This window comes from Polyodon spathula, chromosome 10 (assembly GCF_017654505.1).
Source record: "Polyodon spathula isolate WHYD16114869_AA chromosome 10, ASM1765450v1, whole genome shotgun sequence".
Taxonomy (NCBI): Eukaryota; Metazoa; Chordata; class Actinopteri; order Acipenseriformes; family Polyodontidae; genus Polyodon; species Polyodon spathula.
In genome coordinates, this window is record NC_054543.1 from 17,926,698 (window position 1) to 17,994,975 (window position 68,278).

At 39.8% G+C, this 68,278-nt stretch overlaps 1 protein-coding gene across 1 annotated transcript; it reads right to left on the minus strand.

The window, feature by feature from the left end:
- Window positions 1–45,298: 45,298 nt before the first annotated feature.
- LOC121322175 (neuropeptide Y receptor type 4-2-like) lies at window positions 45,299–57,437 on the minus strand. Its single transcript, XM_041261756.1, has 2 exons — window positions 57,311–57,437; window positions 45,299–46,566 (listed from the first exon to the last, which is right to left on the minus strand). The coding sequence occupies exon 2, from the start codon at window positions 46,448–46,450 to the stop codon at window positions 45,305–45,307; it is 1,146 nt and encodes a 381-aa protein (XP_041117690.1). The 5' UTR covers window positions 46,451–46,566; window positions 57,311–57,437; the 3' UTR covers window positions 45,299–45,304.
- Between the last annotated feature and the right edge of the window lie 10,841 nt (window positions 57,438–68,278).

Below are 68,278 nucleotides of genomic sequence, written 5' to 3' on the forward strand. Positions count from 1 at the left end.
TAAATAAAGGACATGAAAGTTATATACAATCGCATTGGAATCCACCTGGAAACCAGTTTTTTTTCCAGTTTGTTTAAAATGTAATGCTCAGTAGCTGCTTAACAAACAGAAGTCATGCTTAAGTTTTCACATTTAAATGTAGCTTGGTAACCATTTCATGCATTGTTATACAGCCTGGTTTAGAATTCCAATATTTATTTATGATATTGTTAATCTAAAAGTAAACTTTTTTGTGTTTATTTCAAGGAAATATATTACTTTTTTTTTTTATAAAGCATGGGGGCAGGGGATCTTATTTGCATTTTATTTTGAAAGGATTATGTTTCCATATCTTTCTAAAAGTCAATATTTGGTTTTCAACTGAAACTTGACTTGATAAATAAATGCAAAATGCAAACAAGATTAAGAAATGTTGACTGACTATGAAGCTTAACATTTATATTACTAAAACTAATGGCCATGCATATGGTTATATTGTAGGTCATAATAAAGAGATATATTTATGCTAAACGTTTTCAGTTTACACTATAAATGATGCTGTCCTTATGAAAATAATCAGATGCATTTGGGCTATAAATGAACAGTCACTATAGGGTTTCCAGCTGGCCACATAATTCAAGGTCAGCCTCTAAACCACACATGCAATAACATTTAAAATTAATGTGAATTGCGTGAGCAGCTTCGTTAGATATGTAGGTCATATAGTCTTTGTCATCAGAAATATATTGCAAATGTCTTGGATATTGTATATTTTAACAGAAAGCTAAATTGAAATAACTTTAATCTAATTTGTCTAGCTATGCCTAGTGATAACGATCAATCAAACACTTTGAATGCATCAGGCACTCAAGAAACAAAAGGCTAATCAAACCTGTCTCTGCGAATGAATTACCCAGTCTAGTGAGAGAAAGATGGTTTAACACAGAGCCTGAAAGAAAGAAAAATGACCACTTTAAATTATATATTTAGAGATTTTAGACAAATGTCACATCATATTGATTTAAAACCATTATGTATAAGATGCAAGCCGCCTTAAACCGCCTAACAAGCACAGAATAACCCAGATAATAAATTCCTAAGTGAGTTAAACTGTTTGCGATGTCTAACCAAAGTCGCAACCCAACATATTTGGTGTCTGTAATTTCTTATGGTAAAAATAACAGGAGTTCAGAATAAAATCTGAATTATTTAGCAAAAGTTATGCAAAAAGTTTCCCCTTTCCAGATTATGATTACACTATGTAACACAATTTTTGTTCCTGGGTAGTAAGTGTTATTTCCTAATTGCTTATGCCTCAAAAGTACAGAAAATGGCTATTATTCCCCACAAACTTTGCTTTTGTGACCAGGACAGTGATATTTTGAAATTTACCTATTTCCAATGAGAAAACGGTCTTTTCCTTCACATAAAGTCAGAAAAAAACAACATATGAATCCAAATTAACATGTATTTATTCTAAAGTAATACAAAAATGACTACAAAAGATTTAGAAGTGAGTAGTTTTTCGGGATTTACGATTATACTGTAAATCACTTTCATGAATCAGCTCCCAAATGTAGTCTCCCATCATGTTCTCGTTATACTGTCCTTGGTAGCGGCGTTCAAAGTCCAGTATATCCTGGTGGAAGCGCTCGCCTTGCTCCTCCGAGTATGCTCCCATGTTCTCCTTGAATTTATCAAGATGAGCATCAAGGATATGGACTTTGAGGGACATCCTACAGCCTACTGTGCCGTAGTTCTTAACCAGAGTCTCAACCAGCTCCACATAGTTTTTGGCCTTATGATTGCCCAGGAAGCCCCGAACCACTGCGACAAAGCTGTTCCAAGCTGCTTTCTCCTTACTAGTGAGCTTCTTGGGGAATTCATTGCACTCCAGGATCTTCTTTATCTGTGGTTTCGACGAAGACACCGGCTTTGACCTTTGCCTCAGACAGCTTAAGGAAGAAGTCTTGAAGGTACTTGAAGGCTGCCAACTCCTTATCTAGAGCTCTGACAGATTGTTTCATAAGGCCCAATTTGATGTGCAGTGGTGGCATCAGCACCTTCCGGGGGTCCACCAGTGGCTCTCACTTGACGTTGTTCCTCCCCACGGAGAACTCGGTCCGTTGTGGCCAGTCCCACCTGTGGTAGTGCGCCTTGGTGTCCCTGCTGTCCCAAAGGCAAAGATAGCAGGGAAACTTGGTAAAACCACCTTGGAGACCCATCAGGAATGCCACCATTGGAGCCTCTTGATGCCATCTCAGAAAAATGCAGATATGTATCCACTTAGGCAGCTGGAACTAAACTGAACTGGTGGGCTTAAGGTCCCTGTATTTTTACTACTATTTATATTACTGGAAAGTTCGAGAAAGTTCTAGAAGTTACTCCAAGTTTACTCAGCACTGAATCTATCTGGAATGTTCTGGAAAATAGGTAAATTTCAAAATATCACTGTCCTGGTCACAAAAGCAAAGTTTGTGGGGAATAATAGCCATTTTCTGTACTTTTGAGGCATAAGCAATTAGGAAATAACACTTACTACCCAGGAACCAAAAAAAATATAAAAAAATTGTTACATGGTGTAATGAACTAATCATACAGAGGAAAGGGGGCAGCGATCAGTCAAGGTTTCAAGCCCATTCAGGTACAAACTAGTCAATGAGAGCATGTGGTGGGAAATTCAAACCATTTCTTTGTATGAAAAATATAAAAGCCGGCTATAAACATTAGTTCTCGGCCACTATGACCTTCCTGACCACTTCCTGATCTCCTGAAAGCCCCTCAGATCTCCTGATCTCCTCCTCTGATCCGTGCTCACTCAGATTCAAAGAAACTACAAAACTGCACCTGGAGCCCTCAGCTCTCAATATCTATCCATCAAGGTCAGGGGCCCTGACACTCAGAGAAACACAAGGCAACAGAATGCTGAAAGTGACTGCTTTACAGGCTAGGTTACAATGCTCTTAAATATCTATTCAGGTATTGTGCGATCCCTTGTTGTAGTGTCAGTGAGTATGAATATTAATTTGGTAAATTGTTGTTTTAAAACCGTAGTTCTCGTTGTAATGCCTTTAATTTGATATGAATTGTGTAACTGTTTTGTTTGATCTTCAAACTTATTTTGTTGCATGTTTAATAAATACCATCTTTCTAAGAAGAGATTACCAGTATTGAGACATTCACTCATGTTGAACAAAGACGATTTATGAACTTTGAGCAGCGGAATGTGGTCTATTTTTGGCTTGTTGTAAATCTGCCATTGTTTTCAGAGAGCGATAATGAAAACAGGTTTGTACATTATACTAGGACACAGTTTATTGTGGAGGTCCCACCGTGATCTTGAAAGCGTTACCCCAACAATCAAAGGTACCACTTTAATCGCTTACAGTTTTTGGAGGTCCCTTAATTGCTTTTGCGAATATATTAATTGCCCAGAATAGTATCCACAAATATACAAGCACTGTAACAACATGGATTAAAAACATATTCCCTGAAAATGTATATGATAAAAAACGAACAAAATCTATCAAAACAGTGCAATTACATCATTACTGAGAACTGGCACTTGCACACATTAATTTTCTTGCAATGTTATGGTTCAATTTCTTCTTGCTTTTTTACACTCTCCCATCCAATCAAACAAATAAATAAAATCAGAAAGCTGTGAGTCTGATTAATGGAGACCATCATCGCACTAAATGATCCTGCCCCCGGACAGGGGTGTTTTTGTTACAAGTAAGGTAAAATAATTCAGTTCACTTAGCAAGGCCGCTCACCTAATTCACTCACTTGATATGTTAATTCAAATCAATTAATTTGTTATTAATCTGTCAAATTTTCCACATTTAACTAATCTAGCAATTGCAAGTCAGAGAATAACAATACAAAGTCTAAGACATACAGCGTAGAACACTGTATGTCTTACACTTTGTATTGTTAATAATTAAACAAGCAGAAAATAAAAGATTGTCTTCCAATCTTTTATTTTCTGCTTGTTTAATTATTAAACGATGAGCGAAACCATTCACTCAGCTTCACCAAACTCCACCGCTCTGTTGTTTATTTCCTGGTTTCTGGTCTGACGTCACCCACTGCAACTATCTTTGTGACACGTGGTGTTAGACTGGGATTACCAGCGCCTCCTAGATGCAGACCAGGGACCGCAGTTTTTTAAATAAATAAATAAATAAACGGTTGGGTTTTTTTTTGTGTGTGTGTGGGGGGGGGAGTGTTTTTGGATTACAAAAAAAAAAAATAATAATATTAATAAAGAAATGGGGAGAAGAAGCAGAAGAGGAAAGCGGCAGCAACTACTGCAGGAGGAGGACGAAGAGGAGTTCCGCCTGAAGGCTAGGAACCCCGTGAGATACAACCAGCCGTCGCCGGTGTGCCCCCTCTGTGAACAGGGGCATCTCTTTTCATGCTGTCCCTTCCAAAGTTATGAAGAGGAGGAACTAGAGCCCAGGGGGGAGGAGACAGAGCCTTTCTCATCTTCTGAGGAGATGCTGGACTGGGTGTCTGACCCAGAGTGGAGCAAGGAGGACCTCCCACTAGTTGTTGACTTGCCGTGGGCCAGAGATGGGGAACGTTGGAAATGCTGGGAACAACATTACTACCCAGTGCCCTTCATGAACCCGGCAGATGTGGTGATCAACTACTTCGCTGCCAATATGGGACTGCCCCAGCAGGTTGCATTCCAAGTGGGAGAAGCCACACCTACCTGCATCCTCAATGGGCTGAAGGGAGAATACTTGCAACTCCCATCTCCACCAGCAGAGGAACAATGCCTGCTGGTTTCGCCTCCAGAGCCAGAGGGAGAGGAGCCATCTCCAGCGCCAGAGGTCCCATCGCTCTCTTTAGAGAAGGAGGGAGAGCCGCACCAGTCCCCTGCAAGTGAGGGAGAGACGCACCAGTCCCCTGTAACAAGGGTAGACTAAACGCAGCTCCCACCTCCGTCGCCAGGAAACTACATGTCGCTCGACAGGAGACCATATGCCTCCACCACCTCCAATGGCAGGAGCAGAGCAGCAGAAGCTGCCTCTGCCACCTCCACCTCCACCACTGGGAGCAGAGGAGCAGGAGCTGTCTCTGCCTCTGCCACCTCCACCAGCTGAGGGTGAATCCCTGCTGGGTCCCTTTCCACCAGCAGAGGGTGAATACCTGCTGGGTCCTTTTCCACCAGCATAGGGTGAATGCCTGCTGGTATCACTTCCCCCACCATCACGAGGAGGGGAGCTGGAGCTGCCTCTCCCTTCACCAGAAGGACCAGGACTAGATGCTGGTGGCCCTCGGCAGCCCTTGCATAGGCTGCTGAGGGAATCACAGGGAAGAACTGCACGGCCACAGTGGCCGAGAAGAGGGCCAAAACCCACACCCTAGCTTGTCCTGACTCCCTTCGCCCAGTCTTCACGCCCAAGGATGCCTGCCGCGCTTCGCCCAAGGATGCCTGCCACTCTTCTCCCAAGGATGCCTGCCGCTCCGCATAGCCCGGGGTTGATGGCCGCTCCGCATCACCTAGAGTTTCCAGCCGCTCCGCATCACCTGGGGTTGCCTGTTGCTCCGCATTGCCAGGGGCTGCCTCTGTTCTCCACATTGCCCCACAGGTGGCAAGGTACTAGGGAGAAGCAGAGCTCCCACTGCTGCCTCTATGGCAAGGGGATCCCCTCCAGAGTTCTTCTCCCGAGGGTCCGCTGCTGCCTTTGCCTAGGGCTGCCGGCTCTGCTTCGCCTGGGGTCACCGCAATTGCTTCACCAGGGGTCGCCATCAGCTCTGTATGGCCAAAGGGGTCAGTGCTATATAGGGGGGGGGTTTTGCTAAAATCACTGACATTTGCAGAGCTTTTTGAGATGCTATAGTAACAAAATAATGACTTGGAGTGCATTATTGAGGAGTTTGGTAATAAAACAAGTGATCAGAGAGGATTTATCAGTATGCACAACTACGAAGAGGTATTTGAAAAGGGGTGGGGCTTGGCTGAAGATGCAATATTGAGTGTACTTTGCTATGCAGTGCCTTTTAAACCTGTTTTCCTCTGAAAAAAATTTTTAAACAGTGCATGTAAAATAAACAGCGCGTGTGAAAATAAATTGGACCTGCCACGCCTGACAAACGCTGAATAAATCCGATAATAATAAATATTAGGACATGTAAACCAGGAGAGAAGCTGGGTGTACAATCCAAGTTGAAGCGCAGATAGTGCTGAATTATTTTCAGAGACACACTAATAAAATAATACATTTTAAATGATCACAAAAATCTTGCAAGAAAAGAAAAAAGTTGGTTTTCTCTGGTATTTCCATTAGCTGTAATAGTACCACTTTCTCTTGTCTTGTTGCAATATATTATGTTTGCTTCTCAATAATTGAATTCCCAACCACCCTTCACTCCCACTCTGCCCCCTTATATGGCCATCTGATGAATGGCCATGACCCTTCCCTTTGCATTCCCATTAGCTACATAGGTCAAATTTAAAACATTGTAAAAGATAATTCTCAGTTTGCCTGCCGTGCCTTCCAGGAAGTCTGTTTCTGCTTTACTTCTGGTTCATCTGGGTCACAGTGTCTTACTGAAAGAATATCAGTCAATAGAGGAATGATTAGTGAAAGGAAAGGAGACATGGGGGGGGGGGCACAATAACAATTAAGACAAAAAACTGTACTGACCAGAATTGAACAATGAAAAGAGAACCAATACAGCATAACTAAACAGCTTGCTATCTCGCTGACAATACTAACTCGCCTTGTCTCGTTAATTATGACAGATACCACAGATTTAAAAGGTATTATATATATATTATTGTAATTGATTTAAAAGTATGATATTAATCTAATGGGTAAGTCAATAAATAGTACACTATTCTCTCATTATTCTTGCTTTACTCTCTATACATTGCTTCAGATTGACAGTCATCAGTGTTAAGGAGCTGCCTCCAGAAGATGATTGATCAGATCTTTTATAAAAGAAAAATAATGTGCCACAAGTAATAATACTTGGGAAGCATTGCCATAATCGTAATGGATACTAGTGTGATCCAATGTACTCGGCACACATCAGGGCTAAATGTAAAACAGCAGCAATCGTGAAGTTATCAGTAAAATAATAAATACATAAATACAATGTGTGTTTGTAACTTAACATAAAAAATGCTGGACTAATGTTGTTTAAAAGCTTGTTGGACAATGCAGGTTAAATGTAGCTAAATCATGATTATCTTCTATGATTAAATTAATTTGCATAAAGAGTATTGTCACATATATTGATGTCTCTATTTATACATTGCCGTTTCAACATGAAGCTAATAAATGAACTATTTTTTTATCTTAAGCAAACACTGCCTTTATAACACTATTTATTAATAATGTTCTGCTTAATCAGAATACAGATGTCCTTTCATTTTACATGCAGCAACAACTTAGCAATGTAACAGTAATGGAACCATTTAAAAACTTCCAAATATCAACTAAAGTGACCTTTGGGTTACAATTGACTAGGGCTACAAAAACAGGAGCTTTGACAGGAGTGCATCTACTGTATTAGGAACCTTAGTTAATATCTATTTAAGCGATAGTGCCCGACCGTGTGATAGTTGACCACAACGGAGGTTATGCATCCAGAGCCGAAGGCGCTAATGAAAGTCAAGGTCAACTATCACATGGTAGGTCCATCATCGAGAGGGCACTGTGCTATTAGAAAATGATTTTTAAAGAAAACAAACACGTTAAAGCCTAGATTTACCTTGAACTTGCATTGATTGGTAGGGGCCCTGCTGTGAGGGGGAAGTCCCTCCCACCTCCTGTTGAAGAGGGACTTCTTCACAGTAGCACATCGCCATTTTCTTTCGAAAACAGAGTTCAGCTGGTTACACGACCTCAAAGGGTAATTGCTGTCATTCTCTTTCAGGGAACCAGGGTTATGGTAACAACCTAACGTTCCTTTTCAATTCGAATGACAACCATTACCGAATGGGAAAGCTGTACCAAAGCTGTCGTGGCTCCAGATTACTGACAGTAAAGCCCCACTGCGATAGCCTCAGAGCCCACATGACGCCTAAGGGCATTCTGCCTGCAAAACTCTAGAGCCCATAGAGAGTCTCGTTCAGTTTGCAACATTAAGGCAGTAAAAACGCACAAATGTCGGACTACCTGTCCACGTAGCAGCATTGCATAAGCCATCTAAGGAGGCGCCATGAAGGAAAGCCCACGAAGTTGCCTGGCCCCTGGAAGAATGAGCCGTAATGTCCCCCGGTAACAGGGAGTCCGTCTGTTCATACGCCAAGCGTATCTCATCTCTCACCCAGTGCACTAAGCATTGCTTAGATAGGGCCTGACCTCTAGAGAGGGACCCATAGCAGACAAGCAGCTGGTTGGACTGTCTCCAGGACGCCGTCCAATCCAAATAACAGCGCAGAGCCTGAACTGGGCATAGAGTGTGTTGTCTACGGTCCTCCTCTGACTCGTGCGGGGGAGGTCTGAAAGTTTCCAAAACCATTGATTGGTTAATATGGAATGAGGATGGATTTGTGCTTAATGTTACCTGTGAGTCACTTCCAGTGAAAGCCATACATGTGTCATTGATGGGCAGAGCATGAAGCTCATGTACTTGTCTGGCAGACGTAATGGCTATTAAAAATGCCACTTTCAGTGAAACAGGGCACAGTTCTGCTGATGCCATGGGCTCGAATGGGGGACCCATAAAGGCCCGCAGTACCAGTTCTAGATCTCACTTGGGGACCATACCATGGGAGGACGAAGCCCTCTTTAAGAAATTGCACTGCCAGGAAATGTGCCCCAGGAGACAAAAGTAAATTTTTGTCATGGCACACTGATATTGCTGCCAGGTATACCTTCAAAGTGGACGCTGATTTTCCTGCATCAAACAAGTGTTGTAAGAAGGTTAAGATCGTCTCAATCGGGCAAATCACAGGATCGTGACTTTCGGCAAGGCACCAGTCTTGGAAAACTTTCCATTTATATGAGTACTGGGGGCTCTAGTTCTTGACGCCCTAGGAGACTGTAGTGTCTCCACTACTGCATCTGGCAAACCTTGTCTAAATAGAAGGCTCTGTTCAACGGCCAGACCCAGAGTTTGAGCTGGGCTGGGTTCGGGCACCATAATAACCCCTCTGCTTGGCTCAGGAGGTCCTTGCGCAGTGGGAGCTGCCACAGCTGATCCGAAAACACGTCGGAGAGGAGAGCAAACCAGGGGCGTCTCAGCCATCTGGGTGCAACCAGCAAAACCTTTTCTCTATCCACCCTGATCCTCTCTAGTGACAGGGGTAATAATGGTAGTGGAGGGAACGCATACACTAGCCCCTGTGGCCAGGGGTGAGCTAGCGTGTCTACTCCCAGTGGGCCCCCGTCTCTCTCAATGGAGAACCATAGGGGGCAATGAGTGGACTTGGCTGTGGCAAAGAGTTTGCCTTGTGCTAGTCAAAACCTCTCCCAAATCTGTTTCACCACTTGAGGATGTAGCCTCTACTTCAAGCTGTCTGGAGCTCTTCTGGACAGGAGGTCTGCTGCTTTGTTGTCCACACTGGGGAGGTGAACTGCCCTGATGGAATTCAAGTTTCTGTGCGTCCAGGACAGGAGTCTGTGCACTGTGTGGTGAAGGCCTGGCGAGCGCAGGCCGCCTTGGTGGTTTATGTATGCTACCACTGTAGTACTGTCCGTCTAGACCAGCACATGTTTGTGCACTAGCTGCTGGCAAAAATGAGATAACGGCAGGTTCACTGCTTGCAGCTCTTGAGCATTTAGTGTGCTTGCTGCCAATGTCCCTTCCACTGACCTCTTATTCCTCTCCCATTCCAGACTACTCCCCAGCCCAGGCTGGAGGCGTCTGTAGTGATCACTTCCCTTCTGTGAGGGGATCCGAGGGGAGATCCAAGGTGCAGATTGTCAGGATGGAGCCAACATTCCAGTGTCTTCCGGCATTGTCTGGACACTCGCACCAGCCGGTACCGATCTTGGACCGTGTGCACCTTGAGCTTATTTACCCAGGCTTGAACCGACGCATTCTCAGCAGCCCTAGTGGAAGGATTCTCGAGGCGGCTGCCATCAGCCCCAACAACCTTTGATATATTTTGACCTGTAGGAGAGCATCCTCTTTGAATAGGGAGAGTGTAGCCTCAATGACCGAATCCTGTCTTCTCACAGTGAGGCAAACATGCTGTGATGTATTGAGAGCTGTAACTTCGTCACATGATCTATGACCTGTTTTGTGTGCACCTCTGCGCGTGCTTTTGAATACGCGTAAACTAGCCAATCATCAAGATAGTTCATGATCCAAATAACCCGCAACCTGAGTGGAGCCAGTGCTGCATCCATGCACTTTGAAAAAGTGTGTGGTGCCAGCGAGAGGCCAAAAGGCAGCACGCAGAATTTGTATGCGTTGCCTTGAAAGGCGAAGTGCAGATATTTTCTGTACGTGGGACGGAGCGGGACGTGAAAGTAGGCATCTTGCAGGTCGATCGATGTGAACCAGTCTCCCGGTTGGATGGACTGGAGGATATGCTGTGCTGTCAACATATTGAACTTCCTCTGTTTGAGGAACAAATTGAGGACCCTGAGGTCCATAATTGCTCTGAAACTGCCGTCCCTTTTGGGCACCAGGAAGTACCTGGAGTAAAAGCCGCTGAGGGCATCGCTTGGACTTACCAAGCATACAGCATTCTTCTTTTGAAGACTGGCGATCTCCTGTTGAAGGAGTATCGCCCTCGCTGGTTCGACGGTGGTGAGGAGCACACCCTTGAAGGGTGGCGGACCTATACGGAATTATAGAGCGTATCCGTGTCTCATTGTCGATAGCACCCAGGAGTCCTGGGTACAGCCTTGCCATGGGTCGTTGCCTTTGCCGGTTGTGGGGGGGGTTTGGTCTCGGTCTCCAGCCTTAGAACCAGTTACCCCTGGCCTGCGGTGGTCCCCTGCTGCTGGCTCTGTCTCTGACTCTGCCTGCTTGTCTACTCTGGTGTGGAGGGTGGTGCTCAGAGCCTTTCACCCTAGCAGGCTACGAATGCCACCTTGGGCGCTGACAATAAGCAGGAAGGCATGAAAACTTGAAGGGACCTCACAAGGCTCACATCAGTGGTCACTCCAAAAGTCTGCCAGTGTAATGGGGACGTCCAGTAGCGCCACCTTCTTGGTCTCCATGACCTTGGCTTCTGTCAACCACAAATGCCGGCGGGTGGCCACCATCACTGCCAGCGACCTCCCTGATGTCTGACCTAACTCCCCCATTAGGTCAGTCATCGACTTAGCTACCGCCTGGAGCTCCCCCGTGTCCGCTTCTGTAGCTCTTTCCTGCAGCCTCTCTGCCAACTGGTTCTGGTAGAGCACCAGTATGGCTATGGCATTTGCTGCTCAGACTGACAGCACTGCCGATGTGTAAGCTTTTTTGAGCATCACATCCGTTGTCCTGCAAGGCTTGGACGGACAGGTTGGGTCCTTAACCCCCTTGGTGAAGGTGGAACCTTGTACCAAAATCTTGACTGTGTCTCCGATAGTGGGGAATGTGCCTAGGCCCGCTTCTTGGGCTCCTGCAGTATGAAGCAGAGACTGCTGTTCTGGAGGCTGAGGGTGCAGACACTGGGTTGCTCCAGGAGGAGCACACCAATTCCATGAAGTCCTGGCATAAAGGGAGAGCATGCTGTGTGCCCTTTCTGTTGGAGGAAGCGGTTTCGCTTTCCCTCCTGTTCTGCCAGCCAGGAAATGTCCGTGACTGCAGCTGCATGCTGCATTAGGGCCCGGAACTCTTCCCTCTGTGACACGTGTGGCAAGGGCAGTAAGGAGCCCCCCACCCAGCCAGATGGAGGTGGCTGTGTCAGAGACGTCCGATCTGGACGACGTGAACGACAGCTCGTCTGGGCTAGGGGGTCTAGGCAGAGGTGACGGGGAATGAGACTGTGGGGGCTCGGGCTGCCCGGTGGTAGGGGCAGCCTGCCCTGTGACTTTAATAGGGTCTCCAGCATGGTCTGCTGAGCCCTTACATTCTCTGCTAGTTCCACGAAGCACTGCTCGGCTGAGCTTGGGCACCTTCAAGGCGACTGTGACGGGGATTGTCTGCACCTGCATGAAGAAGGGGAGCGGTGCTTGAGCAGTGACCACCTGTCCCCTGGTGAGCGTCCCCTCAAGCGGTATCACCTCGGCGGTGACCATCTCGCCTCCCAAGAGGTGTCTGGGCCTCTGTAACACTGGTGCGGAAGGGGAGGGTGACCCAGGTGAGTGTGAGAGCTCCCTGGTCACTGTAGCAGTTGGGGTCCTGAATGACCTCTGCAGAGGCTCTTGGAACACTGATCTCATTCTTCCATGGCTGGAGGAGAGAGACTCTGCTGGGGATAGGGCTGCTCTCTGTTGCTTAGTTCTTCTCGAGAACTTCCTTAAGGGAGAGCAGTCCAGCTCACCTGCCAGTGCTTTGGCCGCGTGTTCCGGCCCTAGGCATCTGGCGCAGGACCGGTGCTCGTCCTGCCTTGGCAGCTTCGCCACACACCGGTCACACTGGTGGAACCCAGCGGAGGACCCAGTCTACTGGATCGACATGGCTTTGCAGGTGAAGCTGCTGCGCTCGGTGCCGGTAGTAGAGCGGTCGGTGTTGGGCTGTAGACGCTTTAGAGCAATTCACTGGTGCCGAATTTGTTGGTGCCGTGATCGGCGTCAAGGCGAGTGTGGTCGGTGCCGAGTCAGTCGGCACTGAGGTCGTGCCAATTGTGTAGTGCAATTGGTGCCGGGCTGTAGACAGCCTCGAAGCTATTCACCGGTGCTGAATCAATCTGTACCGGGATCTGCGTCAAAAAGAACAGGGATGGTGCTGAGTCAATCGGTGCCGAGGTCGGTGCCTGGCTGTAGACGGCCTCGAAACTATTCACCAGTGCCGAATCAGTCGGTGCCGGGAACGGAGCCGAGGAAAATGTTGTCGATGCCGAACAGTCAGTGCAAAGTGGACCTGTTCCAAGGTCGTGCCGATGGTAGGCACGGACGGTGCCGGGCTGTAGGTGGCACCGAAGATGTTTACACCAGTATCGAGTCAATCGGGACCGGGTAGGCTCCGTTTTTCTCAACCTCACAGTCGGCGGGAAAAACCATGGTCAATGCCGTGGTATGCAGCCGATTCAGTCGGCGTGGTCACCCTGGGCAAGCACAGCTGCTCTAGGAAAGCTTGAGGCTTGAGAGGAGTGCTAGGCTAGAGCTGGGTTTTGTTTTGGTTGCTGTGACCAATTAAATCGGCGTAGAGGACGACGCTAACTAGTGTTAGACTCAGGTGGAGTGTGGATACTCTACCAGAGCAGCACAGAAAGTGAACACAGTAAAAAAAAAAAAATTAAAGAACAACTCTACAATTGCAGAAAAAAATGTATAAGTGTAACTGTTTTTATTTTAACTGATAACTAGTAATATATAACATGTGTCCAGTTCAAAAAAAAAAAAAAAAAAAGTACATTTACAGACAAAAAAGCAGCTGGCATTACAGTTGCACTGCTGCATTTGTCATGTAACTTTACCACATTCTGTGCATCTAAATATATTGATCTCAATATCTGCCATGTACAACACTGCAAAATATATTGTGAAGGAAAAGCAACAAGTCATATGCACTGTTAACACAGAATACATAAAAGGAAAGACTAGGATGTATTATTATTATTATTATTATTATTATATTATTATTATTATTATTATTATTATTATTATTAGTTGTAGTAGTAGTAAGCAAATTAGCTATGTTTTATTATTACTATATTGCAGGAATTGCACACTATTGACAATAACTGGTAAAACACTGCATTAAAAGGCATAGAGCAGTATTATCTGTAGTCCTTGAAAGCAATTGAATGTGAGTTTTTATGTACTGTATGATGTTTTAATCAGACACTATTGAATGTTAGTTTGTTATAATTATGTACAATAAGATTGAATGTAAGAATGCAAAAACATTAGTCACACACGCTGCAGTTGACAACTAGTCTAGTCGCAGAGTGAGCCCAGAGGGGAGCCAAGCTTTGTAGGATTTTGACAAATATGCCTTATTTTCTATAGGTTGCCTGTTACAGGGATTAGGGGCGGAACAAGGGTTATTTAACCCTGGGAAATGTGAATGAAAAGTTGTACTGAGCTTGGTGCCTGGAGTCAGACCCAAGGATCCTTTGGATTCCTGTATGGAAGATTGTTATTTTGTGTACTTTTTACCATTTGAATAAAGCATTTTAAGAACCAAACAAGACAAAGAGCTTTCCATTAAATGCAAGCGTGCAAAGCAGAGTTCCAGACTCGGTAGCAGCAGATCCAGTGAGAAAGCACGGTAAGCAGGTAGAGTTCTAGAGTCAGAGACGGAACGGACGGGACCCAACTCATCGGTAGCAGATCCAGTGTGTGAGCGGTGAGGCAGTAATTCCTGAGTCAGAGATGGAATGGTTGCGGGTCCTGAATCGGAGACAGAACAGCACCGGTGCGGTTCAACTAACAACTAAATAATGGCATGTGATTGGTTGTAGAAGCCTATGCGAAGTCAGGTGGGGTTGTAATATCAGCTGCACATGAAGAGAACGACCTTTTAAAAAAAAAGTCTGAAAAACAACCTACAGCCAACCAAGATGTAGCTGTGGCAGGACAAGACCCCTGTCTCCCAGCTTCATTGTTATACAGCTGGACATCATAATTTGGGGAATGGCCACATTCCACACATGTTTTTTGCAGGGATGGGCTTTTAATCCCAACAGTAAGGAAACTGTACTGCAGTCTTCACAAATACACCCACCAATTATAAAATAAAATTAAAAACAAAAACATACAGTTACTTTTTCCGGGTTTACAATATCGTTTCTTTATAGGCCAAGTAAAATGCCTCTTTCTAGTTACTGACAAACCTTTTTGTTATTAACCCAGTGCCAGTTTCCGGCTGTCTGTTTTTATTTTGTATTTTCAATTCTTAACCGTTTAAATAATACACCGTGTTGTGATTTGAGATATTTGTGTGCACATTTTAGTCAGGGTTGTTTTAAATTATTCCGTCTGCCTATTGAACTGCACTTTATTGTTTGTTTTACTGTTAATAACTACAGGTGTATCCAACCTGTCTATTGCTTGTTCTTATTGTAGTTATTACAACTTTTCCCAGCCTGTATGCAGAGTGGGCAAGACGTTAATATCCCTCATGCAATTTAAAACTGAGTATCAAGACAACCAAAATAAAGACTGCTTGGACTCAATATCAGAATCAAGATTCAAACTTGAAAACTTCTAAAGCAACAGTGTGGTAATTATAGCTGAGAGATACAACGTTTGTTTGAGTTTGTAACATTTGTAGGAAAGAGAATACATTTGCAGTATTGACCTATTTAATTTTGGAAAATTTAGGACAGTACCGGAATTGTGGGAGACAAGTGTTTGACATTCTGGCTGCCTGTGTATAACAGATGGTGACACTAGAGTCAGAATTAATTGTTCTAGTTATTCTATATGCTTGTTGTGAAACCTGAAACCTTTTAGTTTTTGTTGTGCTTCTTTTAACATTTGTGTAAAATAAAACCCTGTTAATTGTACTCGCGTTGACTGTGCGTCTCAATCCTGGCTGGTGGTGGATTTTAGTGGTGTGGCACTGCAACAGAAATATTATTGAACCTGTGTAAGTCTACGGTATGGTTAATTTATTGACATTTAGAGACAGTAAAGGTCTATAGAATCCATTTTATATACTCTGTATGGGTAACTCCCCTGCTGGCGTAGACAGTCTACATTATATACTTACTTTACCTCTGTCGTGCCGGTGCACGCGCATGTGCCTCGCCACACTTAGACATTTTTTTTTTCATAGTGTGATGTTTTATCCTGGCTATTCTCATTTCTGCTTCATGATTTTTTAATCAGAGAAACAACATTTTCAGGTTAAAGCATCTGACAGGAATATTTATCTGTGTATTTGTTATGGTTGAGGGTAAATCATTTCAGGAGACACATTGCTTTATTATATTCACCTTGCATCTGTTTGTGTTGCACTAAAACCATTGATATTCCTCACAGCCATACACCAAGCATGCTGACTGATCTACAGCAAGAGCATTGGAAGCAGTAGCACTGTCTTTGACTGCTCTGGGGCTGCTGTTTGATCCTGCACTACTTAATCCCAGCAGTCTATGCTTTACATCAGCTGAACTGAGTGATTTCACAAAGTTCACATTTTTGTTTGTAGATTATTGGGTTAGGCTTTAAGTTACAGAAAACATGGGTCACAATCCAAATAAGGTAGTTCATTTGTATCACTTGTTTCCTAAGTTAGCAGCATAACTAAGGAAGCCATGTCTCTTAACAGTTGTATTCATTAATTTACCTGCATGCCAATGTTTCTGCCAATATCCAAACTGATAGTTATTTTAAGGAAAATGTAATTACACAAATTAAAACAACAGGCTGAGCCTCCGGGCTGGGTAACAAGCTTTCCCTGCCTGATGGAGTGAAATTCAGTTTTAAATGTGGTGAAGGTGACGATTGGAGTGCAAATAAAAAATAAACAAGGGGATGATTAGGGGTTTTCTGCCCCCTAACCCTCCTCTCAGCATCATTGTAAGTGCATCCCAGTACCCTTTTGCAGAGGCACATTTGCCTGAGACAAAATGTATTTAAAAACAGGATGTTCCAGCGTATGTTACCAAGTCACTGAACCTCGCCTGGAGGTAAAGGTCCAGCCTGGGGAATCTCCAGCTTGGACTCAAGGGCTGCCAAACCAGTGAGCATTTCTGCATTGAGGGGAAACCTATTCTCTGCCCCAATCCAGGAGAGTATCCCAGCCATTGCACCACTGCCTATGGACTCCCACCTGAAGAAAGCTTTTGATGGTGTGACACCCTGCATTTGCAAGGTCCTACCTTTACTGTATAAGACACTGGTGACCTTAATAACTGACAATGCAAAAGAAAAGTTAGTTTAAGTTCAATTGTGTTCCTTAAGTAATTAAGTTATTTTGTATCACAATTAAATACATTGTGACAGACTGTATGATCAATTTTTATGAATAAATCACAACCCCAATTCTTATCGCTAGCAGTGCCCTTTTCCATGTTATTGACAAAACCTGTTGTAACACATGTTCAGTTGCCTAGCAGTAAATAAATGTTCATTAGCTTGCCTCAATTATTATTTGTATATAGATTAACCCTAAAAGAACTAAACATTCTTCTCTTAATCAGCGCCTATACTGTGTAACTTATTATATTCATTTCAATGTGCCATTATTAAAAGCTACACTGAATGAATTTGTTGTGTATCTTAATTTAGTTAATGTCACTGCTTGGTTTGTCAGAATCTTATTTCTCAGTTATGTCTGAGAGATTTAATTTGTTTGCCATTTTATTCTGGTAAGCTTCTTATTTAATTATTTTTAATTTAAATCGTTTTTGCTTTAACACTAGCACCACCATAGCCATTTTTGAACGGCTCTTGCAATTCAAATTTAAATATTTCCTCATATCTTATGCATGTCCATTCTTTAATGTTACTAAATATTTGAATTAAATACCCATACAGTGTTTCAACTGCAGAATCGTAAAAATGAATAAGTTATAAACACTTGCTTCTGCAACCGCCAGACCCGGAGTTTGTGGCATATGAAATAAATACAATTTTGCCTGGGCTTTGTAATAAAATCAAAGTCATTGTGAAAGAACATATTACATGCTCACAAAAAACTGGGCAATGCATTTTTCAACATTTACAATCCAGCCAGTTTGTTCTCAAGTCGCTGCTCACCTGATTGTTTGCAAATAAAACCTAAACCTCAATCTTTAAGTGTCTTCCTTTCCATTACTAAGAGGGTTCGGAAGGTGCCTATGTTGCTTTTGTAGCTATTTAAGGGGGAAGGGAACTACACTGCTTTTTAAGATGTGATACATGATCAAGGTGTAAGAATTTCTTAACCTTCTTGATTAGTTTGCTATAACTGAAATAAGACACCAAGTCACCAAGTGTTCTTGGTATTCTTTAGATGTAGTTTCTCGACCATAGTATGCTTTTAAAAAAACATCACATCATCGAAAATAAAAAATGAAAATGAAGAGCTGCGCTGTGGCAGGCGACGTGCACGTCTATTGCAGATATGGGGATTGGCCGACCAACGTGTATACCCCCCTAACCGCTATATACGCATTTCTATATCTATATATATATAATAAATAGAGATATATAATATATTATGATATATATATATATATATATATATATATATATATGTAATATTAAAAGTAGTTATTAAAGATTGGAGCCTAATTCTCATCAATAATTTAAAAATACACATGAAATAACTAAATATACATACCGATTTATATATATATATATATATATATATATATATATATATATATATATATATATATATATATATATATATTTATATTAGGTTATATATTTTTCCACCAATTTTTCCAACATCCCAAAAACTATTGGTTGGAGTTACTGGATTGGTTTTATTTTTCTTTTGCTCCATTGAAATGTATTGAAATATTTGTGAATTAGTGAAGGTTTTGGTCAGTAAAATGGCAAGAAGGCAGATTACTGTAGAGGCTGTTGCTGACCTCCTAATGGAGTCTGACACAGAGGAGGATTTTGTGCCTGATGACCCTGGTAGTGAATATGTGCCAAGTGACTCTTCCTCCAGTGAGGAATCCAGCAGTGATAAGGAAGAGGAGCCGATGGACATTGAACCTGAGCCCCTAACAAAACAGGGCACAGTAGCTGGGCCTGGACCAAGGGGTGGTAGATTTCAGCCACTCTATCACTGGACCCCTAACCAACCCCCCCCCCCTAACAATATCCAGCCTCAAAATCTATCCTTTTCTGGCACACCAGATACCAGGGTAAACACAACCGGATTTATTCAAGTTAACTTTTTCCAGTTGTTCATAACTAATGACCTTTTTGAGTATTTGGTTACCCAAACCAATTTGTAAGCGCAACAATTCATGGCACAACATGGGGACAACCTGGGCCTTCTACACATCCCGAACATTATCTTGTGGCACCATAAGACCAAACAGAAAGGGATTTCCTCGACAATTGGTAGCCAAGAAACAGAAGCGTGGCGAAACCAGTTCACTGCACTACGATGAACTGCTGAAAATGAAATACACTGATAAAAAAGACATGTACCTCCTCACCACCATCCATGATGAGGCAACTATACCAGTTCCTGTGCAAGGTTGGGACACGCACACAATGAAGCCCAAGTGTGTTGTGTACTATAATAAAAATATGGGAGGCGTGGATAAGTCTGATCAGATGCTGAAGTCATACAGTGCTGCTAGGAAAACCATGGCATGGTACAAAAAACTTGCCATGTACATGGTCCAGATTTCTTTTTACAATATCCATGTAGTGTACAGTACAGCTCCAGAGAATCAGCTCACTTTTTCTGGACTTTCAGACCTCTGTGATCTCCAGCCTCCTGTTTGATGAACAACCAATGCCAGAGTCCGAAAGATTGGAAACAGTGGCAAGAGTGACTGAACGACATTTTATACGGACGCTGCCACCATATAAAAGCCAAACCACAGAAAGTACCATGTGTGTTTCCACAAGGGTATGGGGAGGGATCCACAGTACTACTGCCCAACCTGTCCTTCTCAGCCAGGCCTCTGTTTGGAGGAGTGTTTGGATAAATACCACACGGTACATGAGTATTAGAAATAAACTAAATAAACAACCATAAACACTAACAAATGTAACCAAAGGTTGTAACAGTTACTTGTTTTTATGTCATGCAATAAATCAATACTTGATGTCAATGCCTTACAGACTGTGTAAAGGTGCATATATTTGGTATCCCTGAATTCAGGACACTCAGAGTAATTAACAAATGCTGTCTTTTTAACAGTGGAAAAAAGCTGTTAAATTTACAGGTCCAATTATAAGTATAAACAAGTGACTTCTACTATATAAAATTGCACTACCTCAAATTGCAGAAGGAATGTGGGTAACACCCCAATAACACACAAGGTCATGTTACCCATTTCTAAAATCCTTATTTTGTGCAGTTTCAGAAAAGGTGTACTTTTGCATACTTACCTCATTCTTTGGTGACGTAGTGGCCAGTTGAAACTAAGGTGGTACAATGGACTGCAAGCTGCATTTTTCAAAGGTCAAAGTGCCTTGCTGTCTGTCTTGAGCGTGTAAACCCCCAAAACCAATGAAAATATTTCCACATAGGCACAAACACATCCAGCAGCTTAAAAGGTTCTACATTTTCCACCAAACATTTGCATTACAGTGACTAAATGTGATGCATTATAGCACATTTTATGAAAAAGCAACAGTTTCTTTTACAATAATAGATATATTTTGAGGTCAAGTGACCAAATAACCCCCAGAAATTTGGCACCAATAGAAACTTCAGTGTCTGCCAAAAAGAAAAAAAAAAACAATGTTTGGTTTGCTAGGGGTATCTGAAAAGGAAAATAGAGTAATTTTGATGTAAAACAGGAGAGTCACAAATTGGTTGACTGTTTGGATCAAACTGATATGGGCTGTTCCTGAGTGGTCTTATCCCCCTATTCCATGTAGGCCCCTTTGATTTAAATTGGTAACAATTTGATCTAGTTGGGTTTGTTGTAGGTCTATAATCTTTATTTTTTTATTTTACAAGCTCAGAATACTCTTTAGTAGCAGTCCCTATATCCTAGCTTCAACTTGTCATGCAAACATGAGGGGTAGCTTCCTGTCCCACTATGCCCTCTCTCTCTCCTTCCTCCATCCATTGAATGGCTTCCTGATGTAAAGCTAGGGAAGAAAAACTATCATTCTGACACACTAACCTTTAGTTCCTGGCACAGCATGCAGTCTCAGCACTCGCTCCTGACTGGTCTGGACCTATGGCCAGCTAAGTACAATATTTTCACTGAGGGCCATAAGAGCATGAGAGTACTCACAGAGAGACTCCCACTCTTGCTGCTTTATCTCAAAGAACTGGTTCTGTATACAAACATACGTTTTTAAACATCCATATAATTCTAACAAAATCACAAAACTTGAATCTAGGTCTTCTTTCGCAGCATGAGGCCTATATTTAATTTTTGCTCGTGCTTCACCCTCTAGATCAGGGGTTCCCAAAGTTTTCACTAAGACCTGAATGTATGTACAGTGAACTCCACTTAATTCAAATCTCATGGGACCATACAAACAGTTTGAGATGTGCAAAATTCGAATTAAACAAATGATGTAAATTGCCCCATGGTGTGGACATTTAGATCTATTTCCGTAATAAATGTGCAGAAATAAAACACAAACGTTACTGTATTTTACCTTGGTGTTTTTATTTATTTTTTCTTTCTGAAATCAATGAAATAATCACACATTTCTATTTAAACTGCATTATTAATTATTTATAAATTATCTGCCAGTACATTGGTGCTTTTTATGCAATTACCTACGATTGCTACTTAACATCATACTAGCTACTGTACTGTAGCCTAACTGTAGTCTTATTCAGAAACACTGTACAAAAAATAAATGTAACAGTAACAATTTTAAACTGTAGACGAGTATTGTTACTACAGTAGTACTTTCCTTAACAAAAGATCCAAGTTAAACACCAAAACTAAAATACTGTACAAAGAGCATTTTCCCAATGTAGTATAAACTGAATACAGTTTTGCTCTTAAAATAATAAAATAAAATCTACAACAGAAAAAATGCCTGTATCCTGAAACATAACGTTTCTTTCAGTCGCTCTGTTAACATTACAGAAGCTAGCTAGCTACTTCAGCTGCATAAAGTAATCTAGCGTTATTTGGATGGTACCTTCCCGTCTTGATATCACAGTCTTTGAGCATCTTCCCAAGTGGAAAGCGGTAGGAGACGACAAAATAATAATTTAAGAAAAGAAGAAGTGCTTTTTCTTTTCTTAGGAGGTTCCATCTTATTTCCCTTCAGCTCTGAAAATGTACGGACCCGCATCAAATGTTCTCATGGGCCGCATTTGGCCCGCAGGCCACACTGTGGGAACCTCTGCTCTAGGTGATCAAATAAAAATGTGGACTGCTCTGTATGGTTCAACCCAACCCACCCCCTTTGCAGGTTGAAATATGGTCAATTAGCCACACCTCAGAAAGTTGTTAGGTAGGGGCAAAGCCAAGTTCCATTAAGCAGCCTAGGCCTGAGATTTTAGACCATATTTGAGCACCCTGGTTTCACTCTTTTTTTAAATTTAATGTAATACATAAAACATACAGTGCTTAATTTGTAAATAAAGAGGTGCTGGGGCACAAGCAATGATAATAATACCATTCTTAAGAACCGCACATTCAAAATCATGACATGTTTATTTAAAAGAGTATTGTATGTACTAGTGTTACATGTTTGCAACCACGAATTCTGCATCATTCATAAAGTAGTAGCAGAAAACTTTATTTCTGCTAGGCAAGGCAACCGCAGAACAAAAACATTTTTAAAAATTAATAAATAAGTAAATAAAGCCTGCATACATAGTAGGGTTGCCACCTTTTGAAATGCAAAAAAACTGCCACCGACAACACAACTGCCCCGCCCCTCATTGTGAATTACAGAACTACTACTCATTTCTTTATTCAAAGAAATGAAAGAAGTAATTTACAAACCGCTAACCAAGATCATGCAGCAGTCTCTTGACACAGGGGTGGTACCAACAGACTGGAAAATTGCAAACGTAATACCGATCCACAAAAAGGGAAACAAAACTGAACCAGGTAACTACAGACCAGTAAGCCTGACTTCTATTATATGCAAACTTATGGAAACTATAATAAGATCCAAAATGGAAAATTACCTATATGGTAACAGGGTACTGGGAGACAGTCAACATGGTTTTAGGAAAGGGAGATCGTGCCTAACTAACTTGCTTGATTTTTTTGAGGATGCAACATCGATAATGGATAATTGCAAAGCATATGACATGGTTTATTTAGATTTCCAGAAAGCTTTTGACAAAGTCCCGCACAAAAGATTAATTCTCAAACTGAACGCAGTTGGGATTCAAGGAAACACATGTACATGGATTAGGGAGTGGTTAACATGTAGAAAACAGAAAGTACTGATTAGAGGAAAAACCTCAGAATGGAGTGTGGTAACCAGCGATGTACCACAGGGATCAGTATTAGGTCCTCTGCTATTCCTAATCTACATTAATGATTTAGATTCTGGTATAGTAAGCAAACTTGTTAAATTTGCAGACGACACAAAAGGTCATTCAAAATGATCTAGACAAGATTCAGAACGGGGCAGACACATGGCAAATGACATTTAATAGAGAAAAGTGTAAGGTACTGCACGCAGGAAATAAAAATGTACATTATAAATATCATATGGGAGATATTGAAATTGGAGAAGGAATCTATGAAAAAGACCTAGGAGTTTTTGTTGACTCAGAAATGTCTTCATCTAGACAATGTGGGGAAGCTATAAAAAAGGCTAACAAGATGCTCGGATACATTGTGAAAAGTGTTGAATTTAAATCAAGGGAAGTAATGTTAAAACTGTACAATGCACTAGTAAGACCTCATCTTGAATATTGTGTTCAGTTCTGGTCACCTCGCTATAAAAAAGATATTGCTGCTCTAGAAAGAGTGCAAAGAAGAGCGACCAGAATTATTCCGGGCTTAAAAGGCATGTCATATGCAGACAGGCTAAAATAATTGAATCTGTTCAGTCTTGAACAAAGAAGACTACGTGGCGACCTAATTCAAGCATTCAAAATTCTAAAAGGTATTGACAGTGTCGACCCAAGGGACTTTTTCTTTTTTTCAGGCTGAAAAAGGACCAGGGGTCACAAATGGAGTTTAGAAAAAGGGGCATTCAGAACAGAAAATAGGAGACACTTTTTTACACAGAGAATTGTGAGGGTCTGGAATCAACTCCCCAGTAATGTTGTTGAAGCTGACACCCTGGGGATCCTTCAAGAAGCTGCTTAATGAGATTTTGGGATCAATAAGCTACTGACAACCAAACGAGCAAGATGGGCCGAATGGCCTCCTCTCGTTTGTAAACTTTCTTATGTTCTTATGTTCTTACATGTCTGATATATTGTAACATGCATTTGTGTTGTATTGTACTTTTGTGTATGCATATTTACGTGCTGTGTGTGTCTTATGTCGTTCCCGTTGTTTGTAATTGTGTTCCCTTCCCCCTCTTTATTTCCTGCCGTTGTTTAACTCTATCTCTGTTGCTGTGTGACCCTAGCCTGCATGCAGGGGCATGTTTTTTGTTTCCCCTGTAATTGGTCCTTCCCGCTGTATCAGTCGTGTAGTGCGCGGCCTGTGTCTCCCCTGTGACTGGTCCCGTCTGTTAAGTCACTGTGTGTTCAAGTGTTCAAGTGTTCAGTGTGTTCCCATTGAACCGAAGTGTGTGGCTGAGGACCAATGGGATGTGTAAGTTTTGAATTAAGTAGTGAGGGGCTGGGGTTATAAAAGGTGCTGAGTCACCCTGTTGTGGTTGTTGTATCGTGGTTTCCATGGTTCCAGAGCAGCTGATAGGGAGCTGTGTGTGTGTGATTGAGTGCTGAATAAAGCTTTTGGAATGATAAACCAACGTGTCTGTCTCTCCTGTTTTCTGGCTGTCCGTGAAACGCTACAGTATGTTAATAAAAAATATTTACTTATTATGCCGATTATATATAACAACGACTTACAGTAGGACACACACGTATAGATAAACAGGTAGAGATATATAGATACAGAAGATAGATACCGGTAGATAAGATTTGACATTCTTACCTTGGTCGTGTTTTCAGCAACATTTATTCAGAGATTTTTTGTTTTCAACATCACAGAGAACTTGAATGTGAACCAATATTTCAGAATGGTGTAGCTTACATAATATCCTTTAAATCTCTTTTTTGAATTTGTACTTGATGTTTGATTTTGCCACTTCCAACTATTAATTATTTTTAATAGTGACATCAGGAGTAGCTGAGGTTGCATCTAATGCAAATTTGCAAAGTTCTTTTTTGACTAGTATAACAAATTTTACTTCCAAGCCCAGTACTTCTCTCGCACATCTCATCACTCTCATGTGATTTTCAGACTCACACACGTGGTATTCTTGCATGTTGGTGGACAGACAGACAGCTGCTGTATTTTCAGCAGTTTTAATCTGTTAATCAATTAATCCAGGCAAGTGGCAATACTGCAGCAATGGTCTTAATGTTCCTATTGAAGTATGCTACAATATTAGTTTAATTAAAACTTGTTGTTCTTTGTTGAAATTAATGTTCAGCTTTCATATTGTGTTGTGTACTCATTTAATCAAATCAAGTAGTGTAAGAAGACATTCTAATTTCAGTGCCTTTGCACTGATGAAGCGATCTCTTTTCCTTGTTGTGTCAAGGCAATAATAAGCCGTGTGAAAATCCTTTTTTTTTTTTTCTGCGCCTTCATGCAGTGTTGCCAATTTAGCAAATTTCTCGTCAAATCTAGTGACTAAAGGATGACTTGGCGAGATTTGTTGTCAAAAACAATTAGCTACAAATCTAGTGATTTCCAGGACAGTCATCAGAGAATTTCAGAGATATAAAATCGGTAAAACATTTTGATTATTCTGTATTAGCAATGTCCTTTTTTTAGAATCATGCAATGGAATCCAATAATGCCATGCCTCATTTGAATATGCAAGGAATTTCAATGCGTTCTTTGCTTAGCAACGGATTCAACAGCCACAAGCCTGTTCCCAGAGGAGATCAGATTTCGCTTGATACCGCATCGACATGATCACCCTGCTCCCCAGCATTCCTGTACTTCCCAGGTTTAGGAATACACCACTGCTCATGATATGGTTCCGTAAAATCAGCAATAAGTTTTGCAGAACAAGAAACAGTGATCTAAGATGTTGAACATTTTACGACTAAATAAATGTGAAGTATAAAATGTAATTATGTACCGTTTTTACCGCCCCTTCAATTTTCCGCCCTAGACGGCAGCCTGATCTGCCTATATGGTTACATCAGCCCTGGTCACAGCTAAGTATTCACCAATAACTTTTGCCTATACTTTGCTTTAGAGGTTCTTATCACACAGATTTGCCACCTGGACCACCGAAAGGAGAAGACAAAATCAACACAGAGGGAAGAAATACTCAAATCATTTATTTCAGAAATGCAATTCCATTCATAGTGTCCCTCTTTTACTTAATACAATAAACATCACAATTAATCTGGCACCAAATAAGAAAACAAATAGTTTAGGTAAAATGATAATAAAGACAAACATAACATTCAGAAACCCAACTGCCCGCCTAGTTAACTCAACCCAATTAAAGGGATAATTAGGGTCAGCTGTTTGAATACTTTGGTTAAATATCAGGCCTGATTTGGGCCAGCTCTAAATCTGAATATAAATATAAATCTGACTAACTTTGGCCCTTACCATCAGAGTGAAGTAATTCCTGAAGACCTCCGGAAAAAAAAGTTGTTGATAGCTATCAATCTGGAAAGGGTTACAAAACCATTTCTAAGGCTCGGGGGCTCCACCAAACCACAGTCAGAGCAATATTGTCCAAATGGAGAAAGTTTGGGACAGTATTGACTCTTCCCATGAGTGGACGTCCTGCCAAAATCTCTCCAAGAGCAAGGCATAAAATTGTTCAGGAAGTCACAAAGAACCCTAGAACAACATCCAAGGATCTGCAGACCTCTCTCGCCTTGGCTAAGGTCAGAGTTCATGACTCCACCATCAGAAACACACTGGGCAAAAATGGGATTCATGGCAGAGTAGCAAGGTGGAAACCACTGCTCACTAAGAAGAACATGAATGCTCGTCTCAAGTTTGCCAAAAAGCACCTGGATGATCCTCAAGAGTTCTGGAACAATGTTCTATGGACAGATAAGTCAAAAGTGGAACTTTTTGGCCAATATGGGCCCCGTTATGTCTGGCGAAAACCAAACACTGCATTCCACAGTAAGAACCTCATACCAACGGTCAAGCATGATGGTGGTAGTGTCATGATTTGGGGATGCTTTGCTTCATCAGGATCTGGATGACTTGCCGTCATTGAAGGAACCATGAATTCTGCTCTTGATCAGAGAATTCTACAGGAGAATGTCAGGCCATCCGTCCGTGAGCTGAAGCTGAAGCGCAGCTGGGTTATGTAGCAAGTCAATGATCCGAAACACACAAGCAAGTCTACATCTGAATGGTTGAAGAATAAGAAATTTAAAGTTTTGGAATGAACTAGTGTGACGAAGTGCCCGCCCCTGTGTATATTTTCTGTTATGTTGTGTGTTTAATATTGGCGTATAGTCATTGGTACACGGGATATAAACGGGTCTGTGTAACACGAGTGTTTAAAATGTATATTTGTATTTAGGCAAGAGGATTGCACAGCACTTCAAGTGCAAGTAAAAAGTAAAAATATGTGAGCACAGGGAATTGCACTTTATTAATTCACGTGCAGTTGTACCGAGACTCCAATTGAATGATTGATTAGCAATTGAGTCTCAGTACAGCTGCATAACAGCAACATGTTTTCACTCACTCGCGGTTGGGTGTTCAGTGAGTGGAGAACGGGATTGGAGATGGAGGTATTAGATAATGGTAAATAAGAACGTAAAGTTAAATATCTGCTCACCGTGTGTTGTCTGTGTAGTTCGTTTTGTTTATGTCTATTTGTTTTGATGTAAAGTGCCGTGTCCTGTTTTTCTGTCTGTTTAAACTGTTTTATTTTACAATAAACCGGCGCAAGCAAGCGCCATTTCATTTCATCCGTCCTGTTTTGTGTATTCATTTCCTGGTTCTGACGCCGCCCACTTCGGCCGTCTCTGTGACACGTGGTCAAAGTCTAGACCTAAACTCCATTGAGATGTTGTGGCAGGACCTGAAACGAGCAGTTTATGCTCTAAAACCCACAAATGTCATTGAGTTGAAGCAGTTCTTCATGGAATAGGCCAAAATTCCTCCACTGCGCTGTGAGAGACTGATCAATAACTACAGGAAGCGTTTGGTTGCAGTTATTGCTGCTAAAGGTGGCGTACCCAGTTATTAAGGGGGCTTACTTTTTAACACGGGGCATTGGGTGTTGCATAAATTTCTTTAATAAATAAATTAAATAAGTATCAAAATGTTGTGTTATTTGTTCACTCAGGGTCCCTTTATTTAATATTAGATTTTGGTTGAAGATCTGATAACATTCAGTGTCAAAAATATGCAAAAATGCAGAAAATTAGACAGGGGGCAAATACTTTTTCACAGCACAGTATTAAACTAATTTAATACTCATTAGTTATTTAAATTGAAAGTTATATCTATAAAAAGGCATAATGTGAAATAAAACTCAGCTCTGAATTGGGACGCCCTGAATCAGAATTTTCTAGCAATTAATTAACTGTAACAGTAAACACATACTTTTCATGAATGCCTCTTTCACAGGAAATGATTTGAGATAATCAATGTCTAGAGCTAATTACACCATTCTGATTAACTACATTCATTTAAAAGCTTTAGTAATTTATAAGCTTTAATAATTTATTAGCATTTAATAATTTAAGAGGGACAATACTGAAAGAATAACATTATCCTTAGCCAAGTTCTCAGTGTATTGTAGAATAAAATTCTCTGTCAATATGTAAATAGAATAGAAAATGATAATTTCCTTCAGCTGTCTAATGGTTTACCAAAAAAGCTTGCTTTAAAGTTCTGAACCAACTTATTAACAATTAGGCTTGGCAGAAAATAACTCTGGTAACAAATACAAAAAAATGCGCTGTGTACAAATTATAAAAATAAAAATGCCCTGTCTTGAGTACATTGTACATCTAAACTTATATTAAAAAAAGGTTTGTTTTGCACTGACTCATTTATATATAGTAACAAACAATGTGAAAAGCAAGACAGTTTTTTAAATGACACGCACACATGCAACAGGGCAAAAGCTAAATAACTTTGTCTGTCTTTTTAGGTTTGCTTTATTTCAGCTTTCTGAACCAAGGCCAGGATTTGCTGAATTGAAGCTTGCTTGATAACGTCACACTCCTTGTCTGATGCACCGCAAACCAAGATGAATAACCTCCCACGAAGGGATGAACTTAGCTTTGGAAAACTGGAATTTGAGGCATTTAACTGAAACACCAACGCCATTATAAACATAACTTCCAATTTGGTAATACTGACAAAGACTAAATTGATTGATTTATTCATGGGGTTGTATTTTGGCTTGGGGTTCTTATGTAAATTATATATTATTTGTGCTGATCATGTATTATAACTTTGTCATTGGTTCACAAATTGTAATTTCTTTTTAGAAAATGTTAGATAAATGAATGAATGTGTAAACTTGCCATTGTATATACAGTATGTAACTATATATTCCATATAGTTATTGTATTTGTATTTCTCATCTTCGTAATTATACAAATGAAAATAATAATTGCTACTACTGCTGTTTGTTGTTCTGAGTGATATTTATCATTAGTTTTATTCGATCTAATATAAATCTATTTGTAAATAGATACATAGATATATAGTTATACAGTTGCAGTTTCCATTGTATTGTGTAATGTAAAACAAATACAAAAAATATATAAATATAGGCATTCATCCTTTTTTAAGTCATTATAATTTAAGATGGAAAAATCATTTTTCAGTTTTATATTAAGTCATTGCCATAACAATAGCCAGATCCTTTAAAAGTGTAGAAACTAGAGCATTAATGAGTTCTGTAGGTTACCCTGTAGGTTTATTGCATAGCATACCCTTTAAGAGTTAATATTTGATATTAAGCTGATTTGCATCCCTCCACACAAGTAGCAGAGTTCAAGATTTAATATCTAGTGTGTGTAGTCAATGAGAAGAAGAGCTAATGAGCCACCCAATATTCTGTCATGCCGTTGTCCAATTCCAAATACTTTCTTTATGCCATGAGCACGCTTTTAAGGTCAGGGGAGATGTTTAACGAGGACTGTGGCAAAGTGGCTGGTGAAGGGGAACAGGTGTAGCGGTGATGCGATGCAGGAGTGACAGGCAGACGACGATATCCAGTGAAAAAGTGCTTTTATTTGTAATCCAGGTCTGGTGACTGTAAAATAATAAATCACTGGCCATACACAACAATGTGTAAAGCGTGGGGATAACAAAAACAAGGCACAGACCCGAACAAAAACAAACTCATGGTCACCAGTCCTGGGTGAGTGCAGTCGTGCTGGTGCTGAGTGCAAACATGGGTAATTCGTGACGATAGTGCAGTGGTGCTCTGGACAGTGCTGACCCTAGTCGACAGCTCCAGAGGTGTGCTTTAACTGTCTAGAAGTGAAGAACAGACAATTAACAGGACAAACACAATAACACACAACACGTATTCTTTTACACACACTGAGAGCTCCTCTCTCAATCCTTCTCTCTCCGATCGTTTAACCCAAACGAAGGAAAAGATCAGCGTTACCCTGGCCCCTATATGTACTCCCGCATGACATCTAGGTAAACAGTTGCAGCTGGCTTATTACTTGCAGCTGCCCCTCGTTTACCTTTCAGGTCGATACGGTCTTACAACAGAGTCTCGCTTCTTTCCAGGCTGACTGACTTACTGGTCCCGGAAAGGAACTGTCAGGCCAGCCCTTCCAGATACTTCTTCTCTCGTTCTATAACACCCTCACAGGTTGAGAGGGAGATTTAACACCAAGAAGTCATTGTATTTCTGTCACAAGGACACAGAGATGTTTTGAACTCCTGTAAGTGGATTGTGCACTGGCATACAATCTTTCTAGACAACTCTTAAGTAATCAAGAAAAATCACACAGATCCATTTGAAGTTTTAAAGAAACAGAGCAGTATTAGTACTCTTTGTTTTATTAAATGCTTAAAAATGGATCGAGTGGTACAAACCATATCAGATCCCAGCTAACAGGCAATCTGGGTGATCCAGTGCCTTTACAGATTTAACAGTGTTAATATTTCAATAAAATTATCTATTATTATATGATAAATTATCACATGTTTCGCCCTTAGACCAGACATTGAAAATGCTAAAACTCACATCACTAAATCCTAAAGCATACCAATATGTCACTCTCTAAAGCTAAAATATAATTCATATCTCTATAGCAATGCTTCAATATAAGTGAGATATAAATTCAAGATTATGCTTACCTCCCAATCTATATAAGTGTTGTGTAGAATATAAGTAAAGACAAAAGCTGTCTTCAAAGTCAGAAGCTCTGAAGTACGATCAAACAGCAACCAGCTTTTTCAGAGATCTTCAGAGAATGGACCACACAGCTTGTTTTACCAAGCTGAATAATACTGTAGACTTACCTTGACTTTTTTTAGAACGTTTCCTCTGCTTTGTGCATCAAAAGACTTAATTAAATCTAAACATTTGGTCTGTTTTGGCAGTTCTTATGTTTAAGTGAATAATACATTTAATAAGCAACTCCTTTAAAATTAATTGAATATGATTTCATCTTTACTACCTTTCAAATATGTAAAACATATGAGGTAATCTTCACACTGATACATATTTTACGGTACCATGAAGTTCTTGTTACTTACTAAGATACAAATATAAAAATAGAGAGATGTTTTTAACATATAACACCAGCTCTGTTTAATTATTCCAGCCTTGATCTAAATAACATTTCCTTCTTAACAGTAAAAACCCACTTCACAGTAGGTTTTAATAAACTCCCATGCTTCAACAGTCCTTGACAACTTATAGATAAGGACTCAAGGAGTCCACTTTCTAACCAAAGTTTACTTTTAATTAATAAGAAACTTCAACTGTAAGCATATTCCCAAATCTATTACACTAGATTACACTTTTGCTAGATTCAAGAGACTGCTTGGACCGGTATCTCTACAGATAAGAAGAGGCCCACATCTTAATTTCAATCAACTAAGCTCTCATCAATTTTATGGATAACACAATGAGTCAATGAGAATAAGGCCATTAACTTTGTTTTCTTGTACCATAAAGTACCTTCCGTTAGTTAATAGAATCCCACTTTAGACACCAAAATTCCCTTATATCTTGTCTAATGCTGCCTTGCTTATGCAAGCAAAAGCCAAGAGACCTTTTTCAGTAAGTCTGCTCATAAGAAAAAGCTGCATTTATGCGTGGTTTTCAATTAATTTACAGATTTGCAGATTGAATTGCCTCATATTTAAACTTACCAGTTTCCCTGATATAATAATTTTGTTTTCTATTACAGCAAAACCTTAAAACAAGTAAAACACTTATGTTAGTTCAAACATTCTATTTCAATTTACCCAAACATTAATTCTCTCCAGAAAGTTTTATTGTTTCTATTAAATCAGAATGCTTATTAAAGATTATATGCTTAGTTTAAAAATACATTTCCCAAATAAAGTTTTTCTGATAAGGAATTTCAACTGCATACACATTTCTAAATTAATTAAATAAGGTCCTCATTTCAACATTTCCTCCCAAGGTTATAGGCCTTGGCAGCGGCAGCTCTCAGATAAGAAAAGTCCATATCTTAAGCAAATTTCCAAGAACTAATGACATGCTTTTTTCAGACATGCTTTTTTCTACCATTTTTACCATCTTAGTTTGAATCCTGTTATCCTGCTCATAATTTGCTGCAATGGTATTTCTGCTGGCTTTATATTCTTTAAAACACAGTACAATTATTACAATATTGTAACATTGTTGCAGTTTCACAAACGTTCAATTTGTACCCAAAGATCCCGGCTTCCAGCAGGATGACAGTCTTGGGTCAGGTTCTGCTCTAGTGAGTCTGTCAAAGCCATTACAGGATCCTTTATCCTGACAGTCTTTAAAAGCCTGATACCTGCAAAAAACTTAAACCTTGTTAGCTGTGCTTCCATCTTTACATTCTCATTCCCATCATCAGTGGGGAAAACTTCAAAGAAATGAAGCTGATTCTATCAAAGAGCCATGCATCTCTGCCACATACACCTTAAAAAGGTGCTCTCACCTCGCACAAGGGAGGAAAGGTTTCGGTGTCACACAAAACACCGTGGAGTACTTATTATTTTCTGAATTTCTATTCCTTCTGACTCTGTCATATTTGCAGAGTTATGTTACGATAGTACAAATATCTCTCTGATTGACTTAATTTCAATTGCATTGAGATTATTTTTGCTTGCTAAACAACACCTAGAAATAAAAGGGAAATGTTATTTTACTAGCAAGAGTCTTGTGGATTTATTATTTTCAACAGTGAAGATTGCACCTCACAATAGTTTGTGGATTTCCATTCCTGATTATATATTTGTGTGCTGTTAATCAATTCAATAACGCCAACAGTATGTGTTTAACTAAGCGATATGTTACAAATACAGTACAATTCTGTGGTAAAATGATAAGACACAGGTTTGCTAGGCAAATGCAGTACAATGGTTCCCAAATGGACCACTATAGTGCTTACAAATTCCCCTGCAAAAAGTATATAACCATAACTACTGTATTCACGCTACACACTACTGGTGTTCTTAATAAATCCATAAAAATGGATTTCCAGACAAAGTAACCAGCTGCTGTCTATTTAGCCCTTTCATGCAGGAAATATTGATAAAAGCTGAAATAAATGAACACGTCATAAATATATTTTTCATACAGGGAAAAAAATGGCATTCTCATATGAAGTCTTCATGCATTTGCGTCTTCCACATCTCCATATAAAGATTAGAAGAAAGTTATCCGTCCCCTTATGAGGTCGCCATGCATGTGAGGGTTAAACTCTTTCACCTCTTGCTTCATTGTCACTTATTTTACACACTCCTCCTCCACCCTCTCCATCTCCTTTGCAACAAGCTCTTCCTCGGGTGATGTCACCAGCTGGCATCCTGCCTTTATTCTAAAAGGCTCCATGTGCCAAGCTTTGCCATGTTTGTTACTGTAATATCAGACGACATTCTAACCAATCTGTAAAATTCCAGACAGCAACAAACTGTATTGGATTGTAATTGAAAATGTGCTTACAGTTCACCAGTAATTGATTAACACTAACATAATAAATATGTCATATTCTTTTGATATACAAACAACAAATATGATAAAGAGACACATAACTTAAATGAGTAAGAAGACTGAAATACTGTTTTCATATTTGTATATTTCCCTTCCTGTAATACAGGGCTTCTGAGAGAGTGAGATATGTTGCTCCCATATTGAGTTTTTACCATTGCTCTGTGAATCTGTTTACTTGGCTTTGAGCTTGCGATGAGATTCAAATGTGCTGGGACTGAACAGCCTTCCACATTCCATTCAAAGCAAGTGGCAATGTAACCTTTTCATGTATTTATGTTTTTATTAATAGTTAATGTGTGTAGTGTTGTATTCATATCAGGTGTTGGGGAATGGGGGCCAAAGAGATTTTTTAGTCATCACTGGCATTTTCTTGCAGACCATAAGGTTGTTATTAGTTTTTGGTTTTATTGTTGTGTGCTTTTTAAAGTTTTGTTATAAGTTTTCATTTAGTTTGGTATAATAATTGTACAGGAATCAAGACTTTTATGGTCTAATACTTAGTTTACTTTTGTTACCCAGATTTCTAATTCTTGGAAATAACATACAATTAAACGAGCATGCATTTTTTAACCTTCATTAAGATTCCCTCTTTGACAGTTTAAGATTTGTACAACTTCATAATTGTTATGAATAATAAACAACTTCTAATCAGCCGTGACAGCAGTCACGTAATGCTATGACAAAATAAAACAGGAAATTAATAACTAATAGCTCAAAATAACTACATGCAAATAAAGTGAGCAGGTGTATACTGTATGTATCATGAGTTTCCAGTAGTATGAACCACTTTTGTATTTTGTGCCTTTATCTAAAAATCTGAAAATTCACACAGAAACTTAAGTTAATTTTATGGGGTACTAAATAAGGCTATTTTAAAAAAAATGTCTGTAAATGTGCCCCTATATTCCAGAGTAGGACAGACATGTTTATTTCCAGAAACTAGATGGAGAGCGAAATCGATAGCTCTAGCTGTTAGCTACACATAGCACTGATGAGAATATAATCTTCCCATTGGCAGGCCAGTGGCCCTTTCCCCAGTAGAGAATGGGGGAGACCAATCGTGGTTACAATCCTCATTAGATTGGCTTATTACAGGTCTTTTTTTTTTATTTAACTTTGACTCAGGTGAAGTCTGTGTATCCTGCCTTAACACTAAGGTTGTAGAATTGTTAGGGTCCTATTATATGTAACACAGGAAGTAAATATGTATAATCAAAATTGGCTTTTAGGAAATCCTGCCAGATTGTTTATTTTTGCAGTTCACAAGCAATATTGCCAACAACAAATGTGTTTCATCTACTTAAGCCACAGTTCGGGGCTCTACACTAACTTTTTTTTCCAGTTTCCCTGCAGGGCAACCAGAAAAAAAATCCAGGCTGCCTGGAGTGAAATTTAGGTTATGAGAAAAAAACACAAAAAAAAACAAAACATTGCTATTTTCTTAAAATGTTTAATTTACCAAAAAGAAACACTGAACATTGTGGTATACAGCATCACTTTCAGTCACAGATATACGTTGCATCAGTTCAGACTTTCATTTATTCTGGCCGATGAGCTCTTTCCCCTGCTCTCTACCATCTCTTAACTGCACATGCAGCGTAATATTTATTCTGGCTTGGTCCATTCATGAAGATGAATATTCATTTTGAAAGCATGTCGTCTGAAAATGAAGACCTGCAGTCACTTTTCACTCGCTTCATACAACTGAATCCTCTCTCACATGTTGCTGTGGAGAGGGATCACCAATGAAAGTTTTAGAGGTGAAGCAGGTTGGAAAATTGATTCTGAAGAATAGGGTCAGCAAACATGTCCTTCCACACATTGCACCACTGGGATCTGGGATCATTGCACCACTGGGATCTGGGTGGGTCGATAATGCGCACTTTTGACTGCAGCGCGGTGGGCTTTGGCATCAGCAGTCTCAAGCTCCTCCACTCCAAAGAAGAGGTTGGTAGGGGTACCACTTTTAAGGTACGGTATGTACACGTTCTCCAAATCCTTGTTGCTTACATCTGTTGATGAGTCAACAAGAATGCTCAAATACTTGGCTTGATTTATAGATCTTTGTAGATGAATTCCGTGAACCTTGATGTGTGAACAAATACATGGATCGATTAGCTAGTATAAAGTTTTAAAAGATAGCTTTTCCTCAAACATAGCTGGCTAATTTTCAAACAATTATAAAAACGTACCTGGGGCATGCGTTTTCGTTGATATAAGTAGATCCCACATCAAGTCAGTTGTTCACTTGGAAATTAACAATCTCAGAATATTTTGTGAATGGGAGTTCTGATTTTGACACAAAGTACACTGTATTAAAAAGTTTAGTGACTCGAGCCAAAAGCTCCTTGTCCATTTTTATAGGATGGACAGGGATCGTTTTGGGCTTAGCACTGGACACTCTCAATGAAATTTCCTTCTTTGCTCTTGCACACTCACAATGATGTTTGGAGGCATGGTGCTTTTGGAAATTTTGTTTTCTAAAATATTCAGTTCCGATCAAGAAAGGACCTTCAGTTTCTGCCAATGTAGGATAGCTTCGACACATGTTGAAGAACATTTTGTTCCCTTTCAATTGAATGACAACCATTACCGAACAGGAAGAGCCCTCTCTGACTGCCAATCACTGAGCAATTGACTCGGCATCGACAGTGCTCTCCTCGGCGCCGTCCCCGGCACCGATTGATTCAGCACCGGTGAACCTCTTCGGATCCGTCTACAGCCCGACACCGACCGTGCTACCCATCGGCAGCGACTTCAGCACTGATTGACTCGTCTTCGACGCCGATCCTGGCACTGACTGATTCGACACCGGTGACTAGCTTCGGAGCCGTCTATAGCCCAGCACCGACTGCACTACACATCGGCACCGACCTCGGCGCCGATTGAGTCGGCATCGACAGCACTCTCTTTGACGTCGATCCCAGCACCGACTGATTTAGCACCGGTGAATAGCTTCGGAGCCATCTACAGTCCGGCACCAACCTCGCTACTATCAGCTCCGACCTCAGCACAGATTGACTCGGCACCGATCAGTAGATCTCAGCACTGAGCACAGCAGCCCCGCGTACGACGCCATGTCAGTGCAGTCGACTGGGTCCACTGCTGGGTTTCACCAGTGCGACCAATGCTCAGCGAAGCTGCCCAGGCAGGACGAGCACTGGTCCTGCGTCAGATGCTTAGGGCCAGACCATGTGGTCAAAGCACTGGCAGGTGAGCTGGACTGCTCTCCATGCAGAAAGTTCTCTAAACGAACTAAGCGAACTAAGCAGCCCTATCCCCAAGAGAGAATGAGGTCAGTGGTCCAAGACCCTCTGCAGAGGTCCTCTAGGACCCCCCTGCTACAATGACCAGAGAGCACTCCCGCACATCTGGGTCACCCTCCCCTTTCCCACCACTGGTACAGAGGCGCAGACATCTCTCAGGAGAGGCGAGATGGTCACTGCCGAGGCAGTACCGCTCGAGGGGACGCTCACCAGGGGACAGGCGCAGACGATTCCCGTTGGAGTTATCTTGAAGGCGCCCAAACTCGGCCAAGCAGTGCTTTGAGGAGCTAGCAGAGACAGTAAGGGCTCAGCAGACCATGCTAGAGACCCTATTAAAGTCGCAGAGCAGCCCCAACTTCCACAGTCTCGTTCTCCATCCCCACTACCTAGACCTCCTAGCCCAGGTGATCTGTCATTCACGGCGTTGAGGTCAGACATCTCAGACCCAGCCACTTCCATCGGGCAGGCCACACCGGAAGGCTCCTTACCGCCCCTGCCGCATGTGTCATGGAGGGAAGAGTTCCGGGTGCTAATACAGCGAGCAGCTGCAGCCACGGACGTTCCCTGGCCAGCAGAACAGGAGGGAAAGGGGAACCGCTTCCTCCAGAAAAAGGGCAACCACAGCAAGCCCTCCCTTTGTGCCAGGACTTCCTGGAATTGGTGCGCTCCTCCTGGAGCAACCCAGTGTCTGCACCCTCAGCCTCCAGAACAGCAGAGTCTCTGCTGAACACTGCAGGAGCCCAAGAAGCGGGCCTAGGCACATTCCTCACTATTGGGAACACGGTCACGGTATTGGTGCAAAGTTCCACCTTCACCAAGGAGGATAAGGACCCAACCTGTTCGTCTAAGCTTTGCAGGACAATGGATGCCATGCTAAAGAAAGCGTACGCATCGGCAGCGCTGTCAGTTACAGCAGTGAACGCCATGGCTATACTGGTGCTTTACCAGACCCAGTTAGCAGAGAGGCTGCAGGAAAGATCCACAGAGGCAGACATAGGGGAGCTCCAGGAGGTGGCAAAGGCAACGACTGACCCAATAGGAAAGTTAGGCCAGGCATTAGGGAAGTCGCTGGTGGTGATGGTGGCCACTCACCGCCATTTGTGGCTGATGCAAGTCAAGGTCGTGGAGACCGAGAGGGTGGCGTTACCAGATGCCCCCATTACACCGGGGCAGACATTTGGGGCGACCATTGATGTGAGTGGTCCCACAAGGCCATGGAGGTTGCCTCCAAATTCTCGCGCCTTCCAGCTTACTGTCAGCGCCCAAGGTGGCATTCACAACCTGCTAGGAGAATGGGCCTGAACACCGCCCTCCACCCCAGAGCAGACATGCAGGCAGAGGCAGAGCTGGCAGCAAGGGACCACCGCCAACCAGGGGTAACTGGTTCAACAAACCCATCCACAACCGGACTGACCCATGGCAAGGCTGCACCCAGGACTCCTGGGTGCTATCGACAATAAGACTAGGATACGCTCTACAATTTCGCATAGGTCCACTACCCTTCAAGGGTGTGCTCCTAACCACTGTCGAACCAGCGAAAGCGATACTCCTTCAAAAGGAGATCGTAAATCTTCAACAGAAGAATGCTGTATGCTTGGTAAGTTCAAGCCGATGCCCTCAGCGGCTTTTACTCCACATACTTCCTGGTGCCCAAAAGGGGCATTCCAAAAGATGCGCAGAGGTGCACACAAAAGAGGTCATAGATCATGTGATGAAGTTAAGGCTCTTAATATACCAACAGAAGAGCAACTTCGTACCGTCTCAGTTCACAGTGTTCCTGGGGATCAAACTGAACTCTGTCAGCATGCTTGCCTCACTGTCGAAGACAGGATTCGGTCGTTGGAGGCCACACTCTTCCTATTCAGAGAGGACACTCTCCTACAGGTCAGAGTATATCAAAGGTTGTTGGGGCTGATGGCAACCACCTCAAGAATCCTTCCACTAGGGCTGCGGAGAATGCGCCTGCTTCAAGCCTGGGTAAATACAATCAACGTGCACCCGGTCCGAGATCAGTACCGGCTGGTGTGAGTGTCCAGACAATGCCGGAAGACACTGGAGTGGTGGCTCCATCCTGGCAATCTGCGCCTCAGATCTCCCCTCGGATCCCCTCAGAAGGGAAGTAATCACTACAGATGCCTCCAGCCTGGCCCGGAGTACATTACGGCTCATTTTACCAGGGGCCAGGCAACTTCGTGGGTTTTCCTTCATGGCACCTCCTTAGATGAGCTATGCAATGCTGCTATATGGACAGGTAGTCAGACATTTGCACGATTTTACCGCCTTGATGTTGCAAACCGAGCAAGACCGTGCCTGGGCTCTAGGGTGTTGCAGACGGCATGCCCTTAGGCATCACGTGGGCTCTGAGGCTATCGCCGTGAGGCTCTACTGTCGGTAATCTGGAGCCACGACAGCTTTGGTACAGCTTCCCATTCAGTAATGGTTGTCATTCAATAGAAAGGGAACATTAGGTTATTACCATAACCCAAGTTCCCTGAAAGAGAATGACAACAATTACCCTTCGAGGTCGTGTTCCCAGCTGACCTCTGTTTTCAAAAGAAAATGGCGATGTGCTACTGTGAGGACGTCCCTCTTCAGCAGGAGGTGGGAGGGGCTTTCCCTCACAGCAGGGCCCTGATAGGGCAGCTTTTTTATATATGCTCAGTGATTGGCGGTCAAAAGGGCTCTTCCCATTCGGTAATGGTTGTCATTCTCTTTCAGGGAACCAGGGTTATGGTAATAATTTAACGTTACCATCCTCATTGTACCCAAGCCACGAAAACTCCTCTTTCCACTTAACCTGTAATGTGTGATGCCGTCTCTCCTCATATAGAATCTCTGCATCCCCTTTACCAGCAGCCTGTGGCACAGCAGAGACTGACGATGTTGATCACTGCTTTCCTTCGTTTTTTTGGAAGGAGTGAATCCAAATTGAAAGCTCTTTTTTTTTTTTTTTTTTTTACATACACGGTCATATTGGGGCGAACCGGACAGTTTATACAGATAACAGTGAGAATGTTGTGTTTCTGTCGACGTCATGCACGTCTCATCGAATCAGATTATTAGATTGTCCATGTGGGGAGCATGAGAGGAGTAGTCGAAGTCAGTTTAACCCTTTGCCACCGGAACTTTCTAATTTTGTGCATTTTTGACCGATGACGCGCCCTGTGTTAAGTGATTCACAGAATAATAAGCCGTGTGATAATCAAATCTGTCTTTCGGAAGCTTGTTATTGAGTAAACCTAGGCCCTAGAAACAATACCCATGTATTTTTTATTATACACTTCAAGAAAGTCTTGTACAGGAAATTCGATTGTCAGCGGCGACTTTGAAGCTGAGTTACATTGGAAGTTTGAGATATGCCATGTAAACACAGCATGAAGGCAACACTGACATCTCATCTACAGTTGTTTTTGAAGGTAATTATCTCATGAACTTGTAATTCAATGTGTGTTTCGATTCAATATACAATATCGGATTTTGTTTGTGTGTATATATATATATATATATATATATATATATATATATATATATATTTTTTTTTTTTTTTTTTTTTTTTTTTCTCTTTCTGAGAACTTTTTCCTGAGCTGTCTGTGCTTGACGGTGACGGTACATTATTTGCTTGCACTGACTGCAATAACTTTATTGCGTTTCACATGCAAAATTACTTTGGATTTACTTTGTATTACATGTATCACTTTATCGTCATAGTTATTTTTTTCTAAAGACTGTGTTTTTTTCCTCTGCTTAATATATACTTTTTCTTTATTTTTTACTTGCCTTGGTCGCAACATGTAGGCTGAGTTATTACAAGCTTTACATAAAATAGCTTGTTTTCATACTTGTTTTTACTATTTGTGGATGTATTGAACTTTTTTTCTATAACGTTTGCATATAATAATATAATAATACGATTAGTGTTTGCTGCATGCTTATTTATTTTACAGTGTTTGCTGAAAATAAAAATAATGTACTTTTTGTGCACTTAAGTAAATGTAAGAAAAATCCTTTTAATAATAATAATAATAAATAAATAAATAAATAAATAAATAAAATAACAACCGCATTTTCACTTGTATGTATTTGTATATTTTCAGTGTAAAAGGTTTTGCATAAAACTTGACAAAGTACTTATGATATTTTGTTTAGTCCAGCCAACTTCCATAAGATGGCGCTGTTTAGGGCATTTTTTTATATACAGACTATGTTTCGGACAAACCCTTGTAGCTTGTCAAGAGTAAAAAACATTTGAAAACTATGTTTTTATTTGAAATCCTCATAAAATTTTGCAACTGTAATATCCAGATTGTTTTTTTTCTATCTAACTTAGAAAGTGGTCGATATTAGCATATATATATATTATTAATATTTTTTTGTTTTTTTATTATGTGGAGGCGTGGCTTACATATTTATTTTTTTATATTCCACTAGTTAACAAATTATATAATTGGAAACAGCTACTTCAGACCTTAATATATTGGGTTTTAAATTCTGATTAAAGGTCACCAAAAAGCAAGCAATAAAACATTCATTTCCTTCATTTCCAAGTTGCCAGAGGCTGAATTTTTGTTGCCCCGGGCAACCGTTAGTGTCGAGCCCTGCACAATTTCAGATAGCTTCAACAGCAGACAATTCTTATGGGTTTAAAGGCTGGGTGTGTCACACTTTCTTTTACACACCAAAAAAACAAAAATGTAAAAAAAAAAAAGCAAAAAGTAAAACAAACACTTTCTCTAACTAACAGAAAACAGAAGTAGCACAAGCAATACTCCAATAATACAATCTACCTGTGGTGACACAGCTCTCCTTTTCTTCTTCTTTAAAAAGGGGTGTGATTGCTTAAGTGACTTATTGCTGCCAACTACTGGTAAGATAAAAACCAAAACTGATTGGTTCTGCAGGAAGAGGGCAGCAACCTGTCAGTCATAGCAATGACACGGAGAGGTGGGACAAGGGTGTGTGGTCTCTCCCTCTCTCTTAATGGTTGGGAGGCGGGTCTTGGGGGATTGCTGGGCCTATAAAACAAAGCTCTGTTGTTAATATAAAATAAATATATAAATAACTGCTTGTGACAAGATGCCCGCTCCTTTTATTATATAAGCATTATTATTATTTGTGTTGTATTATTATTTGCATCATTATTATTATGTATTGTATTTGTGTGCGGACAGTCAAAGGCCATCTGACAATACTGTTGTTTGAGACTGGCAAAAAGGCAATCTTGTAAAGTGCAGCTGGTGGGAATGGGATTAAATCCCTATCCCAGAAAAAGCTGGTGGGAATGCTGCTGGAGCCTTAATAAGGTCATTGTCTAATGGGTAATAAAGGCTCCAGCCACAGTATAAAAGACCCACTCCGGGCTCAGACAAAAGAGGAGAGGAGAACCAGGGAACAAGGTACTCGTTTACATAACAACATTTATAATTGTGTTATTTTTACTTTGGCCAGCGCGCCCTTTTCTTTTTGTGTTTTTAAATCTTTTGTTTTATTATTTTATAAATATACGGCTGTGGCCGTTTCAGCCTTTTGTTGTGACTGCTACTTCCTGAACCTGACGTCACCACCCACATACACCACCCAAGCCATCCGTGTTAGTGCTTTAGTCACGCTGTCAGTCAAGTCTTTGCAGTCACTTCAGGCAAGCATTCAAAATAGAATAATTAGACAGGCAGTAGAGTAAAAAATTATGAGACCCATTGGCAGCAGAATAGTTAGTAGCCAGCAGCTTAAAGAACACTCCGCAGCACTGGAGCTGTACCTCTTTGCAACTGTTGTATTAAGAACATAAGAACATAAGAAAGTTTACAAATGAGAGAAGGCCATTTGGCCCATCTTGCTTGCTTGGTTGTTAGTAGTTTATTGATCCCAGAATCTCATCAAGCAGCTTCTTGAAGAATCCCAAGGTGGGTGAGGGTGTGTCACATCTCTCCCTCTTTGTGTGGTCTGGAGGTGGGTCTGTTCGGGTTGGTCGTCCAATAAAATTAACACTCTGTTATTCCCTCTTTCTTGCCCTTTTAGGAGAAGCAATAGTGGGAAGTCTATACACAGGCTTGGAGTTAAAATCTAAACAGAACTCCAGAATCTGGAGTGAGAGAAAAAAAGGGGGCAAGCATACTCTGCTGAGAAAAACAGTCAATTGTGCATAGTTTGTTTTTCACATACATCAAGTGGGATGTTATTACTTTAACTGGGGGAGTCTGAGGAACTCTGTGTTCAGTGATTCCATACGCCTTCTCACACCATCGTTGAGGTTTTTTTCAATACCACAATTGCTCCAAAACAGCTGAATGAGTTTCAAATATAATTGAGCAATGATCTGTCAAATTCTGATTGGAAAAATGATCTGATCAAATGTCTTCAGCTTACTATTTGGTGGGGTTATAATGTCGTCACCTACTGTATAAAAAAAAAAAAAAAAAAAACTAACCTTTGCTTTTAACCATTTTTTTTTAGACACCGTTAGTTAAGCTTTTTTTTTTTTTAATAGAGAAACAACCACACTGATAGAAAATGTGAAATTTTATCATCCTGCCAAGTTGTTGTAGCCCAGTGGATAAGGAACTGGTCTTTGACCCCTAATGTAAGAGGATCAAATCCTGCTTGTCACATTGTTATACAGTCATATTCAAATTAGGTAATTAAAGTGCTTTAAATACATACAGTATTAAAGGTGAATACTCCACAAAGGTGTACTAAGCACAGCTTTGAACAACATTTTATTAGTGCCTCTAATTAGCATAACATTCCTTTTTGTTTTCAAGACATTGCTCATACTCCCACAACACTGTAAGCTTGATGGAAGCATTTGGTTTCCTCTACACTTTCATTTCTTGTGTTACACACAATATAGCCTCATCTTATTTTCTATTGACATTATTACCTGTAACACAGGAAGTAAACTACAGTGTGGTGCTTCTGAGTCAAAATCTGCAATACAACAGTACCGACTATAAACCAATCAGGAAAGTGTTGCCCTTTAGGTACACCGTTAAGTGAAAGCGGTCCAAATTTTCCACTGAAATGAAATGTGAATTGTTTATTTTGGAACTTGGCACTATAATACCTCTGTAATTCTACTTGTTCCATTTTACTCTTAATCAAATATTTATGTCCATGCTGCATGTCCTTTAAACTAGACTATAAACAAATGGTCAATTTCACCAGCCTAATAAGGAAAAGTGAAAAAAACTTACCCACTGTTAGCCACAGAAATTCAAAAACAAGACCAATAGCAAGCCCTTTAATCTAACTGGAATTCCAATATAAGAATGTGAGTAAATGCTGTTACAACAAACACATTCACAAGAATTAAAAACCTAGACCAATATACTATTTCCAGGCTGTGAATACCTGATATAAGGTAAACACACTTGAAGAACATACACAGTTACATTTGTACATGCTGCATTCCTGCATTGTAAAAGTGATTTTTCAATTGAGGCAATGTTCAATTAATACATGATGTAAATGATTCTTCACAAAAGGAGCATAAACAGTCTAACCCAAAATCTGTAGTAGTTCCAAAAGTCATTTGAATTGCCTCTTTATATTTCCCTTAATATTGAATGGTATCTGCAACGCTTCTAAGTGGTCTTGCTGCTGTTGCTTCAAAATTGAGTAATTATCAATTTTCTTTAAATATCTGCCTTTACATGGTTTTGAGCTTGTCTGGAGAATCTGAAGTTCCAGTACTCAACAGCCTTAACATTTCCTTCAGATCATGGGACACTGTGGCCTTTTCAACTCTGCCAGTTAATGACAGATTTAGAGAGCCATAGAACCAACATCCACACCATACAATAGTAAAATAAATGTAAAAAGGCTGCTCCTAAATAAGATAGTTGACTAGTATCTAAAGTGCACAATGCCTACAGTCTAACAAATCCACTGTACAATGCAGCTTGCATACAAATAATTAATTTACAGAAAATGAAGGAACAAAGAAGGATTTTGGAGACAAACTCTCAATTCATATCATTTTAAGTGCTCTAAAATATGCACTAATTTACTGCTTACAGTATATTCATCAACCTTACAGAAATATGCAGTTACATATTTTCTTTATTAATATATATATTCAGAGTTTGGTACTTATACACGGTTTCCACTAGCAGCACTGTCCTCTTGCTATACTGAGTTATTCCCACAGCTCAAGTGGAGGGAAGTCTTTGATATCTCTGTGTGCATGGTGGAAAGAGGAAAGTGTTCATAATCCTCTTCCAGGGTGTTGCGCTTACAGTGCACAAAAACAGACTTGACCTCTTTTTTGAAGTTGTTATTCAAGAAGCCGTAAATGATAGGGTTGAGACAGGTTGACGCCATGGCCACTAGGTGGCACAATGAGAAAATGAGGTTGTGATGGCAGTACATCACCGCCTCATAATTCCAGTCCGCGACAGTGTTGAAGATGTTGAGTGGTAGCCAACAGACAGAAAACACGGTGACCAGGGACACAAGCATGACGTTGATCCTCTTACTGTGGGTCATCTGTCGGTTCTCCTCACACATCCGGTCAAGCATGTCCTTCCTCTTGTGCAGGCGGAAGTAGATCCTCAGATAGCACACCAGGATGAAGAGCAGAGGGGCACAATACTGGAAGATCAGCAGCCAGGTGGTGTAGATGAGCTTGTGTTGGTGGGAGGGCCAGTTCTCAGTGCAGGCAGCCTTGTCTGCTAGGGAGGCCATGAAGAAAGATAGCTTCTTGTAGGGTTCATCTGTCAAAATGTGAAACACCAAGAAGGGAAGTGAGGTGAAGCAGGCTAGCATCCAAATCACCACCACTGCCAAGTATGCCTGTGGAACAGTGGGTTTCCAACCAGCAGGGTTGAGAATAAGCTGGTGTCTCTCCAAGGCAATGAGGACAAGAGAAAGAATAGACACCGTCACCGACATGCACTGGATAAATGGCATCATCTTGCACAGGACCTCCCCAAAGATCCAGTAATCCATTAGAGTGTATACCACAGTAAAAGGTAAACAGAACGCGCACACCATAATGTCTGAGAAGGAAAGGTTGGCGATTAATATGTTAGTGACATTGGCCTTCTCTTTCTGCTTGGCTATTACACAGATTAAGCAAATGTTGCCCACCAGCCCAACAACCATGAGAATACAATAGGAGGCCACCAAGAAGAACGTGAGGCTAGTGGAGTTCTTGCAAGGGTCTTCCAAGAATGGAGGAAGCATATGGTGGGTGCTGTTGATGGAGAAAGACTGATTCCTGAAGAAAACGATTGGTGTCTCATCCATGTCAGGCAATCTGGTACAATTCATGGTGTCTTCCTTAGCAGGGAAAGAGGAGGCAGGAATAATTTAGAAAACACAAAATTGCCTTGTCATTCCCAGTTATAAGCATTGTGGGGACATGAAAGCCATTGGAAGGAAATTATCTGTAGAGAATAAAGAAAACAAAGTCAGATAGAAAATAGAACCTTGGCCTGTCTTGGTCTAAGGAAGGAAGGGGATTGGGGGGGGGGGGGGGGGGGGGGGGGGGGGGGGGGGGGGTTTAGATCAAAGTAAATAGTGCTATAAAGGAGTCTCTGAGCCCAGCAACAAAAGCAATGTGCAAACCACTACTGGCCATGAAATCAAACTAATCCACATGAAACTAAACCATTTTTTTGTAACTTGTCACTTTTAAATACTTTTAGTCACTTGTAAATAATGTCTGTAGCAACTCAGTACTGTGGCGCCATATAGGACTGAACCTTTTGGGAAAACATTGGCACTGAAGAATTCTGTACAGGTATTCCATCATTGTTAAAAACATTTTAGGTTAAATTTGCTTACAGCATGTTAAGTGAAGACTTAATTTAAAAATATATTTGTTTAAATCTAGCTCTATTGGGTTAAACCCAATAAACCGTATATGTGAACATTGTACATTTTAAATTTTACAGATTCATTGACAGCAGCGTGATCAAAAAGAACCAGGGGCTTTTTCAAGTCACACTGGAATAAGCTACCCTGTTCAATTTATTTACTCTGATTCTCAAATTACCACTTAATAATTAGACTGTTTTGACAGCAAACACAGACAGACTCTGCAAAGATTACAGTCTGAAAAGCAAATAAATCAAGCTTGTTACTGTATGTTATCAACTTGCGCATTCAACCACAAATGTGCTGAATTTCCTTGAATTTTCCTTGACACATATCCACACCTCCTTTGTTATTTTCTTTTTCTCAGGTCATTCTGCATTTCTACAAGTCAGTAACAGCATTCTTTAAAGAAAAAAGAAATCTGATGACTTGTGGTGGGGTGCACAACCCCTATGCATATTTTATGTTTATATGTATGTATGTAGTGGTGCACGGAGTGTGGGTTATGTAGCACAGGTGATGTAAAATGTATATTTGTGTTTAGGCACAGGGAAATACACAACCATTTCACATGCATATTAAAATGGGGGCACAAGGAGTGCACAATTAGTTCACGAGCAGACTGTGCCTGCTCAAATTTAATGATTTAACAAGCAATTGAGCCAGACACAGCTGCATAAAAAAAGCACACATCTTTCACTCGAGGCTGGGTGTTCGGTGAGGAGAGAACGAGAGTCAGGAGGTACAGAAAGAATCACAATTGCTATTCATGCTGACTTTAAATCAGCATGTTGCTTGTTTTTTATTTGTATCACCGTGTTTCTTTAGTGTCTGTTTGTTTTGGCCAACATGTTGTTTATTTTGGTGTGTCTGTTTTGTTTTGTTTACATTAAAAAAAAAAAAAAACTGGCACAACAGCGCATTCATCACACAACTGTGTCTCTTCCGGGGCTGACATCACCACACAAGCTAATTTGTTTGTTCACTTGGCTTACATTTTTCAGTCTTGGGCTTTTCATGCTCAACAACTCTTAAGATTCTGATCAATATTTGAATACCGCTTCTTGTTTCATTTCATTTTATTAAAAAATACTGCTGATACTCGCATTTTCCAAGCACAACAGGGACAGCTTTGTTCTGTGTTTTTTTTTTTTCTTCATTTAATTAATACCTAACAACTTTTCTTAAAGGTAATTACTCTGAAAATATGATTTTTGTCACTGATGCACTATTACCATTGGCTTTATTCACAAAGCTTTAACTCATGAATTGTTTAAAGAATGTTTTTTTTTTGATGAATGAAATAACACTTTCTATTTAGGAAACAGTTTTGTACTGTTGTAAATTAATCACCAATAGTTGAGAACAGTTTCTTGACTATCAAACCTATTTTTTATTAATAGGAAATAGACTTTGAGAAAACTTTCTTTAAATAAATCCTAAAACTTTGTGAATCGAGCACTATATTATAGTAGATAGGCCTACTGGTCCCTCTTTATAAAACACAGATTTTTTAAGATTTAAACATTTACTCAATGTTAAATAGTTGTTTCAAAAATAGAATAAACTAATAGGCTTTCTAAACAAATAAAAAGTGAACAAAGTAATCAAAATGGGGGGTGGGGGCTGCGGGCTGCGGGGGTGGTCCCTGAAAAAAACACTCCTTAACAGCCCTTAAAATTGTATTAAAAGGTCCCATTACTAAACATTTTACATTCATGTAAAAGCTGGCTGAAGGTTATCTGTCATGTTTTGTTTTGTATATATGTACTGTACATTCATTTCATATTTTTTAACTAAACAGGACAAAGTAAGCATTGTTGTTTTAATAATATTCCTCAACAGCTCTGTTCGCTTGAAGAATTCCATCCTCAATGCAAACAAACAAAAACATTCAAAGTGGATGTCACTGGGTTTATAATATTGCACATTAAAAAGTTCAAAGGTACATAGCCTACTTAGCACAGGGACATTCAAAATCAATTGAAGATTGAGTGGTTATAGCAACATTTTTGCTTTGTTCTCATTAAATTAGTGGTAACACTTTAGTTTAGGTGTCCATTATAAGTGATTAGAAACGCTAGCAAAAAAAGCAAAGGCAAAAGTGTATAATAACTGAATTGCAAAAACAAAGCAGCCCCATACAACTGGTGAGACAGAGATATAAAGACAGACTATATCCATTTAACTGATTATAAACAACATCAACAAAAAAACTGTGGAAAGATTCTAATCATATTCTGTAATTGTTAATAATATAATTAATAACATGCTTATCGACTGTTTATAATCACTTACAACGGATACCTAAAGTCAAAGTGGGACAAATCATTGTGTGTGCTGGTGGCCATTTGGCCACTAGCTTTCAAAGCCTGGTGGCCAAGTGAACTTTTATAGTGGCCAACATTTTCAAACAGGGACAATATAAGGAGACATGTACTGTATATTTTGAATGCACTTTGCTTTAGCATGCTTTGTTTTCATGTAATGGGTGTTTTCTTTAAATTGTGGGAGAACTATATACAATCGATGTGCCAGAGAACTAACTCCATAAAATTCCAGGAAACTGTATTCTGTGCACAAAATGCTAGGGGACTCTTTACATTAAACGCTAGGGAAACATAACATAAAGGGCCTCATTTACTAAGTACTGTTACTACAGTGTTAGAAGAAAGTGTTTCAATACACCACATTTGTTTTCTGAAACACCGGTATGGAGGATTCTGGATCTGTCTTTGGTGTTACTAATAGCTTTGTTTTGAAACACTATTTTAGTGTGTCGCTACACTCATTCAAACTGCAGAAACAACGTTTTGAGTAAATTAAAGGTTATTAAGGGTTGATCTTGAAAAAATATTCAGGATGTCTTTAGACCATATACCCGTTTATTTTTGGTAAACTATGATATCCATGTTGAATCATTTTTAAGTTATGTATATGTAAAGCAATACTCACACTACCCAGTTCTGAGTCCCGAGTTTTTAAGGTACTTAAGTTGCATTATTTTAGGGCTAACTTATGGAAGCCACACTGTTTTTTAATTAATTAATTACAATTAATTTTAATTTTGAAATGCAAGTGTTTTTATAGTTTTATATTGGTTATGTTACACTTGTTTAATGTTTTAAAACACAAAGTTCCGCCAGACTTATCCTTATTAGGTTGATATAATCAATAACATTTGCAGATTAAAAAGAATTTAGAAATAGAGGCTACTGAAGATCGTTCATGGTATAACCTACTTTTTTCACGGCAGGAGGATAATTCACAAGCCCCGACAGGGTGAGTGTTTTATATAAGGACATACTCCTAAGGGGAATAAACCACAAGTATATATTTAAAATAAATAGCAATAAAATGTGTACATTTTTTATATTACTTTTTAAATTAATTGAAATAATTCAAGGATTATTTTACCTGGCGGATCTTCACATTCATTGTCATCAAACTGTGTTTCGACGTGGATTAATTTCGAACCCTGTTATGGCCTCTTCGCAATCGTCTTTAGATAGAGCCTTCAGCTCAGTGTGTCCGTTTTAATCTTCTCTGCTGCTTCCTATCATTGCCGGCTTTAATGAAGGGACTACAGGCTGTTTGGAGAAGCTGGGTTAGGGTAATTAATGTGTAATTAGTTCAAGCTACATGCCCAATAGTGGTTTTCCCCCATAGCTATTCATGCTTAATACATGCTTAATAGTGTAGCCAAAACTTATTCGAAAACAACTACATAGGGTTTCTGTTTAATTTCAGTGAAAAATATGTACTGCATATACATATACTTTTATACCCCTGTCCACAAGGAAATGAGAGTAAATAGGACCGGGACAGAAGTGCCCACAGTATTCATGTTTTGCGTATGCTAAATGCTTCATAAATGAGGCTCTAAATACCAGTGAACTCTTTACATTAAATGCCAGGGAACTACATACATGAAATGCCAGGGAGCTATTACCTGTGTGCATAAAAAAAGTTAAGTATGTACATGAAATGTCAGGAAATATAACTATATTAATCAAATGCCAGGGAACATAACTATATAAAAATTCCATGGAAGTGAACACATTTCTTCAGTTACTGTAATAGACAAGTTGGCTAAAATATGAACACTCTGATTGCTCCTCCTCATCTTCTGTTACATTCTCATTTTCATGGAGTTGGCCACATGCAGATTTTCCAAATGCAAATGCAAATAGATTTGATTGTTGCTCTAGTTTCTCTGACATTTTATTTAGGCTAAGAGATATTTTGAGATGTTATTATTTTTTTATCTCAAGACATCTAAGCTGATCAAATGAGCTAGTCAGAGAAATTCAATGGCCTGCAGCGCTGCAGCAATCCTGCACATTTCTTTTTTTTTTTTTAAATCTGTGTAGTTATTTTAAACTCCGTCTGTCTCAACACTGCTTTCATCCCTTGTTGCTGGGGTGAGGGGAATCTACTTGCTTTTAAACTTTTTTAGTTTCTTAATTTTCTTTAGGTTGGCAATGGCAGTCTCTTCCGAACTGCAGGCAACACAGAATGAATTTGGAATGATAATTTCCACTGTTCTACCTTAACTTGACTGGCTGGTGTGTGTTACTATGGAAACAAGAAAAGGGGTTTGGTTCCACAAAAGGATTGGCTCTGCAAGATCAACGGGGCTGTGCAGATTCTGACAGTGAAGCAGAAGCCTTATTACAGAACCAAAGCTCTGTTGTATATACTGTAAATGATTGGTTGCCAACGTGGCGACTTTATTGTAAAATCTACTTGCCATATTAAAAATCGCATTTGGCGACCGGATGACCTGATTTTAACCACCCTGACTAAAGTTTTGCCAAATGAACAAGGCATGCCTTATAATTCCAGCACAGTGGGAAATAGGCCATTGATCTGCACAACTAATTTGGGGTTTATCCTCACATGCTGATCTAGCTGACGTTGAGTCCCATAACGAGTGAAATAAATCGTGGTGGGCAAGCTCCCTCCTGGAATAGTGAACCCCTGCCACTGTAATATCACTCTTGAGGGCAACCTCCATGACTGAACCGTCCTTCTCCCCATCAGAATATGAAATTTGATACACATCCATAACAAATTACTTTGGTCTTTAGTGCTGTCAAGCCAGCATCTTTTGTGAGTAGAAGCGTTTTTTAAATGTTCTAGTGCATGAATTCGGCATGAGTTATTGCATTTGTTCAATTATACCACCCATCGCACATGCCTGAGATTTGCATCCTGCAGCATACAACATTATACATACATTATTTTTAGTTCCTCTTCTTCTATATCTCCCCCTTCTTCTGAAAAAACAAAACAGTAAATCCCTTATAAAGGTTTACAATAGTAAGATTTTTGGAATATGAACAATGAACAACTTACTAATGTTAGAACATGTTGTTACTTTTGTTAATGTTAACCTATTTACAGTATAACCCTTTATTACTGTTGTCTTCAATAATTTCTGTAGATATTCCTAAATGAATTGGAACCCAGTTCATATGGTAACTCAAAGAAGAGTTTTCACGTGTGGAGGGGGGTTCTCCCTAACATAGCACTGTTAACAAATAGTAAAAACACAAGGGTTAGTAAGCTACGTAAGGTTAATAAACTCAAAAAAGCTCCAATTCAAATACAGCATTACCCATTTTCCACTTATAATTACAGCTTGGTGTTTTCCCCATAGACAACTACCACAATCATTACATTGTTAAAAACAAAACAATATTTAAATATGCAACAACAGCAACAACAACAGATATATGGCATAATTATAATGGCACATTGTTATGCCTAAAGCAGCCTTTTATTAATTCTAGCATAATACATATTTGATCAACTTCTGAATAGATAAATACAAAATTGCTAATTGCTATAAGGAGCTTATTTGTAAACGTGCTGTGTTTTTGTTAAGTGGGTAGATGTACTAAAGGACCGGACGAAATCAAACCCTGATCGCTCTTGTGAAAGAGTGTTTATGCAATAATATCGCTAGTTTCCATATCATCATGGTTTCTTTATCACGAAACCAAAACTAGCCATTTCCAATAAGCGAATTGGGTGGAGAGAAGTTTCGCAGAGTAGGAGGGACCGGCAAAATCCCCAACCAGTATTTGTTACATTTTGAAGGCACAGAAACAAGGTGATAACATAATCTATATTATTATTAGTAGTAATAGTAGTCATAGTAGTAGTATTAATTACACACTTCTATAATTATATTTAGGCACACAACTTTATTGTAGCTTTCATGGAAATGACAGAAAAATGCATCTTTCCCTCCCTTAAAGTAGTGGCATATAACAATTTACATACAGTAAAATACTGGTGTTTGTGCCACTGCTGTAAAATAATTTTTTTATTTGTATACGCTTTATCTACATTTATGACAATGTTAAAATATCTTCTTTCCTATTCTTAAAGATGCAGAGAGTGCTTTTTATTTCAAAGTCCAGCATCTACTGACTGATGATTTCTCTCTTATATATAAAAATTCAGTTATATTGGGCAGAAGCATGCAAGGCAGAAATGGGAGGAATCTAGCAACATGGTCTGGTCTGTCAGTTTCATTGAAATGTAATGAGGTGAAAAATGATGCAGCTAAATGACAAATTGGATGCTCTGCTCTGGTCTGGAATATAGTGTATGCCTGGCATTTCCTTGCATAGCACAGTGTGCTATACTGCCAAGAGCCACCATTAAGAAAACTAAAATTAATATGTAATATGTAATAACAGTCATAAAGCCAAAAAACAAGACAAATAGATTTGAGATGTAAGGTATGGACTGTAATCCAAATGATAGTCATTAGTAACCAGGCAATAACTGCCGATGGGTTTACTAATTATATATATATATATATATATATATATATATATATATATATATATATATATATATATATATATATATATATATACAACCTTGTACTTGGCTTGATTCACGCGTCCTTCACAAAGACAAATCTGCCCGATTCCAGCCTTGCTGAAGCACCCCCATATGAGTCAAATTTTCAGCTTTGCCCAACACCTGGTCATCTAATGGTTAGACAGAGACCTGGAGAGGCCTACAAGCCACAGTGTCTCGCACCCACTGTGAAATGTGGTGGAGGATCGGTGATGATCTGGGGGTGCTTCAGCAAGGCTGGAATCGGGCAGATTTGGCATGAATCAAGCCAAGTACAAGGTTGTCCTGGAAGAAAACTTGCTTCCTTCTGCTCTGACAATGTTCCCCAACTCTGAGGATTGGTTTTTCCAGCAGGACAATGCTCCATGCCACACAGCCAGGTCAATCAAGGTGTGGCTAGAGGACCACCAGATCAAGACCCTGTCATGGCCAGCCCAATCTCCAGACCTGAACCCCATTGAAAACCTCTGGAATGTGATCAAGAGGAAGATGGATGGTCACAAGCCATCAGACAAAGCCGAGCTGCTTGAATTTTTGCGCCAGGAGTGGCATAAAGTCACCCAACATCAATGTGAAAGACTGGTGGAGAGCATGCCAAGACGCATGAAAGCTGTACTTGAAAATCAGGGTTATTCCACCAAATATTGATTTCTGAACTCTTCCTAAGTTAAAACATTAGTATTGTGTTGTTTAAAAATGAATATGAACTTATTTTCTTTGCATTATTCGAGGTCTGACAACACTGCATCTTTTTTGTTATTTTGACCAGTTGTCATTTTCTGCAAATAAATGCTCTAAATGACAATATTTTTATTTGGAATTTGGGAGAAATGTTGTCAGTAGTTTATAGAATAAAACAAAAATGTTCATTTTACCCAAACACATACCTATAAATAGTAAAACCAGAGAAACTGATAATTTTGCAGTGGTCTCTTAATTTTATATATATATATATATATATATATATATATATATATATATATATATATATATACATATCGATGAAGGCTATATATATTTGCATCCTGAGCCATTCGGAAAAAAAAGGCATAATACCACAGTAGAGATATCAAAATGGCATATTCGTCTAGAACAGAGTCTCCAACCCTGGACCTAGAGAGCTACTGTGGCTGCTGGTTTTTGTTTCAACCAATCTCTCAGTTACTTAATTGAACCAATTATTGGCTCAATTAGTCAATAATTAGTCAAGATTACCAGGTGTTCCAGATCTTTAGCCACTGATGATGTAAAGACACCTATAAAACCTGCTGGGTAGGGGCTCTCCAGGACCAGGGCTGGAGACCCCTGGTCTAGAAGATTATACTTGACCTTTGACCCATATTTTACTCCTGTGCACCCCGAGCACTTTCAAACACAAAATGTCTTGTTTTCAATCCCTGAACACCACCAACAATTCGTGGCTTTTAGCCACTTTTAACAAATCTGTCTCTGAAGATTTACATTGATCCTCCACCAAAGGGAGCACCAAACAAGCAAGAGAGACAAATAATCTTCGACTCTGACAGCTACTAAGAAAAAAAAGCATACCCCATTGAAAGACCTTTTTCCTTTAAAATAAGTTACTTTTTGCAGTTCATTATCTGCTCAATTTAATTCACCATTCCTGAATTATCAAAAAGAAAATTATATTTAAGGTTCTTTAATATTGACTTAATTTACGTTATTATTATTCATTAAATTAAACGTGAACTTAACATCCGTTTATTGTCTTTTTTAATTACAGATACTAATATCTATGTATTATAAAAAATAATAGATGGGCTTCAGTGAGTTACAGGAAAATAATTCCATCTATCATTTATGTAACGTCACAGAAACCCGAGATGGAATTATTTTCTTGTAACTCACTGAAGCCTATCTATTTTTTTAGTAAATTACTTTACATTGGCAATTCTCCCTAAGTTATATATAACACTGACTAACAAACAATCAGTTGAAAATAAAAAAGTAAATTCATAATAGTTTAAACCAAAGTGTGTTTTTTCTCGCTGAAGCCTGGGAAGAACTCATTTGACAATGAATAAAACAGACAGATGTTTCTCGAAAGTAAAATAAAAAACGATGGAGGCAAGATGCCTAGTTAAAGCTGCAGGCTCATAATGTGTGTGTTTTTTTTTGTTTTTGTGATTTCATGAAAGCTGAAGGATGCTGGCTACAGTCTGAAACCTTGAAAGCGTTAATTACACCTCTGTCCTAATTCAAACAGTTGTGCTGGATTCAAAAACTGATGTGTTGGACTAATGTGCACTGAACATACTTTCATGCAGGCTCCACCTTCCCCAATCATGTTCACAATAAATCTAAAATATAATTAATTAGTGGATTTTTTCTACGTTTTAGTTAAGCATTTTGTGCGCGCTACACTAGTAGACTTTCTTAACAGTCAAGATTGTTTACATTTCCAAAATGTGTTTTTAGATGTACCAGGAATGTGAAGGGTGTAAATGACACATTTAAAGGCACTACATATATTATTTGAATATGCTTTTTCACAAGACATTACTATAAAGCTAATACTGTACTGTCAATTTGGGTTCACAGTATAAGTTGACAACTTCAGACATATTTAAACTGTACTACACTTTTAATACTTAAAGGAAAAGTTGATTTTGGTTTGTTGCACTGAAAATATATCACGTCTTTCCACACATATGCAAATATTTTACCTTACTTCGTTCAAGCAACAGAGCGCCAACAGAAAGTCTATATATATTGACAACATCTTTTGAGAAATGACAGATGTTTTGATTGAAACAGGCAAGAGAGATTTCTGTTTTTGCGATTCTTTGGTTACAGCCATTCTTGTGTCACTCAAGTACAGCAGCAAAACAGGAGGCAAAAGGCATTAGATCTATGTCCCCTGGGTATGTCAGCTTATTGAGTCATAGCTTTATTTAGACCCAAATAAAAAAAAAAAATGTAGTCATATTCTGTTCCAATACACTATTACATTCTTAGTAAAGACATTTTACCAGTGTATATGGCTATTTGTATACACACCTTGTATTCTTATATTTCTAACTGCAGCTTAACTGCATTTTTTGTGTACAGGTATCTAAGTGTATATATACTGTGTTAGATCTTATTATACAATATATAGTCATGCAGAAGAAGGAAGTCAATTCTTTATTTTAGTATTACTATTGCAGTATTACGACAAATTTCACTATTGAGTGTTTGATGGAATATAAAGGCAGACAGATGTATTACATTTATATGCACACTAAACAATACCTGTACAGTAAATACAAATTTTGTGCATGAATATACACACACACACACACACACACACACACACAGAGGAACGTAAATGCATACTGCTTAATGGCATTTAAAGGTATATGGGCACATACTTAAATAACACATTCTGTCTATGCCTTATAAGTTAAGTAGTAACACACTTACGTTATCTTGTAGGTCATGTAACCTCATCACAAACAAGAGGAAATGGTTCTTTAATTTGCTGAAGTTCTGTTCAAGTTATTTTGTAGCTGTAAATCTGATGTAGTGCAGTTACAAGAAGATTTCTCTGAAAAAGCAGGAGAGGACTGTTTTCTGGGCTGGCTGTTGAAGCCAGGGACCCTGAAGTGTAATCATATTTCTGTGAACAGATGGATTTTTTTGTTTGCAGCAGGCGCACACCACTAGTGCCCTCTACTGGCTGCACAATGAACAGTTTAATATAATGTTCACTGATTTTGGCATCTGTATCAGTGCTGTTGCTTGTCACAAAATGTTGCACATGTGGATGGGCTCATAACTCATGTGCAACTAGAGCTGTGTATATAGATCTGGTGACATCTGGGGGTTGTTTACAACAGCAAACAAAATCAGGAAGAAAAAGAAAGAGCCTGCCTCAAGCAAAGCTCCAAACTGGAGGTTTTCTTCCACTTCAGGAACACCCAGGTTTCACATGCACCCCTATCATGCCCTTTGTTAAGTCACTGAAATCCTTCTGCTTTCCCATCATTTCTGTACACAGCTCATGAAACCTCAAATGACTACATACAATTTCTTTGGCCTGTCAGTTTTAATTCAGCTCAGACTGATCACTAAGTTATTGAAAGACATATCATGGGTTCCTTTTATCCACACGTGCTTTGTTGTTAACTATCAAAACAGTAAATAAAAGTTGCCTTTAAAACAGGCACCTTCAAGTGATGTGTTTTTGCCACAAATGAGGATGCAGGTCAGAGCTGCATAACTAGTCATTCTGTCATGGAGGAGCACAAGCAGGATATACAGTATGTCTATTAAAGGTAGAATGTAAAGGTGTTAAACATGAATTATTCTCTTACCTATATGTCATTCACAAAGACAGGTGAAGGAACTGCATTTATTTAGACTAGAACAAAGAAGAAATAAGAGGGACTCTTTAAAATCTGTGATTGTAGGTAACTAAATATTTCCATAAAATATACCTGTTGTGCACTTTCATTCATTATACAGGTCTCCGTTTTTTTTTTTTTTTACAGAAATATACATGCTATAGGAAACATGTATTTTTATTTAAAACATCATATGGTACAGTAAGCTGCTCTTCCTATTGGCTGACATGTTCAGCGAGTAACATGCTTTTACCCAGAAGACACTGTAAAGGTTGAAATTAAGTGCAACTGATGTCCTGAAAAAAGGCATAGAGACCTAAAATAGTACCAGAGACCAGAAACCAGGGCCAGAGGACAATGTTGGAAATTAAGTGGAGATACTTAGGACAGAAGGTAGGATAATCTTCATGCAGAGAATGGTGAGGGTATAGAATGGGTTACCTAGTCAAGTTGATGCTGAATGATTGGCGTCTTTCAGAAAATCTATCAGCTAATAGCAAACCAGACAAGCATTGATGGTTCAAGTTGCCAGGACCAATGCAATGCTCGCTGGAATCTTCTGACTTATTCGGCACACCACACAGCAGACTGTTTTACCAGGTAAGCCACTCAGGAAATGTAACAGCGCAGCAGGGTTGCCCAATTTCTCCTGGGTTTACAACCCAAAGTCACTTAAAAAATAGCCCAAAAATAGCCCATTTATTTGTTTAACACACAGGTCTATGCATGAAAAAAAAACAATCAAAAGCTTTCATAAGAAAAGACACCTAGTATAAATTTGATAAAAACTACAAGCCCCAGAACAGCTCACATCATTGTCAACAAATTCGTATGGAAGCTCTGAAAGGACAAATCAACATTCATACCAGACCAGCAACCGAATTACAGCGTGATCCCTTTATTGAAATACTAATGCTGGCACTCTATCCGAAACAATATTGCAAACACGAAAACAGTTTCAGTTTTTTAAGTTGTACCACCAATCTAATTACATTATCAACCTGCGACTCCTTAATATTTCCCGCTGCTGTGTTTTTAAAGTAGTCCAATTCTGCAGGAAAACCGCAGACCTGGAAACACTGCAGTGCAGATACACTGAAGGTGTAAGGTTTGTTAAAGTCTTGGATTCAGTGTTTTATTACCATTTAAACGTTTTGCTCATTCTTGTGGTAGTTCAACACCTTTCTGGGAAGACTTCTTCAGAAGGTCTGATGAACCAAGCAGCAGCTGGAAGTTTGGAGCTTTGCTTGAGGCAGGCTTTTTATTTTTCTTCCTCATTTTGTTTGCTGTTGTTAACAGCCACAAGATGTCACCAGATCTATCAAACCCTATTGATCAATGTATCAACACAGAAGTAATCTCAAAGTACAGCCTGCCTACAGTGGAAATAACAAATGGATATGCTTCACTAGAGCAAGAAATAAGAAGTGAAACAAGAAGTATGTCACTTTCTACTTCATTACAAGTGTTAACAGCTAGTGGCAGTTTTCAAGAAGTATTGGATCATGGTTATGGCATTAAGGCTACCATGTCACGGAGCTTATGGAAAGTGTCCAGTGTCTGTGTAACCACATTGGGGAATACATAACCTTTCCAGCACAGCAGGAGGAAGTTGATGAATGAACACCTATTGTTTTCGTTCTTTAACGTGCAGAAGGGCATTTTCAGTGTTGCAGTTTTATAAGCATCTAATTGGTGTTTACTGACAAGCAGGTCACCTGGAATTATTCTTGTTATCAGATATCCCCTACACCTATGGCCGTTGAAACATGTGTTAAGTCCTTCCAACAGAGCTGTGGAGCGTTACAATGTAGCTCACAAACAAGGAAAGAAGAAAAGTAGAAAAAAAAGAGTGGGGAACTTAATTGTGTTATGCTAATTACTACTGTTGAAAAGCATTGCATAAACTCAGTAGCACCAACCAATTATTTACACTGATAGCTGATGATGAAGTGTTCCTCTTGCCATTTATACTGTTGCTGCCTCTTCATAGACACGCTACTTTCTGAGTTTATATAAGCTAATTACAGTACTCACGACTAAGTAATTTTGAATTGCCCCATGGAATTCTTCAGAGCAGACGCATATTTCTCAAAACCGTACAGTGTAACGAGCCATGGACAGGCCTTTTGACAGATATCTACACCAGCTGAGCCTGACAGCCTAGTCCCCTGGCGACACATAGCTACAGCTGTGCTGCCCATACGATTGACTGTAATGCTATCCGCCTGACATGTTACCATATTGTTAGTGGTTTATATATGCTCCTTAGATTTATTTGTTCAATTGTACATGATTGTACAAAAATGACACAGATTTTCTGAAAAGGTATAAAATGTATTTTAATGATATACTGTAAAATGAACCCAGAAAGAGTAGGTATGTTTCTTTTTTATATGCAGCTATGGTAGATGAATGGAGCAACAATGATCTATTGGCTTACCATTGTCATGCTAGTTTTGATGATTTTAAAGCATGCAGGGTCTACAGTGGTCTGTATTATAAACAGTTTGTTTTACAGACCCCTATACAAACCCTCCAGGTTCACTCTAATCTGACTTTTTGAGTTTCTGACCGATCTGAATGAGGGTTTTCCTAACTATAGAATCGATTCTGTGGGCATGCATTCCTTGGATGGATTTTTCTTGTTAATCACTTTGTAGGTGCAAGCCTCCAAGTTCACCACTATCTCACAGTGCTCAGGAAGCACCACATGCTGTGGAATCCTGTTAGGAAGGAAAACGACACAACATGATGTTATAATTGGGCAAACGAGTTTTAGGTTTACAAAATCCTGAAATGATGTGGTTTACACACTGATAGCTTCAGCCCCAACCTCTCGCAAGACACTGACTGCCATTAAAGGCATAGAGTTTAAAACACCATTTAAATAATTGTAGTTAACAAAACAATTCCATAAATCTTACCTTACATTAAGTACTTAGGTCTCAAATTTGCAGTTTTATGTTTTAAAATGACAGGCATGTTTGTTATAGCAAACGTATTCCAATTTAAAACATGATATGCTAATTTAGGTTAAAGGAATTTTTAATTGTCTCTGCATTTTTAAAGGAAATATGCTATACTTCCTGGGTCATTACGCCTCATTAGTGTCTTCTGGGTCATTACAAATTAATGTCTGAAAGCATGCCAGTCAGTAGGATAAGCAGCTGATTGGTTACTGTCAACCATTGAAAGGGTGGGGAGAATTTCACTCTCCAGGAGGAATGACCAAGCAAGTGAAACACTGAAAACATTGATCATTCCTCCTGGGGGGTGAAATTCTGCCCACCCTTTCAATGGTTCACCATAACCAATCAGCTTGGGATCACTTGGCTACTGGGAACCAGACATGTTGATGGGCCGAATAGCCTCCTATCATTCGTAAATTCTCTAATAGTTTGATATAAACACAGCATCTCCATGATACAAGTTATTGCCATTGTGCAAAGTTGCTAATGCTAACAGCTGCTAGATAAACGGATCATTGATTATTTTTTATTTGAATGCATTAATTTTATATATATATATATATATATGTGTGTGTGTGTGTGTGTGTGTGTGTGTGTGTGTGTGTGTTTTAAAAAATGCTTAATTTATAGATCCTATATTAGCTTAATACATTTTTACACTGTGATTAAGAAAAAAATATCATTAGTGAATCTAGACTGTAGGCTTGTGATTTTTATGTTATTAATAAGTAGAATCCTGTACCGTGTAGCTGTGTTATCAACCCCTGACTGTTTGTTTACAGCTTTAACTCACAGACAGCATCTAAAGTTAATTCCTCAGAAAAAAGATAACAAGAACACTCCCTCCATTTAAGTATGCAAAGAGTTAATTATTATTAATTATTAAATAAATGTACTTGCTGTACATGGGTATACATAAGTATACCTTCAATGTCAATCACTATTCCATTTATAAACATTGCATCTCATAATAGCAACAACATAATCAGAAATTGATAAAAAAATATAATTGTCAAAGATTTGACTGCTAGTTTATTAGCATTAATACAAGTAACACAATTTTTGTTCCTGGGTAGTAAGTGTTATTTCCTAATTGCTTATGCCTCAAAAGTATAGAAAATGGCTATTATTCCCCACAGACTTTGCTTTTGTGACCAGGACAGTGATATTTCAAAATATCACTATTTCCAATGGGAAAACGGGCAAATGTGTGTCTCTTTGTTCACATGAAGTCAGAAAAAAACAACATATGAATCCAAATAAACATGTATTTATACTAAAGTAATACAAAAATGACTACAAAAGATTTAGAAGTGAGTAGTTTTTCGAGATTTACGATTATACTGTAAAGATTTTCTAAAGATAATACAAAATACTAGAACGATATTTACGATGTTAGTGGTATCTTGATTTAAAATACAAGAACAAAAAAGAAATAATAATAATTGTTACACGGTGTAATTCACGTGTTACGTACGTCCTGCAGCATTGAATGATAGAATCACTGCAACTGCACTGGAAACAGTCCTTGTCCTTCCATTGAGAACCAAATGGATGAACCACACCGCTCCTATCTGTACAGCCTACAACTGCAAAAAGGTTATACAATTACAAAAAACAGTACTGTATCATAATAGTGCTTTAATTATACAATTACAAAAAACAGTACTGTATCATAATAGTGCTTTAATTATACAATTACAAAAAACAGTACTGTATCATAATAGTGCTTTAATTATACAATTACAAAAAACAGTACTGTATCATAATAGTGCTTTAATTATACAATTACAAAAAACAGTACTGTATCATAATAGTGCTTTAATTATACAATTACAAAAAACAGTACTGTATCATAATAGTGCTTTAATTATACAATTACAAAAAACAGTACTGTATCATAATAGTGCTTTAATTATACAATTACAAAAAACAGTACTGTATCATAATAGTGCTTTAATTATACAATTACAAAAAACAGTACTGTATCATAATAGTGCTTTAATTATACAATTACAAAAAACAGTACTGTATCATAATAGTGCTTTAATTATACAATTACAAAAAACAGTACTGTATCATAATAGTGCTTTAATTATACAATTACAAAAAACAGTACTGTATCATAATAGTGCTTTAATTATACAATTACAAAAAACAGTACTGTATCATAATAGTGCTTTAATTATACAATTACAAAAAACAGTACTGTATCATAATAGTGCTTTAATTATACAATTACGAACAACAGTCAACCTTGAAATGAAATATAATGCCTGTTTTCGTCTTTCCCAGACAAATCATGTCACATACAAACTACATTTTGTATAGTTATTTTGCACAGATCAATGTATTTATGTTTTCTATGTAGCATGCACTTTATTAATCTACATATGACTCTGAAAAGTAATCTAGCACTGAGGTATGAAGATGTACAAATCAAAATGAAAGAACCTGTTATGCGCATAACAATTTGAAGACAGCAGACTGGCCTAATTAAATTTTAGATTAAAAGAAAAGCTTAGCCATTTAAGTAATTGTAGCTAACAAAACAATTCCATAAATCTGATCTGATTTGTATTTCCATAGGCTACATAGGTATCAAATGTGCAGTTTTAAAAGAAGCACACGTTATAGCACAAATGTGTTTTAATTTTAAAACAAGATATCTGGGCTTGCTTTATTAGGTTAAAGGAAGCTCTCAGTTTCAATGTCTTATTCTTGGGTTATCTCCTTGTACTTGTACTCCCTCAGTCATTTCACCTCAGCTGTTTCTTCTGGGTCAAAACATGTTACTTTTATGGTTTTGAAAGAAGCACAATGTTATAGTGCACATGTATTTTCATTTTAAAACATGACATGTATCTCGGCTTTAGGTTAAAGGAAGCGCTCAGTTTCTCTTAGATTCTCAGGTTATTTGTTTACAGTTGAACTTCCTGGGTCATTTTACCTTCTGGATCAAAACGTGTTACTGGCTGAAACAATGTAAGTCAATAGAAGAAGCAGCTGATTGGTCATTGAAGGCAGTGAAGTAGTGGGGATAATTTTACTCTCAAAGTATGGGTTCCAAACAGTTTTCTTTAACTGAGTGTAGTACCAAATTATCATTTTTTGAAATGAAAATACATGTTTGCAATAGCGTGTTTATTTTGAAACTGCACATTTTTTTTAGCTACACTTCAACCACCATCATTAAAACACACTTTATGATGCTGTAAACTTTCTTTATGGTATTGACAGCAAAGTAACCTACCGTTGTTAATGGAAAACTTGGAATTATCACTAAATCCCAGCTGATCATGAAATCCAAACTTTCTGGCCCTACACCAGTTCAGACCCAATTCCAAAGATCTCCTCAAATGCACATCATTGCAGTATCCATCTGCATTAAAAAGTTTGTACTTTTACTATTCTGAAGCGTTCCTTCTGTTGGCAGGAGTAATGTTATTGCAGAATAATGGATTTATATAAGGCACAACTGGGGGTGGGGGGCAGTCCTTCGTAACAGATCCATTACAGTAAAAACAAAAAAAAAACTTTTTAGACTGTTGGATGTTTATTAAGACAAATCATTACATATCGACATGTTACGCATGCTTTAATTCAACTCTGTCTGCAACCATGCATTTAACCAGACAATGTTACAAATGAGCAGCTCTGTAGAGATCAATAGAATTCTTACTGGCCTCTGTTGTAACACTCCTTTGTGTGATCGTTCATGAGAACAATTTTGTAGGTGTACAGGTTTTCTCGTCATTACCTATTTCACAGTGCTCAGGAATTACATAAATAGGTTGAAACCTATTAAAAAAAACAATGATGAAAGAATTATTAAACTGATTTTGAAATGTGTACCTGTATGGTATATACTGCAAAATGCGCCATACCCATATGATAAGAATTATATATAGGATCACTTACAAATCTAAATTACATGTTTATATACGTGCTACATACAATCTATTTGTAAGCCCTTTGATACATTACATGAGAGCAGGTGTTAAAACTCCATGCTGATATTGGACTCAGCTCTCGCCAAGATAAGCACCAACTAAGACATAGCTTCTTATACGGTAAACTAGTGTGATCCCTGCGTTTCCTTCCATCAGATGATGTAGATATCCTTCTACCTGGTGTTTGTGGCTGAAGTGTAATGCTGGCTCCAGGGATCAGCCTATTTTTTTTCTCCCTGGCACATCACCATGACAACCGTCTAGACTGAGCTGAGCAAGATACTTCTCTGGGGTCTTCAAGTGGGCACCTTCCATCCTTGGTGTTTCGCGAAATAGCCCACAACACCTTAAGAGGGCTCGAGAGTGGTTCTCAGCATCACCCCATCCGTCCCCTATTCAGCTAAGCCCAGCTTACGTACCTTCCTTTACATCAATGTTTTTCTTAGTTCTACTGTGCTTTAAGTCCTCAACCACAAGCTTTTCATCTCAAACAGAGCCAGCTGCTGCTCCTCTCTGCTGCTTCAGATAAGTTCTTCACTATGCGTCGCAACTCTTGACCACTGAATCCAATGTCTCTGAGAAACCGGCTTGTGGAGTGTGCCACAAATCCTCAACAACCCACGTCCACTGGGTAAACCTGGACTCTCAACCCTCACTGTTCCACTTCAGCAGCTAGTTGAGTGTATCAAAGTTTCTTCTTTTCATACGCCTCATCTACAGTATCCTTCTATGGCACTGTTAACTCTAACATGTGAACAAGGCGTGCTGATCCAGACCACAAGAGCATATCAGGTCCAAGGTTAGCGATAGAAATCTCAGGTGGGATGTTGTCCAACATCTGCTAACATTTTCCAGTCTCTAACAGATTCCAGTTGTCCTAGACAAGTTTTGGTTTTAATACCTTTGCTTGGAGGTTGCGCCCCTGGACGGAGGAATGTTGTTCTTCATGTGTCATATAATGCTGGCATTGGTGGCAACCTGTTCGTCATGTTGCACTTGTCTTCCAGTGCTAAGGCCAAGCAGCACCTGGTTATGATGCTAGGTAAACCATCCTTGGCTAAGACCCACCTTACATTTTGTCAAAATGGGTCTTAATGTAGCTGGCGATGAACAAAAAGGACACCACAGTTTATAAACACAACATACAGTGGCTCTCAAAAGTATTCACCCCCTTTGGACTTTTCCACGTTTTATTGTGTTACAACACGGAATCAAAATGAATTAAATTAGGAGTTTTTGCCACTGATCAACACAAAAAAAGTTCATAATGTCAAAGTGAAAAATAAAATCTACAAATTGTTCTAAATTAATTACAAATATAAAACAGAAAATAATTCACTGTACCTATACAACAATAAATAATAATATAAATAATAGATAAATATGCATAAGGGGAGGGCAACCCATCACCCTCGCCCCCTCTTGTGTGCAGCACATATGGCCCAACGGCCACCTCCCCCTTTAAAATCACCAAAGCAGTTCCAACGACCCCAGGCAAAGCAGTGCTGGCGACCTCAAACAAAACAGTGGTGGCTCCCCAGCGACAGCTCCGGACCCTCGGGAGGCGACTGTAGGGGGGGAGCCCTCCCCCCATTAAGGCAGCAGCGGGAGCTCCACTTCTTCCCCTGTTGAAGGAATCGGGAACAGGTACGGTGCAGGGGCTAGTTTCTGCCATGCTCCCCTCAGTAGCCTATACCATGGCTGCTTCATCTCCTAGCTCCGGAGAGCTCCTCCCGAGAAGGCGGCAGCAGGTGCTCCACTTCTTCCTCATGCTCTGTGGCTGACCGTGTCTTTTATGGGGCTCCTGCCCCAGACTTTCCATTGGCGTAAAGGCTGCTACTGGAGTTAACACCACCTCGGGTGGCGTTGGGACGTCATGGAGGCATCGTTGGACAGTGTCATGAAGGCATCCCCGGTCAGTGACTTGGAGGCATCCCCAAGCGGTGTCGAGGAGGCATCCCCGGGCGGTGCCGTAGAGGCATCCCCGGTTGGTGACTTGCAGGCATCCCCAGGCTGTGACTTGGAGGCATCCCCGGACTGTGACTTGGAGGCATCCCTGGGCAGTGTCATGCAGTGTCAGGTGGTGGCGAACAGGCGTTGCAGACTTGGCATCCCCAGGCTCGGCAGCCCTAGGCGTTGCTGGCTTGGCAGCCCTAGGCAGTGTAGGTTTGGCTGTCCTTGGTGGTGCCTGACAGGCAACCTCAGGCGATGGCAGCAGTGGACCCTCGGGACATGACAGTAGCTCCATTTCTCCCCTGGTTGCGGAGGTGGGAACTGCAGACAGTCCTCCCATGACGTTGGAGATGGGAGAGGTAGGTTGTCCTCCAATGATGGCAAAGGAGGGAGCCACAGGTAATCTTCTGCTGGTGGAGGGAACAGCTCCCTATTAGGCTTTGGACTCTTGTGCTCCCCCCGCCTGGGCGCTGGACGTTCGTGCTCCCCCCATCTGGGCACTGAATGCTCCCTCCTCTTCTTACTTTGTGGGGCATATGGCCAACATGTGTCCATATGCCCCACAGCTGGGGCACAACTCTGCCACGAGGTTCCTTTAAAAAGCCTTCCAGTCGTCATCCCCAATCTCCTCCTGCTGTTGCTGTTGTTGCTGCTTCTTCTCCTCACCTTCCTCTCCTGGGCCAGTTCCTCCTCCTCCTCCTCTTGGAAAAGGCAGATAGCCACCTTGTGCCTGGACACTCCACAAGCAAGGCATCAGCCTTGCTCTTCCAGGCCACTGAGGAGGTCCTCCAGCTTCTCCAGTCTCCCCAGACCCAGCTTTCCATTTTTTTCTTTGAAAAAAAACAATAAAAAAATGCAATTAGCCTTCCCGGTCCAGCTCCTGGAGGTGGTTTATCAAAGCGGGACACCATATTTCACAAAGGATGACTTTAGTGGTGTGGGTGGTGACATCACAGACCAGGAAGAAGTGCAAAAACAAAAGACATGGGGCTGAAACTGAGGCGTTATGGCGCTCAGTGTTTTATTTTAATAATACAAATAATACATCAGTATGCACAAGGGGTGGGCACCCCATCACAGGGTCTTTATAAAAGTTCTCGCGCGCTCCTTCTTTTTACATCATTTCCGAAAGGCGTTCAGCTCTGCGCAGTGTTGCAAGCTTATCTT

Bases quoted from the DNA above. Each gene is read 5' to 3' on its own strand.
- LOC121322175 (XM_041261756.1), bottom strand. From the start codon at position 46,450: ATGAATTGTACCAGATTGCCTGACATGGATGAGACACCAATCGTTTTC.